We start from the raw sequence: 57,705 nt of genomic DNA, 5'->3' as shown, positions 1-57,705 counted from the left end.
ATGTTAATTTTAGTTCGAAGTTCGAACTGCTTGGACACGTCACACATGTAACTAAGTTGATGATGAAGCATATGTTAAAAATTTTTAAAAAAATTTAACTCAAATTACAAATAAACTCCTATACTATAGAAAAGAAGAAATTACAACTGATGTCAAGAGGGCTCATACATTAATGTCTAAGCTCCTTGCCGCTAGAACAAAAGCTCTGGACGTTACTGCTTGGGATTTGAATCATCATGAGGATTAACTCTGAATTAACTAATTGCAATTAGTATATAATAATTGATACTAATAGTAACTTTTGAATTTAATAATTTAAGTAATTCGCTTAGTTATATAATGATTGGCACCAATAATAAGTTTTGATATACTATTAGGACGCGTTCGGTTTATCAGATATGGGCAGAAATGGCCTAATTTCTTGATAATTTATGGCGTTCGGTGTATCAGTTAAATATATGGGCGGCCCTCGATAATTGATGGGCCCGCACTGTGCATTCCACAAATGTGCAGATAAAAATATTTCAAAAATCGTGGTTTTTAAATCTGGATGCATACGTCATCCCAAGAATTGGCCACGAATTTACGTCTTTAACCCTGCACTTCCACGTGTATCTCTTCATCCCTCGTTTTGAAATTTGATTCAGCTCTACCCCCAAATCCGTCGCACAGCGAGTGTTGAATACATCCCTCCCTCCGTTGTCGGAAATCTGTACATACCTCACTCCATAGTTAAGAATCTATGGCTACTACGATCCATCACATAAACTCTGAACTTTTTTTTTTTGTTTTTTGCTTATTCGGGAAGCATTTCTGGCATCAAATATCTCTCGCTATAGAACCGGGACAAACAAGCTGACGGAGAAGAATTGGCCAAAATCGGCGAAGAATTTAATCGATCGAGCACCTCAGCTTCAACCGCGGTGAAGAAGCGGCAGCGTCGGCTCCGATCGAGGCGAAGAGTGAGAAATCGATGAGGAAGAAGAGATCGCTAAGGTGCAAAAGGAGTTTGAAGATGGTATCTAGCTCCAACGACCGCCGGAGGGAGTGGCGCGGTGGCAGCGGAGGAATGTGAGATGAAACCGAAGAGGAAGAAGGAGTATGGGGGTGTTTTGGTCAACACAGGACATTAAGGCATATTTTTTATAAACTTGTGAACCAAATCATGCTGACTGAACAGACTAATTAAATTATGTATTTGTGGGGCCTACCACCTATATATCTGATCCAGAATTATTTCTGGCATCTGGCAAAAGCAAAAGGCGAACACCTCCTTAGAATCAATACATTGAATACAATCCTCAGTATATATATTTAAAATAAATGATTTCATGATAAAATGGATTATACGAGTTCAGTGCTTATAAAATATGTAGGTACAAAACTTGATCCGTGCGACTTTTGTTTAAATTTTATTGTTTGGGGCTCAATTTTAGACCCCAACCCTCTCAACAAATCCGACCCAAATTATCACAATAATCTTTTTTGAGGGAATTGATTTTTTTTTCTATTTCAGATATATACTCCGTTTTATTAATTTTTTTTCTTTAAGAGGAAGGGGATAAAAATTCTAAATTCAAATATGTACTACTACTATTTATTAAAAAAATTCTTCAATATCCACCATCCAATACAACAATTTTCCATCTTAAACATTGAGGACCCGTTTGATAGTATAGAAAAACCAAGATAAGGTTTTGTATCCATATAATTCCAGTTGTTTGGTACCAAAGATACTTCCGACGGTGCACCGCCGGCTCGATCTATGACCTTGCAATTTCGCTTCTCATCTTCGATGTGCGCGATGGCGTGTGAGGCTGGAATCGGTTGTCTCCGGCGGTAGTGAGGGCGTCTCTCAACTGCCGCCGTCGTAACCTTACCACCGTTGCACCATCCTTTCCTGCTGTCGAGCTTTAAAGCAGTGATATTGCAATTCTAGAAAGCAGTAATAACAACAGCTATGGCTACATATGAATTCTTGACGCGATGAACAATTTATCAATTGTTGTAAGCTTCTTCATACTTGTTTCTTCTTCTAAGTGTGAGGAGTGTGTGCATAAGTAGCCAAGCCCAATAACCAAGAAGAGAAAAAGAGAAGTCCAAGTTCAAACTCGTGAACTAGCCGTTGGGAGTTAGGCTGTTACTTTTTCTGTTTTGTGGCTTTTTCCCTTTTCTTGTTTCAGCCGTGTGAGGCAGTTAGATTAGAGGAGTATATAGTGTGATTCTCAGCTCCTATTGAGGATGATGATCAGTGTAATCTCAGTTGTTTCTTGAATAAGATCCTTCACACTTGAATCACACAACATATTCATAATATTTTGGGTGAAAAATGGTAGATTATATTCAGAATGGGATTTATAATAGACCTTGAATTTGGACTAATAAGTTTGTTAAAATGTGAATTTGGGAGGATGCTGACACCTAGTTCGAGAGGCAGCAGCAAAAAAAAGAAATGTTGCGGCTTCGAGCAAAACATCGAGCAGCAATTGAGGCGGCCACTTGCACAGAAAGAAGATGCTCTTAAGGAGCAAGGAAAGAAGATGGACTGATGCTAAGGAAGATCCTTTGGCAAAGGCTGAAGCTGAGGTTTTGAAACATAGTGCTTGAGCCTGGAAACAAATACATAATCACTTTGTTCTTTTCACGTGATTGTTACATATTTTGGAATGTCAAAATATGGAAAGCATTATCCAAGATACATAATCTTTCCGGTAGGAGCATCTCCAATAGCAATAGGTCAGTCATAGCCTAGCCACAAACTCCTCCTGCCACATCATCAGCACTAAAAACTTCTCCTGCCACGTCATCAGGACAAGCAATAGACTAGCCACAATAAACAAAATTATAAAAAATAAATAATTAACACTCACACAAAATACGAAATTAAATTTACGACACAAATACGGGAAAATTCAATAATAATATTTAATTTTAAAAAAAGTACATTAATTAAAAAAATTACATAATTAAAAAAAAGGTAGATTAAAAAAAATTACATAATTAAAAAAAACTAACGCTGCAGTCCTCCGCGCCCACAACTCTTCAATTAAATCCTTTTGGGGTCGAATATGAGCATTCACTTGACGCGTGTCGGCATGTGCTTGGAGGTGGCCGGCTTCATTGTGAGGTACCCCGCTTCGTACGTTGGGGGCGGCCACGCCGTGGCTTGGACAGGCTTCATTATCGTTGTTGGCCCAACTAGTCAGTTGCACACCTTCATCTTCGACAATCATGTTGTGCATGATAATACAGGCGTACATTATATCAGCAATGCAGTCGACATGCCACAAACGTGTTGGACCTTGCAAATCGCGTATATATAGTGTTTCGAAAATTAAATAAATAAAAAAAAATGGGCTGGCCGATCCCTCGCCGATCGGGAGCCTGCAATGGCGGCCAGCCGACCGGCGAGCGGATCGGTCAGCGCCCGAAAATCGGCGTGCGCTCGCCGATTTTCTCGCCGAATTGCCACTCGCCGCCTGCAATGGTTCGGCGAGCGAACCGGCCAGCGCCGGGAATCGGCTAGCCGGTCCGCTCGCCGCCATTGTGGATGCTCTAAATTTTTGAATTGTTGAATTGATTAAAACATATGCATATTATTAAGAACAATGGCAACAATGTCTTTTCAGTTGTATAATATGATATAATCTTGATAACTATTTTATCTATCCAACAACAATATAAGATCTTCATCTTTTCCCAATCTTGATTTCGGCCCTCATTTCTTATCACGAGTTACATATCTTACTATATTATATTATACTGTTGGATATATATAGGTGCAATAACTTTACCATCCAACTCTTTTTAAAACACTTTACAATTTGGAAAGAATTTAATGCCTAACAATACAGAAATGTTTTTTCCAAAAACAAATTTCTACGTAGAGGTAGAAGACTAGAACTGTGGCAGCTTACATGAAACATATGCAGAGTAAGGAACCAATTCGAATATATTTCTTCCAAACATAGATTCAATTAATTATTTTCAAACAAATGATTAAACTAAAATTTGTAGGGTGTGCCTTGCCAATGCAATAGTGCAACGCAAAGGCGACACTTGAAGACCCAAGTAGCAAGCTACTTTTACGGATCTTCCCCCTCAAAAATAAATTTAATATCGTGTGGACCAGTGGTCCACATATCAGATATTAAACTGATAAGAACAGATACTACACTTGATCTTAGCCAAAAGGCCGAGAAAGGTATGAGTTTTCCAAATATTAGGCCATGATCTTATACCTTGTCTTCTCCACTTCCTTCCTTTGTATATCCAATGTGGGATAAACTCACCAAAATTTAAAAACCAACAACCACCAACACATAATCTAATTTAAAGCTTCTTCTCCTATAAATTACCTCACAACAACTCCGTCTGTTTCTGGTTAATGAAACATAGAATAACATTGGCTCTTAATATTCTAACACATTGATAACAAAACAATTTTTTACCTATGTGATACAATATGGGTCCGTATGAGGAAAACGTTTAATTAATTGGTAGAACATAAGGATCTGTTGAACAAAATTTAGCAGGTTGTTGCAACATATGATGGCTCATTTTGTGAGTTAGGCTCCATTATTTTACATTGATGAATTTTCCTAACATGCATCCTTTAATTTTGATCAAACAAATGATAAACTATAATCGGAGGGGTGCTTTTGCCAGTCTTCCCCCTTAAAATATAAATTTATTATCGTATCTGATATTAAACTGATAAAAGCAGATACTACACTTGATCTTAGCCGAAGGCCGAGAAAGGTATGAGTTTTCTAAATACTGGTCCATTTTCTTATACCCTGTCCTTTCCACTTCCCCATTTGTATTTTCAATGTGGAATAAAACTACCAAATAAAAAAGTTCACGTAACCTCAAAGGGTAAATCTAATCTTAAGTTATTTTTCACCCTTAAATTACAAATTATAACTAACTCCGAGTGTTACTGGATAATGATATACAACTTGATCATTGTGCAATTGTTTGGACTGCATTAGTCACAGACCTAGGTTATATAGACACACAGGTCACAGAAGTCTGAATATTATAAAACACATGGTTTGTCTTTATATGGTGTTGTGGTCGAATACAATAGACCTATAGTTATCTTTATATGGTTTGTCTATCTTTTGCTTTTGGAAAGAACCAACAAAGAAACTAGGAATGAAGTTTATAATCATGTTCAACTCGATACATGAATATTGTAGATAGTACAAAAAAATAAAGAATCAACATAGACATAATGTGGTAGTTGAAGTTGGCGATGAGGTGTGGCAACGGTTGAGGTAAAGACACGGGCGAGCCAACGGGTTCAACCTCTATTTCGCTGCTCGTCGGAGGGCACATATCACTATGTGATATCAGTTTTGACAATATATATATAAAACTGAGAGTATGTTAATGAACTAGATTGTATTTGAGCTATTCTTCCCAAATCATCATCCTAAATTGAGTATTTGAGTATATATATGACCTGAATTCGACATAGGAGATGGATGTCAAGAGTGACATATTTGATAGCAAAATATGTTGTTTGAGCGTGAGTTTTACTTAATATACATGACTTATCAAATTATTATTTCTATGGTATCTATTATCCCACATCGGTATTTTTTTATTAATTGAAAATGTATATAATTGTAACAAATAGAGATTTTGTTGTCGAGCTGTGCAATGAGAGCTTGTGTCCCAAGTGGGGGCATTAAAATAATTAAATTATTTTTTATTAACTTGATTTCTTCTTCGGGCGCGGCCAAAGCACACGCCCGATAGATCGTCCAGAGGCCGATGCTACGCGTTTTTTGATTTTCCTATTTAAACCTCGTTTCTCATTCACTTGTGCATACGAACATATCGCCTCTCTCATTTCGCTCATCTCTCACGATTCTACCTCTCTTGCATACGAAAATGAACCCCGGCGACGACACCAATAGTTCTAGTTCCTCGGAATCAAGTAGTTCGACATCTGAAGCCTTAGATGCAGCCGTTGAAGAGGCCGTGGCGGCATGCTTTGTGGAAATGCAGCGCGAGGCGGCGGCAGCGGTTCAGCACGTCCATAGGCCTATTCGACGTCGGACGTATGTCCCACGCGACCACGCGGCAGCTCACCAACGTCTGATTGAAGACTATTTTGCCGATCGACCACGGTGGGGGCCGACTATTTTCCGCCGCTGGTTTAGAATGTCGCGGTACCTTTTTCTCAGCATTGTGCGGACATTGTCGCCACGTGATGAATACTTCACGTATCGGGAAGACGGCATCGGCAAACCCGGCCTTACACCATTGCAGAAGTGCACGGCTGCAATCCGTCAGTTTGCCTAAGGCACCACGGCGGATATATTCGACGAATACCTCCACGTCGGGGAAACAACAGGCCGCGAGTGCCTGAAGAACTTTTGTAGAGGGCTTGTGGAGGCCTATGGCGACACTTATTTGCCAAGCCGACTGTCACTGATTGCCAGGGTTTGATGCAGATGCACGAGACGGTGCACGGCTTTCCTGGGATGCTAGGGAGCATCGACTGTATGCACTGGCAGTAGAAGAATTGTCCGACAGCTTGGAGAGGCCAATTCACTAGTGGATACAAGGGCAACCACCCGACGATGATCCTCGAAGCCGTCGCTGACCATCGGCTCTGGATCTGGCATGCTTACTTCGGCATAGCCGGGTCGAACAACGACATTAACGTCCTCAACTCATCCACCCTCTTCGCTGAGCAATGTAACGGCAACGGCCCGGCCATCGAGTTCACTGCCAACAAGCGCCAATACCACATGAGGTACTACTTGGCCGATGGCATCAACCCACGGTGGCATGTTTTTGTGAAGACGATCAGCTGCTCAATTGGTGAGAAGAGGGTTTTATTTGAGCAGAAGCAGGAGTCGGCGAGGAAGGATGTCGAGCGGGCATTTGGTGTGCTCCAAACACGGTGGGCAATTGTGAAAGGGCCGGCTCGTTTCTGGTTCAAGGAAGTCATCGCCGATGTCATGTACGCGTGCATAATCATGCACAACATGATAGTCGAGAATGAAGGCAGAAGCATCACTGATTGGAACGAAGATGACAGCGCATCTAGCTCGTCCAGCACGGCGACCGAGCCCCCCGCTAGAGGATTACCGCCTGGCTTCAATGAGGTTCTAGTTAGACAGGCCTCAATGCGCAACCAACAAGACCATGCTCAGCTCAAGAACGACATGGTTGAAGAAGTGTGTGCCCGTAACCACCATCGCTGAGTTTGCGTATTTTTTTTAATTCGTATTGTAATGTATTATTTTTTATAAATGAAATGAATTTTTTTCATATTTTTTGTAGTTATTTAAATATTAAAAAAATACATAGGGCGCGCCATAGGGCGCACCTTAGGGCGCCCCACTGCAGGTGGGGGTAGGAGGATAAAAACTGATGACGTGGAGCGCCTTAGGGCGCCCCACTGCTAATGGCTTAATGATATACTATATTTGTTTAAAATTTATGTAACAACCATTTAAACCAGAGATATTAGCGTCTAACATCATCAAAATTTTCAAAAAATTGTTTATTCCACGAACTTTAAATTTGACATATAATACCACGAACTTAAATGATTGTTGGATTGTTTTCACTAACGATAAAATCCAACTACATTAAAATGAGAGATAATCACGTCTAGCTTCTAAAGACTTTGTAATCATATTACTAGTGGTGACCATAAAGACTTTGTAATCATATTACTAGTGGTGAACATATCTTGTGTGATATAAACAAATGAAACATGACTGAATTTGGTTAATGGTGGGAAAAATTCAATAACTATTAAGTTTGTAATATTATACTACTATACTACTACCAAGTTTACATTTTGTGGAAAAAACTACTACTATACTACTACCAAGTTTACATTTTGTGGAAAAAACAAATTTTTTAAATTTTTTGTGATATGAAGTGCACCATTCCAAACCGGGCCGAACGGATTTTCAGCTGGATTTGGGCCATTCCCAGCAAATCTGTCCTAAAAATATTTTAATCTTTTTGAGTTTATAAATTTCTATATTTAAAGTTGGAGTACTATTTTTATTCAGTGAAATTAAATACTATTTAGTAGGAGTACTATTTTTTTTCAGTGAAATTACCCCTGCAGCAACCTTTTTACCAGCCAATAATACAAATTTCCATTGTATATATAGGTGCAACTAATTTAATACTCTACCATCTATTTTTTTCTAATCAATCTCCTCGTGGAATAATTTGAAAAAAATCATGTTCAAGAATATAGCCATCATAAATTCCATGCCTAATAATACCAACTAAGATATGCTGTATTCAATGGAGGAACTCGAATTTTAAATTTTGTGAAAAAAGTAAAGATTTGACGTATAATCAATTTCCGACGAATTCGAATTTCGCCAAATTCATTAGAAATTAAAATCTCCCAAAATAATTTTATTGCTGCATTTGACTACGAATTTCATTTCTCTTTGCTTCCAATTGGAATTGCAGTTCGACTACTCTGCCTACTAATCTCTCTCTCTCTCTCTCTCTAGAATTGAATAATACGATGGCGCTTAAGGGAATCGGATTCTGATCGGGAGAGTCGGGAATGGCGGTGCTGTTGGTGCTGGCCTTCATAATTGGGGCGATTAGTGTTCTCGCGATCGAGGCGGCAGCGCTGTGGATTTTGATTCGGCGCCTCGATCGCAAAGTCGCGAAGGAAGAAGACAAGACCAAGGCTGCAGGGCCTTCTGCCCTTGAGCTCAGCACCTTCCCCTCCTTATATGACAAGCAGGTCGTAATTCGGTTATTATTGGAATCTCCGTTTTCTTGTACCAGATTCTTGTGTTTGTATCGACCTCTCTGTCTCTATGTGTGAATCTTCGTTTCGGAATTGAAAATTAATAAATTTTGTGTTTTCCTACATTTTGCAATTAGCAATTTTATAGGTGTAAATATTGATTGCTCACGGATCCAGAGGGGAGTTACTTAAGGGGAATTGGGAATTTTGTCCTTGTCTAGTTATCTTGAGTTCTTGACACTATTTGTCATGCTGTGAAAACGAGGTATCATGTTTCCTATGATGTTACATTATGAAAATGAAATTCAGCATTTTGACTTGGGACTTGTTAGTGTACCCGATGCTTGATTATGATTTGCCTAAAAACTTTGGAACATCTCCATAGCCATGCTAAGTTGCTAACATTGACTTAGTTACAAGTTACAACTTATTTATAAAACGAAGGAGTACATAATAACATGTAAAAGAGAATCAAATTCCGGTGCTATGATACTGCTTTAAAGATATTGGTCTTCATTTTTTTGATGTGATTATGTCTCTATTTTCTTTTCATTCTTCATTTTTAATCACGTTTGAAGAGGTGATGGAAAGATTTTCTTATGTATCAGATTATCATGTTTATGCCTGTGTCGTTGCTTCAGTTTTTCAAATTTCTTGTTAAGCTGTTCCCCTGTTCTTATTTCTGGATTACACTTTTGCTTTCAGGGGACCTTATGGATTCTAGAACCAGATAAAATTCCAAAATCTAGGCATGAAGATAAAGTGCCAAAAGAGCATAAGAGAAAAAAAGAAATTTTAGAGGTGACCCCTGTAAGGAAAAATGCAAGAATTAGAGATCATTATCTCGTCCTGATGGAAGCGGATGTTTCCCGTGTGGAGATTCCACTAAGGGGGTGCTCAATTGTTGCTGTTTCTGCTACTGATCTTCCATCAAGAAAATGGTAATTGAGTTTTCCTAAACATTGTTTTCAAATCTTACAAATATCCATATCCTATAGCCTACCCTTCAGGTGGATGGGATGGACTTTAATAACAAAGATAATGACGCAATATTTCTTTTCTCATGAGAAAATCATTCTCATTTGTTTGATCCAACTTTGTTCCAGTTTTTTTTTCTTGCATAATTTATCTTACAGGATTGCTGCCCTACTAGTTCTTATCTTGTTTTGATGGAAATTATTGAATTTATAGTAGTTCACTTTCAAAAGTTATGATTGCCAGGGCGAAAAGGTATCCAATCAAAGTAGAGAGCAAGGATTCAGCTATATATAAAGGATCCAAAATTATTTACCTATATTTGGATACGGCATGGGAGAAGGAGTCCTGGTGTAAAGTCCTTCGCCTTGCTTCCTGCGATGATGGAGAAAAAAATTCATGGTTTTCCAAGCTGACTATGGAGTTTCAGCATTACCTAGCATCACTTAATGCTGGATACCCTTCTTTTATAAAACCTTCAGGAGGTGTTAATGCTGAACCAGTTAATAGGACAGATAAACTTGATAATTCTTCTTCAAGGGTTCGGCACTTTCTGAAGAAACTAGCTAAAAAGGCTTCCAAAAGTGCGCATGACTATAAACCAGCATCAATTTCAGGGCATGAAGAAAGAAAAGTAATTTCAAAGTCCCAAGACATGGTCATGCCTAATGGATCAGCTAAAATTGATACAACAGCGAAACTTCCTAATGCTTATTTTACTGACACTAGCATGACATCATCAGTTTCACCCTCAGAATTATCTGGATTATCTGAGGCAGATTCCAAAGAGAAGTATATTGATGAAGGCACACTGTGCTTGAATATGGTTATTTCACGGCTGTTCTTTGATGCTAAGAACAACTTGCAGCTTAGGAGTTCTTTACACACTCGAATTCAGGTTTTAAAAATTATTTGTTCTTATTTTCAGTGTGCTCTTCTGTGATGATGTGTTGTCTCTCTATGATATGCCATTAAATGTTATCTTCTGTTGTCAAATTGTGACGTTGTTCTTAGAGTGTGAGATTGCTGCATATATTTGTGTTTTTTTTTGCAAATTCTGTTTACAACTTCGCCTCATGTTTTATTAGTAGCATGCACTTGGGATGGGAAGTGCCAGAAAAGCTGTGGTTAGTATAAAACATAGAAGTATGAAGGATTGAGATAGGTTCTTTGTTTCACTGTTGCACATTGCCTTTTTTTTTGTAGAAATAAAATATTTCCTCAATAATCCTAATGTCAGAGTAAGTTGTCTATAAGTTGCTGCAAATGTTCTGGTAATGGATTGGTGGGAATTATGAAGATTGGTTGGTGAAAGAATTAACCATAGTTGCTTTGGAAATACCCCCTTGCTTAATCCTAAAAAAAATCTACATTGTTGTTTGATTATGATGCACCATCTGGTTCTTAACAATGTGATTCTTCTTCTTACTCATCATGTAAATTTCTGTTTAGTTGTTATGCCTCACCTGATTGATAACAAAATGGTGCATCTTGATTCTTCTTCTTACTCATTGTAGACAGTTATGTGCATGATGACTGGCCAAACCAGCTCGTGCTCAACCGTTGCCTAATGATATTTTGGATGAATTAAGCTAATAATTCTTGCCAAAGTTAGTAGCTGGTGAATATAATTAACAAGTACTAAAAGTTACAGTACATTATTCTTTCACTTACTCCATGGAACTTGATTTGCTGATTGAATTGATGCCTTAGCCCATCTCAGGGGATGTCTATTGGCTCAGTACTATTTGGCTTGGATTATTATATTGATCCGAATTTATGGGGATGGACTAAGTATATTGCTGCTTTGAGGCACACAAGCCTCAGTTAGTACTGAACTCAAAACTCAAGCTGCCCAGTGGACAATATTTTTGTTAAATTAGAAATAAAAGTGGTATGTTGATTTCCATGATTAGAGGAGTTTTTTAGCGAATATGTGGGGATTGGAGCTCATTGTGTTAGATTTACTTGCAACATGTTTTACTTGTTTTGTGGTGTACAATACTACAGATTATGTTTTCATAATTTTTTCTCCTTCATAACGCTACAGAAAGCACTATCCAATATGCGAATCCCAAGTTACATTGGTGAAGTCACATGTACAGCTGTGGATCCTGGCACTCTGCCTCCACGAATCCTTGCAATGAGGGTCCTTCCCTCAGATATGAACGAGGTATGGTCCATGGAAATCGATGTTGAGTATTTAGGTGGCATGGTTCTGGACATTATAACAAGGCTTGAGCTTCGAGAATTAGAAGTTGAAGAAGAGAAAACACGGCTCAATGGAAATGGTGATGGTGAGGTCCCCTCTGATCTTCTGGAAGGTTTTGAGTATCTTGGGAAAGAGTTGAAGCTGGGTGAAGAGACAAACACTGAAGGATATCATGATACAGGTGAGATATAACTGTTACTTAATTCATCGATGATAAAGAGATTGTACTTTCTTATATTATGTTTGAATTTGGAAGGTTATGTGCTTGGTCTTTTGTATTGTGAAATTTTATGTATCATGAGTTGCGGAGATTGTACTTTCACATATCTTGTCTTGGATTTTACTCCCTCCGTCCCGCCTTACTTGAGGCGTTTCTTCTAGGCACGTGATTTACAAAAAGTGGTGGTTGTGAGTTAAATGGAGAGAGTATAAAGTAGATAAGTAAATAGCGTATAAAGAAGTAGAGAGAATAAAATAGATAATTGAAGAGGGAGTGAAGTAGAAGAGAGAACAAAGTAAGAGAGATTAAATGTGTTGATTTTTTCCCTAAATGGAAATGACTCAAGTAGTGAGGGACGACCCAAAATGGAATATGACTCAATAAAGTTGGACTGGAGGAGTAATATCTATTGCACAGTGTAGTTTATGGTGATCGAGAACGACTGAAAGACTGTAGAAAGTTGTTACATCTGTTGTGGAATATGATTTTCAGTTTCCTTTGCTCTCATATTAGCATATATTAGGATCTTCTTTTCACCATCAACATCAACCCACCAATATTCCCTTTCATCTCAGTTTAGCTTTATAAATTTGCAGATGATGCTGACAATCCCAGAAACTCTGGGAATTCACCAGCTCAAGGGTCTAAATGGAAGTCAATATTACATTCTATCACGAAACAAGTGTCACAAGTTAGTAAGCACATACTCTGGATTATTTATGTGTTTCACATACTGTAATTGCTGCTGACGTCAATTCCTTAAAGTGGTAATTTGATTGACGTCCTTGCTTTCTGATTGAAATTTCCTTCCGTCCAGGTTATTTTGAAGTAGTTGGTAGTCCTCTATTTTTCACTTGTAGTTGGTAGTCCTCTATTTTTCACTTGAAGTAGTTGGTAGTTGGTAGTCCTCTATTTTTCACTTGTTTTCTTGGAACCTGTCCCACCCAAAATGATGGCAACAAAAAAGCCAAAGAACTGCCAATTTTTACAGCAAGAATATTTTAAGAATCCCAACTGCTATCGGCAAAGGAAGCTTGCCTTTTATTTTTCCTTGAGACTAACTACTTGATTCACATGCCTACTCCCATGGCTTCTCAACACTGACTGATCTAAAAATCCTTCCCTGGTAGATATGTAGTTATGTAGGGACTTTGCATCCCCGTGAATGCATTATTGTACCTGCATATACATGCATGTATGTGTATGTGTGAATTCATGTATAGTAACTCAGATACAGGAACATAATTCTGTGATTGACAAGTGTAGCATAACAATATAATAAGAGAAGATAAACATAATTGAATGGGCCAATGGGGGCAATGCAGAAAAGAATGAGGCTTATTGATATGCCAAACTTGTCAAATATTTTTTCCTAATATTCTCGTCATATCGGTTCTTTCACTAGCTTATGGATATTCTTGTGAGCTTGATGCTGCAACAGTTGCACACATGAAGTTAAAGTAAAAATAAAATTAGCCTGTAGACTGACATGATTATCTGTCATTTTGTTGAAGGTTCCTCTCTCATTGGTGATAAGGATTTCCTCTATTAGTGGGACAATACGGGTGTGCATGAAGCCTCCACCTTCAGATCAGATATGGTTTGTGTTTACTTCGATGCCTGATATTCAATTTAACTTGGATTCATTTGTGGGGGACCACAAAATTACAAATGCTCGCCTAGCTTTGTTTCTGATCAGTCGAATCAAGGTTAGATCCTTTATCTAGAAGTGACTTACCTCACCGAAACATATGCACATTCAACTTTTTATCCTCACTCTTAGACAAATTTATTTTGTTAAAGTTTTAGAAGCTCAGCACACTCTCCTTAATAATCAGTTATGTCAATTTAAATTGATCTTCCCTGCCAACATGTCTCAAAGTTGTGATAAGATGAAAATGCCATCTAGTTTCTCCATCTTTATTAACCAAACTCATCAAACTTAATATGCATTTCTGAGAAACTTCATTTGTTGATAAAGTGGTCATGAAATTTGTTTTTCTTTCTTTTCTTAATTATTCTCTTTGGTTTTGGAAATTGGAAATGTAAATAATGATTGTAAAAGGCATATGCACATTTGCTTTATTAACTTAATAATTATATTTACTTACTATTTCATAATCTGTACGACACTGAAAATTGTGGTCCTTAAATATGACAAGTAATTCAATGTTCCCTTTCGATATTATTTTATATGCATTTATCTGGTTGTATGTCTGTATGAGTATTTTTTTTATGAATTTTAGTAACCTGAGATTGCTGAATTTGCATCTATTTAGACGCCACTGTTGAGATTGCATGGTTGTGGGAGAATTTAAATGAATTTCTCGTGAGTCATTTTCGATGGAATTGTTTAGGATACTCTTTTACCTTTCCTTTTCCTCTAGGAAGTTTGTGCATTGTCTGACTTTTAACTATCTTTTCTGACTCAGCACTGTGGCTGCAACCCACTTTTATGGCTGCACTGAATTTGCAATCTTTCTTTCAGGCAGCAATTCGTGAAACGTTGGTGCTTCCCAACAGTGAGAGTATCATACTTCCTTGGATGTTGGCAGAGAAAGATGATTGGGTCCCCAGGAAAGCTGCCCCTTTTATGTGGTATAAAAACAATCATGATTCTGTTGGTATGAACTCAAGACGAGAAGCACCATCCTTCCAACCTGGGGAATTAGCTCATAATGCTGCATCAAGCCATGGAAATTCTTCTAGGTCAGAAGTCGACTATGAGGTGTCAAAGAATCCGGGTTCTATCCCAGAAGGAACAGGTGAATCCGTAGGCCCCTGTGTATCTTCATCAAGTTCTACGGGCGAGTCAATGTCAAACAGCAGTTCTTCGCAAGATCTTAGAGCCCCTTTACTGAAGGATGAGAAGATGCACGAATCTACCACCAGGAGTATAGAGCCTAGACAGGATACCTGTGTGCATTCTCCATCACGTTTCTTTACAACAGGTGACGATGATATGAATCCAAAAAAAATGGGAACGAAAGAGCGCATGCGTGGATTAGGGAAGAAAGTGGGGGAAAAGCTTGAGGTGAAGAGGCGTAACTTCGAAGAAAGAGGAAGAAGTTTTGTCGAAAGGATGAGGGGACCGTGAGTAAATACTAGTATTTCATTCCTTGTAGTATGTCTCTGCTACTTGCATTATTCTTTTCTCAGGAATCTTTGTGTCCAACATTGTACAAAGTTCCACAAAACCTATATACATAAATAGAAGATATATACTGAAGTCTTAATGCATACAGATTGTTAGTACTTTATCAGTTTGTTGCAATTATCAGATTTTTCAGCAGTGCAATGAAGTGATAAACAGAGGAGGAGTAATGTAATTGTGATATCAGTTGTTTGTGAATGAAGCAAGACATTAAGTATAGTCATAATTATTTTGTTGCATCATTATAAGTTTAGCCTCCTCAAGGTTGTCACTTTGGAGTGAGAATATACATTTTACAGTCATGTGAAGCTACAGAAGCTGAGATTTTCCCTTTGAGCGATTTCCGGGTTTTATGCTGCAAAGAAAGAAACATGACGCATGCGTTTGAGTTTGAGTTTGAGTAATACTATGTGGATGTATCGAGGTTGTTCATACCGCCCACAAGTCTCTTGCATCGACTAGTGCAGTGTGATTAAGGCCGATATCCGACCAGTGAGCAGTGATAGTTGCTTCTGAAGATCCTCTGTTCCACAAAGCAACAGCTACTCTGTTTCTGGTCAGGGCTCCTCCCCACACCTGTTTTATGCCATTACACACAATTACTTGATGAATACAACTGCTACATCAATTCTCTCTACCATTTACCTCTAAATCTACATATTTCTTCAGCTTTTTCCCTTGAATGCCAAGTTTATCTGTTTCCCAAATCAACAGTCAGACAAAGTGTTTTGTTTCCTTACTAAACAAAAACAAAAGTAGTTACAGTTGTAGTTGCTCACCTTGGTTCACAGCAATCACCTCCTTATTGCTTAGAATCTCCACTGTCACTTTGTCCATCGACCGGATATCACACCCAATCAACAGAGGAGCCTATTCTCAAACACACACACACACCACACCACACTCAACAGGTCAAACCACTACTCAGTCACATTCACATCAAATCTCATCACTTACTTTGATCAATGCCCATATGCTGAAATGTGACCGATATTCTTCGCTACTCATCCCTCCATTCCCAACTTCCAACATGTCAGGATCTGTCAACATCATGATCAGTAATAAACAGACAGACTAAATTAAGGAGCTGTCCAGGAAATCTTACCATTCCATCCTCCCGGCCCTGCATACTTCGCCCATCGGTCATTCTGGTCCGCCAGCGAAGTCATACTAGCAAACACACAAGTGGTTATTTCTTGCAATGAAAATTCATTTGCTCACTCAAAATTGATTCAATTCACCTGTTCCAATCATCGCGAATGTCTCCCGTTGTTCGCCAGCTGTTCCCAATAGACTTGGCCCAAGTTGCTGGATCTTCTAACCCCCTTTGAAATTTGAAACTGTGGTAAGATATGAAATGAGAAGTTTGAAACTGTTTACAAAGATGAATACTAACCATTCACACATAGAGTAGAAGATTTTCCTCCCAGAATTCAGCAAAGCCTTTGCCATCACAGGATACCTTCCAAGTAAGTAAATCATTAATCCTTACTCAACCCCAAATTCCAATCACTACAAAACATATCATACCTTTCCTTAGGGCTGATGCCATTGTTGTTACAGTTGTCATACTTCAAGTAATCAACTCCCTGTTTGTGGAAAACAAAGACAAATGATTGATTAACTAAGTCTTGATCCCACCTCCACAATCAATGAACATACCCATGAGGCAAAAGTCTTTGCATCTTGCTCTTCATATCCCAGTGATCCAGGCATTTGCTTGCTGCATGTTTGATTTCTGCAATAGTGATGAAGCAATCCATTTCTTGATTTCCTTTTTTCTTTGTGATGCATATGAAGAAGGGAGAGGTGATGAATTACCCAGCATCTGAGTAAATCCCAAGCTTTAGTCCCTTCCCATGAACATAATCTGCCAGTGCTTTGATTCCAGAAGGAAATTTTGAGGCTTTTGCAACTAAGTTTCCCTGCATTAAACACATACATACTCCACATATCAAGAAAAGCTATTTGTTTCAAGATACTACCTATGTTAATGAACATGGATAATGGGCACAAGCACCTGAGCATCTCTGTTTAGTTCAGCCCAGCAATCATCTGAAAATCACAAAGCTTATATTTAGAGGGAAACAATATATCAATGAAGATTGATAGAATATAAAAGTGAATGTTAATTTACCAAGATTTATATACTTGTAGCCAAGAGCAGCAAGGCCAGATGACACCATTGCATCAGCTGTTGAAGAAACAATTAAAAAAATGTGTGATTGAAAAAGAAAAGACTATTTGGATGTCACCTGTTTCCTTAATCAAACTCTCTTGAATGTCACAGCTAAAATGGTTCCAGCTGTTCCATCTTGAAGATCAAAAGCATAAAAAAGAGATGAATGATTAATTAAATAAAAAAGAAGAAATCCAGATAATGAATGAAAATTACCCCATCTGAGGAGTTCTAGCTAGCCCATTTTCAAGGGCAGAAATGGGATTGAAGCAGAAAGACAATAGTAATAGCAGAGTCAGCATATTGCAAGACATTTGTGAGAGTGATGGATTGAGTGTCTGAGGATCTATATATAGAGGAAGAGAGGTGGGAAAAAGTGGATGTGGAAAATAATTAATTAATTTCTACTTCTATTATTAATCCATTATATGGCCACAGGCCATGTGTGCCTGTCCATGTAATCTATGCTAATAAAAGGGATGTCTATTTCAACTACCAACTATACATTATTGAAAACTCATTTATGGAATTACTTTGTACTCATAATAATCATCACAGTTAGTTTTTCTATATCTGTTTCCATTCCTGTCTCATGATTCATGACAAAAGCTAACTTATACTCTACTCTGTCACCAATGTGATAGCATGCATCTTTATATTGGATGTGAATTTAGTAAACTTGGTAATTTGTTTCCAAATTAAACTTCCATGATTAAACTTAAATTTCCATGATTAAACTTAAATTTCCAATATATGAAGTTAATTTTAAAAAAAAAAAAATAAAAAAAAAATAAAAAAAAAATAAAAACTTAAATTTCCAAGTCAATCTATGTGATGATTAAAGAATGCATTAATATTAGAAAATATAGAAAGAAGGGCAATTCGTTGATTGATTACAGATATGTAATGTCTCTAGTATTAATGGAGCACGAAATAGTGAGATATCTTCCTACGATGACAAATTCAAAGTACAATTGGTAAAAAAAAATTGAAAAATCAGGTACGTCATTTTCCTTTTTTCAATTTAATAAAAGAATATTGTTTTGAGGCTCAATTCCGTTGGGCCAACAAGAGGCTTAGTTTGGCCTTTAGTTTTCTAAAGAATCCAACTTATTCAAATATACACTGCACTCTCTGTTACAAACAATAATATTTGTTCTTTTTTAATTGCTCGACTTCTATTTTGATAAGGTTTTTCATCTCTTATGAGTTGAGCCACATTCAATAATTGGATGTTTTGTGTGTAAAAAAAATGAGTCACTTAATTGTTAGTATATCTTAATTAGGACAATAGAGTACTTCAATTACAAAGTAAATTGTAAACTTATTCCAGTTTCCAGTCAGATCAAGCAAGAATAAAAAGATTAAAGATCCATGTTTTGGAGAAAATATAAAGGGTATGAACGTTACAATCCATGCATTTATTTCAGAAATAAAAGTTACAAATCCAAGTAAATACATAGAAAGCTACTACACACGTATACTAAACAAAAGGATTCATTTATTCATTCCCTCACTCAACAACAAATGCCTAGTAATCCTCCGGAGCCAAAGGCTGGTGGTGAGTATGGTGCGGCGGCGGCGTCTCCGGCTGTATGAGCCCGAATTCGTATATGATCCCGGCCAATGCCGCCCCTACGAACGGCCCCAGCCAGTAGATCCAGTGGTAGCTCCACCTCCACCCCACCAGGGCCGGTCCGAACGCTCGTGCCGGGTTCATTGCCGCGCCCTCGAAAGGCCCTCCCACTAGCACGTTCGCTCCCACGATGAACGCGATCGCGAGTGGCGCGATTGTACCCAGGCTCCCCCTCCGGGGATCTATCGCGGTCGCGTAGACGGTGTACACTAGCCCGAACGTCATCACGATCTCCATCAGGAGGGCGTTCCATACTCCTACGCCGACTGCGACCGAGAATCCTATCGGCCTCTGCATCAAACACACAAATCACTCGTTACTAGTTTAATTCCAAAAAAAAATAGTCGATTATTCATAAATTTGATTAATTTTTTAGCTCAAAATAGCATCATTTTATAGGAATAAGAGAAAAAGAGACCGTCGTTTCATGAAAATATAGTATAGGAAAAGTTAGTGACGCTCAAAATAGGCCTTTTGAATAAAAAGAAAAGGAAAAAAAATAGTATAGTATATGTGGATATAGAAGAAAAGTATGAAAAATTGCAAAACTTATGATTTTCAGTTATAAAAAATTGAAACTTAGTTATAATTTAATATTTTATTTCTAAAATTGATCATATCTTGAGAAGAAATTTAAATGATTAATTATTAGTATCAGTAATTCCGAATAATTTAAAGGGCGTACGAAGCCATCGGTGGCGAGCCTTAGGAGGAGGGAAGCGACGACGGCCCCCAAGAGCTGCGCGACCCAGTAGAAGATGGCGCGGAGCACAGACACCCGGCCACCGACAAGGGCGCCGAAGGTGACAGCGGGATTTAGGTGGCCCCCCGAGACGTTCATGCTGGAGGCCACGGCAGCGAAGAGCGAAAGCGCATGCGCCAGCGCGATGAGGACCAGCCCAGCGGCCGACAAATCCGTGTCCTTGTACATCTTATCTGCAAACAACGCATGCATTGTATCAACCAACAAGCGGATAGTGATGATGATTGAGAATGAAAATGAGGAGTGGTACCAAGAGCGAGGACGGAGCCTTCTCCGGCGAAGACGAAGATGAAGGTGGAGAGGAATTCCGACAAGGTGGCCTTCACGGAGTCGGGGTGGGTGGCGTCTTCCGGCCTTCCGAAGGCGTACCTGCGAGGCATGTTTGATCAATATTTCTTCTTCTTCTTCTTCTTCTTCTGCTTTTGCTTTGAGTGTGTATATTGTGTGTGTAAATATGTGTGCGTGGATGGATTGAGAGATGAGAGATGAGAGATGAGAGGAGTGTGCTTTGGAGATGGAAATGGTGGTTTTGTTAGGGGGTTAAATTGGAGGAATTGAGTTGTGATGAAGGGAAGGAAGGGACACTTGGGAGATGAAATGCAGGAATTAGGACACGTAATGTGTGTGGTGGCTCTTCAATGTTTATTTTCCACTTACACAGGATGTTGGATTTATTAGACTCTTGTTGCCATATCAATACCAATCCAATTCCCCTATCTTCTTTCTGGACATCGTCATCGTCATCGTCATCGTCATCGTCATTTTTTTTATAAGTCACATATAATCAGATTTTAAGTTGGAGATAAGCGGACTCGAACGGCTGACATCGACTTACAAGAGTAAATCATCGCCTCTCATGCTCCTCCGACAATCATCCATCCATCAACATGAAAATTGAATGTTATACTTTGATATTATTTCCATTTAATGGATAGTGCCTGACATTCACATTTTAGATAAGTCACATAAAACTCATTTTGAATTGCAAGTCTTAATCCATGTTCTCCAAGTAATTTCAACAAACGCAACTTTAAATCATCTCCAAACAATATAATCTTGATTAATTCAACACTCATTATACAATACCACCTCCGTCCCACGTTATTTGTATTTTTTTTATCCATCCCAAACTATTGCACTATTTTTATTATTTTAAGTAAGAAATAAAGTATTTACTTAATAATATAAAAACATAATTATAAAATTAAAAAGAATTTTTTATAAAAAAAATCATAATATATGATTTCATAAGATTTGCGGAACTACATAGTAGTATTAAATTATAAAATTTCAAATTTTCAATTATTCTATTCATGGAGTATGAACAACATCAAAGTACACATATATGAGAATATTGCAAAAGATTAAATTTTAAACTTTTATTTTCAAATCTTAATAATTGACCATAATTTCATAATGTTTTTAAATATGTATTATCTATTTCAACCTAAAACTATGGATAAAACTAAGCATGCTGCATGCCTATCCATCCAATAACAAGTAGATCAATAAAATACAATCACATTCAAGTCACCTTCTGTTATTTGATACTTATCCAACAACCAAAAACCATATAAATATTAACACGATGAAGCAGTCCGAGCATAACATATTCTTCTGCTGCTCTGCAAATGAATTAACTTGAATAGCAACGTGACAATACAAGTAGTGTTATTACTATTAGTTACCACTACTTCCTTTTGTCCACGATTAATTGGCATAGTTTTTATTTCATTCGTCTGTAATTAATCATCTTAATTACTACTTTTTATAATTTTTAGTACTAATAGATTTTATATTCCAGTAGTATTAGTTTCTTCCACTCACTTTTCACTTTTCACTATATTTAGTAAAATCCAAACTGAGTTAATTCATACTACTAATTAATCATAAGCAGAGGGACGAAGTCTTTTATTGAACTAGAAAATGAAAAAAGTAAATGGCTAACAGATGTATCACAAAAGATAGTCAAATTCACTTCGTTCCATACTATTCAATATTCGAAAATGAATCACGAGAATTTTGCAATTATCGAATCCTTCTCTTTTTTAGCGAATTACACGTTGATATGATAGTCGATTTAAAATACTTGGATAAAACGTTATTTTAAGTACACGTACTCTTTTTTGCCTAACACAACTTTGTCCGCGTATTTTAAACATCAATGCATAATTCTTATAAAAGAGAAGGATTAGATAATTACGAAAATCTCAAACTTTTTACTTCAATTTATAATAGGATAAATTGCCTCTAAATCGCAAAGATTTCTTAAATTCTAGTTTATATCAGACCTTTTAAAATTTGAATGACAAATCATGGAGTTTTAAAAATTTTCAATTGTCCCATTTAACTAAATACTTACTTAAGCTCCAAATTACCATCGAGTCATCTACGCTCTCGCATTTATTTCATTATTCATTAACAACACTAACATGTGAGTCAATTTAGCATCGAATTTGCCGCAAAAAAAGTTATCATGACGATTGAAAAAATTTTAAAACTTCATAATTTATCATTCAAAATTTAAAAGATACATGACAAATCATAATTCAACCAACCTTCTAATTTTATACGATTGAAAAAATTTTAAAACTTCATAATTTATCATTCAAAATTTAAAAGATACATGACAAATCATAATTCAACCAACCTTCTAAATTTATAGGCAATTAACCCATTATAAAAAAGTGTTAGACAAACCAGAATTTGGCAATATAGTACTATACTAGTAATTTATTTGAGAAATTAAAAGAAATACTAGAATCAATGGGGTGTTAAGGTAAGGTTAACATTATACGATGATGTCTTGTATCATGGTAAGAACTTGACTGATCTCCGGCCGCCGCTCCGGCGACTGATCCGTACACTGCAGCGCCATCTCCGTGAGCTTCAGCATATCCTCATACCCTTCCCTCTCCCCGACTATCTGCATATCCACTATATCAGTCGACCAGTCGATGCTCACGGCCTCTCTCACCCACCCCGACAGATCATCGCCGCTGCTCTCCGCCGCCTTGGCCGCCCGGCCCGTCACCATCTCCAGCACCACGATTCCCAGGCAGTACACGTCGGCCATCCTCGGGTTTAACCTCTTCCCGGCCACCGCCTCCGGAGTCCTCCCGGCGGCGAGCATCTGCGGCGGCGCTATCCCCAGCAGGCCGTAGTCCGTCAGCCTCACCCGCGGTGGCGCGGTGGTGCCAGCGGCCGTGTGGATTAGGACGTTGGAGGATTTGAGGTTGCCGTGGGAGGCGGAGTTGCGGTGGAGGTGCCCTAGCGCGGTGGCGATTTCGTTGATGATGGTTGCGCGGCTGGTCCAGTCGAGCGCAATGCCTTGGCCCTCTGTCGTTATTAAGTAAAATGAGTTAGTGGAAAATGAGACTGAACTTCTTAAAAAGAAACTTACTAAAAATATGGATGAAAACATAATTAATTAATTATTAACAGTAATTACCGTGTAGCATGGTGAACAAACTCTGATCATCTACGTAGTCGTAGACGATGATCTTCTCCTCTTTGGAGTGGTAAAAGGAGATGATCTCTGCCAAGTTCTGGTGCTTGATGTTTCCCAGCACCTGCATCTGCTGCGCAAACTCCTTGTTGCTCGTCGCCTTCACGTTCTCCAGTCTTTTCACAGCCACCACGGAACCGCAATCCAGCACCGCCTTGTACGTCGTCCCCAGCTTCCCCCTCCCGATCACCTCAGCCGCTGACCGCAGCAAATCATCCAGCTCAAACACCGGCCTCTCCAAGAACTCCAGTTTCATACTTGTCTCCGAGTCATCCGCCTTTTCTTTGTACACTTCTCCTACATACATTCATCGAGAGGCGAACGCAGAAAAAAAATATTAGCAGAAGTTCAACTGCTTTTATAATTCTTGATAAAAGGGGTGGGAGGGGGCGGCTGACGCCCCTCTGGCCAGAAGACTTGAGAACTACGCAAAATAACATGAAAAAGTGAAAAAGACAACCGGATAAAAGATATGATTACGACAATCGAATGGCTGGTATGCGTATATGTTATACCTACTACTTCTGGCTCATCTTTCTCTTTAGCTTTTCTGATGTAACAGCAGAGTACAGACAGACCAACGAGTAGAGCTGTGGCTGCGATCACAGCAATGCTCCACGGTTGGAGGCCGCCACCGGCCCTTGCTGGTGGTTGAAACGAAGAGGGAGCTGGAGCAGGAGCGAGAGGACAAGAACTCATTCCTGGGATGGATCCACATAAACCCAAGTTGTTAGCATAGGAGCTTTCGGGGAAGCTTTGGAGGACGCGGGTCTGAGGGACTGGCCCTCCGAGCTGATTACTAGAGACATTGAAGGCTATCAGCGTTTGCTGATTGAAAGGCGGGATTTGACCCGAGAGTTCGTTTTCTTGCAGCTCGAGTTTGGTTAGCTCGGGTAGGTCAATGTAGGTGTAGGGTATGGACCCTGAGAAGTTATTCTTGGAGAGGAACACGTACTGGAGGTGCACTAGGTTGGTGAGATCGGGAAGAGGGCCGTGCAAAGAGTTGTTTGTGAAGCTGAGTTTGGTCAAGAATGTAAGGTTTTGGAACAGCATAGGTGGGAGAGGAAGAGAACTAGTGAGCTGGATTCCTTCGAGGACCAGATGCGTCACGTGCCAATCCGAGCAGCCAACGCCCGCCCAGATGCTCTGGTTCGCACTGATGCATGCTCGTTCCGTCCAGTTCACATGCAGGTTTGAGGACGACGTCACGAGATCCCTCAGTTGAATCAGAGCATCACGTTCGTCCAGGAAGAATTCGTCTGTCTCCAACCCAGTAACAGATTGGATCAACACAGAAATTATCAAGATGGTGATTGATTTCTTCATAGGGAGATTGAGAGGGAGAAAGCATCGGACATTGTCAGATAAAGGAAAATGGGTTGGTAAGAGGCAAGATTAAAAAAACCCACGTTCTTAGCGACGTGGGAGGGAGAAAAAATTCATTGCTGTTGACAGCTTAACTACAAAATCAAGAGATTTAAACAAGGAAAATGTTGTTGAAAGCTCATATATTTTGGCATATGATATTTAGATTCCTCACAAGAATGTCTACAAAATGTGGTCAAAAACATATTCTCCGTTAACAACAATATTCTCTCTCTGTGTCTCTTTCAAGACAGCTGAAGAAAGGACTCTTACAAGGGAGCTTGTAGATTCTACTTAATGTCTTATATAACTAAGGCCGTGCAGAGTATCAAATGCACGAGAGATACATAGCGTTACCGTAAAAGGAAAACGACATTAATTCATGCATCAGTCATCATCATCATCAGAGCTTTCGTATGCTGCCAACAGACTCTTAACTGGGTTATCCGATTTTGTCTCTTCTCCCACTTTGTTGGAACTGGTCGAAGACTTGCCTTTCTCCAGATCGTAATCATTCGAGGGTCGATGTTTTTTAGATGGTTGTTGATTCGAAGCTTCCCTGGAAGGATCTACATCGGAAGGGGCAGCAACACCCTGCGTCTTTGCCTTCACTGCCACCACTCTCTTGAGCAAGTCTTGCTGCCTGAGCATATAGAAACTTTATATCAGATGGAGTTGGAAACACATACAAACATTTGTTTTTTAAGTACATATATAGAGAGAGAGTTTACCTGATTCCACTTTTTGGCTTGGGTTCCACTCTAAGTGGCAAGGGAACTGAAGCTGGGGCAGTTTCTGCCACAGCCTTGTGATTAGTGGTCAAGGAAAAGCACGAGCAAGAAAAAAACTCATTTCTTAAAAAGCGAAATATAAAAAAGAGAAATCTTGAGCCTATTTGTTAACCCCCAGAGTAGTTGCAAGGATATTTTAAATGCAGCAAATGCTCGTTTCTCTGTACGCCGTAGGAAGCGTTCTGCTTTTTCCTCGGCTTCCATTTGCTCCTTCAGATAAAGCAAATCGTCGCTGTCCAAAGCTGCACATTTACACTAAGCAATGCTCAACAAGCAATGATACCTACCTTACAACTGACCTCATGAAAGCAAGTGCATTGACAGGCCAACGCGAATTAAATTTCATAAATGAAAAAAGAGCATAGAATCTCTACCGCCTCGACCATGAAGGTAGCCTCCACGTTCCCCAGCAACCTCTTGCATCTGCACTTATCAAGCACCCACCCGGAAAAAGCCAATATCCCTGCCGGGGCGTGTTATCAGAAAACTAATCGAAATTGAAAGTTACAGGAAACAACTCAAAAGCCCCAAAATGCAGCTACATCAATATAATGCTAGCTTATGTCACTAAAACTGATGATTAGATTTTCCTTCTGAGGCACAGCCATTTTTTTCCTTCCTTACATCTACAATTCAAACAGGCAGTTATGCAGGAAATCCACTAGCACGAAACAGCTCATTTATTGAAGAGATACAAATTACAATAAGAAAATCAACTTATCGACGATAAATTTAATTCCTTCGAATTAACCGTATGAAAAAAGGAGAATGAGGATTCTCTAACCTTGGCGACCATGCGCTGGAAGGTAATTTCTTCGTCATCTATTCTGTCCTTCCCCTTCCCCGACTTCTTATCTGCATATATCCCTCCCAGCCGATTAATCACCAGCAAAATCCAAAAAAATGAAAGAAATATACATCAGAAAAGAAATTGGAGATACCTTTAGGATCAGTCAGATTTGTGTACTCGCGAACTTCTCTTCCAGCCATCGTCGGTGGAACCTCGATCAATAATTTGTCAAATTCTGGAAATTTGCAGAATTATAGCGAGCTAGGGCTTCTGGATTTTGTTTGATCGAATTTGCAAATGAAGATGGATTTTTGTATGATACTGGCGGAATTGAAAAAAGGAGAAGGCCCACAAGAGGAGGCCCAATACTGTGGGTCCAGAAATGTAGCCCACTGAGGATTGGATTGGATTGTGATTTGTTGTTGCTCAGTTTGATAGATCAAATAATATCGAATCTTATTAATTATTCAGTCAGATAGATACAATTCAATGCTTAATTTTTGATTTTGAGATAATGTGACGTAATATTAGTTTGATTACCCTTCTGAATATTGATTTTGGATAATTGTTGGTAAAGTTTAAACCTGCATTCGCAAGTCCTTTTTAACTAGGTGCAATCGTTCAGATATTAAGAAATATGAAGAAAATGGGCGTGAAATGAATTTTTGAATATGAGTCTATGTAAATATCTTTTACATACAATTGAGATGTTAATTTACTAAAAATAAAAAGAAAAATTATTAAAAATTCTCAAACTGAAAATAAACTTTTTTATTTTTGTCAAAGTGAGTATTAATCTCAAGTCTATTAATCGAGATATTAAGTGACCAAAGGTATCATGATGATTGATTTAATGAATGCCTCAATATTGGGGATTTTGTTTGTAGCAATCATTTTCCCTTTCCACATACATATAAGCTACCTAATACCAAATAATGGATATAATAAGACAGCCGTAAAGAGAGGTATAAAGACAGTATTAGAGATACGAATGTCCATCATAATCTAATGTTATTGAAATACTCCTTATAGAATCATGCTAATTTCAAATAAACTATTATTATGAGGGTGGGGCCCATCAAATTTGTTGCTGGAATGCCAATTATTGAGATTCTATACCATTTCTATCACACATTTTTAGTGAGTAACCAAATAAATTACGGCTCATGCCTTTTCCCACCTACTATGTTCATATCTGAATGTGACTTATTTTATTGCTTCCCAATATAATTATGCTTAGTAAATTTTAGTTATTATCAAATTTACAAGACATGAGTTCATACATAAGAATGTACAGTATACAAGAATAAGCACATAGATAACTACATTCAACAGATTGTTCAGTATAGGCAGTCGCGGTTTTGAGAAATGAAATTTGTGGGTCATGACTCATGCATAGTGTATAAGATCGTTGCTGCCGTCGGAATGTAAAAATGATGTAACGTAGGTTATTGTTATCGGATGACAGAAGAAGAAAGAAAAGGAGGTCGCAGGCCCGTCCCTTGGCCCGTGCGGCCTGTGCGACCGCACAGGGCCCCCAATTTTCAGGGGCCTCTGAAATATTTCAGCCCATATACATGTATTCCTATTTTTTCAGCCCAACAAAGCTATTTCTCTTATATAGCAACGCCCAGGCATTTGTCTAGCACCGTGACTATTTTTTGAAGTCATATTTGCGTTCTACAATGACACAAGATAGACTGAATGATTTGACCATAATCGCACTCGAGAGTGAGATGCTGGAGAAGATTGCATATGAGAACATCGTCGAAGATTTCATTTCAAAGAACACCAAAAGAATGATGTTGTTCAAGTAAAGACTATGCAATCGAGGTTCGAAATGGTATATTTCTTTAATTATCATATAGCTTTAAAATGCATTGTCTTTTTTTCTATAGTGGTAGGCCTTATTTTAGATTTTTGCACAGAGCCTCTGATTTTGTCGGGACGACCCTGGGAGGTCGATGTTAGAGCATCCGCAGCGGTGGCGAAAGACGCCACCGCCGTCCGCGCCGTTGGCAAGGCGCAGGACCGCCGCCGCTGCAGCCGCGCCGCTGGCACGGCGCTGCTCGATGTATCGAGCACGTCCGTGCCAGCGGACGCACACGTGGCGCGCTCCCATTCGTCAACGGCATAGCCGTTGTGTTTAAACTTTTTTTTAATTTTTTTTTTTAAAAATCGGTATTTAATTATAAATAATGCTATTTTCCAAATCCCAAAAATATGGCCGTTTTTTTCCCGTTTTTTCTGAATTTTTTTGATTTTTTTTATTTTTTTTTTCCCCAAAATCATCTATAAATACACACATTCATCATCCATTTATCACATCAAATCATCTCTCATTCATCTCTCATTCATAATTCTCATACAAACTATCAACACATTCATCACCCACTCAAAATCTCAAATGGATTTCACCCATATTATGGCGGAAGCGGAACTCGAAGAACAAGAATACTACGAATTTTTAGGATTTTAATTATGTAATTTTTAATTTTTAGGATTTTAATTATGCAATGTTTAATTTTATTTGTCATTTGTAATATTTATTGTGGGTTTTAAATGAATTTTAATATTATGGAAATGTTTTTGTGTAATTGAATTTTATATTAATTGTGCTCGTCCTTGCGGAAGAGTACAGTTGTGAGTGTTGTGCTCTTGCCAGAGAGCAGGCATGAATAGTACCGCCCGGGCCCACAACCGTGCCGCTGGCAAGAGCACGGTTGTGGATGCTCTTAGCCCCTAAAGCACAATTTAATAGAGTTTTTCGATTCACCTAGACTGACTATTATATAGGTCGACTCCGAGAGTGCAACTAGATATCATTTAGGTGTTGACGTTGACTTGGATTACATAGGTCAAGTGAGGCAGTCAGTGAATAAACAGAAGCAAGTTATAAAAACTAAAAATGCAGAACTAAATGAGTAAATTCTGATAAAAAAAATAGTTTTTATATGGATTGCATTTTCATTTGGCCCACTCCTCCTTAATATTTCTGCTTTTGTTTTAGGACCACTTATTTTACCTATTTATAGCCGGGCCCGGCCCCCACACCAGCTTAAATTAACATATTTTGTTTTAAATTTAATAAAGTCATTTTAAATTATCATTCAAACTTTGATCGTATTGTGAACTTTTAGTTCGAAACTTAAAAATATTATCAAAATAGTTTGTACATATCTGCATTGTTCACTTAATAACTCAAGTCAGGATTTGTAGACTATTCACAAGTGTTTTCATTAATTTTTTACCATTTAAAAGGATGACGAAGATTGTTTCTATATATTATCTTGTTGATGAATTCGAAATGGCAAGTAAAGGATATCTTGCTGGCCGTTTCAGTTATTTTTTGGCCATTTAAAAATCAATACATATAATTTCTACTTGATCTGACCACGAATAGGAATCCCATTTTTTTATTTCGGTCCATCCGTAAATATGAGTCTCAGTTCATTTATACTATAAATGGTAATATGCTCACATTCCACTAACTCATTCCACTTATATTTTTATTTAAAAGTAATATATACAAATGAGGCAATATACCACTAACTTTTTTCCACTTACTTAAAAATGAAACTCCTATTTGCAGGCTAGAGAATATTATTTTATTATTTTTCTTTTTTATTTTCTTTATGGTTAGAGCATCCGCAATGGGCGGACGATGGCACGCCCGATGGCGCGCATCGTCCGCGCCATGAATCGTCCGCACCCATTGCGGGTGCGTGCCATAGGGCGCGGACGATAGTCGCGCCCTATACTTCGGTCGCGGAGGATAGCGCGGACGATGGCCATCGTCCGCGCCATCGTCCGCCCCATTGCGGAGGTCGCGGACGATCGACTCGGACGATGGCACGCGGTTTTGATTTTCTATTTAAATCTCGTTTCTCATTCAGTTGTACATACGAACATATCGACTATCTCTTTACATATTCTATCTCTACATCCAACCAAAATGAATCTCGGCGACGACACCAATATTTCTAGTTCGTCTGAATCCGGTGGTTCGCTTGACGAAGCATTAGATGCAGCCGTTGAAGAGGCCATGGCGGCATGCTATGCGCAAATGCAGCGCGAGAAGGAGGCGGCGGCGGCAGCGTCGGCTGAGCAAGTCCATTGGCCTATTCGACATAGGTCGTATGTCCGACGCGACCACCAGGAAGCTCACAGACGTCTGGTTGAAGACTATTTTGCCGATCAACCGCGATGGGGCCCGACTATTTTCCGCCGCACGGGTTTCCCGGGATGCTCGGGAGCATCGACTGTATGCACTGGGAGTGGAAGAATTGTCCGACGGCGTGGAGAGGCCAATTCACAAGTGGATACAAGGGCAGCCACCCGACGATGATCCTCGAAGCCGTCGCTGACCATCGGCTCTGGATCTGGCATGCTTACTTCGACGTAGCCGGGTCGAACAACGACATCAACGTCCTCAACTCGTCCACCCTCTTCACCGACCAATGTAACGGCAACGGCCCGGCCATCGAGTTCACTGCCAACAGACGCCAATACCATATGGGGTACTACTTGGCCGATGGCATCTGCCCACGGTGGCCAGTTTTCCTAAAGACGGTCAGCTGCCCAATTGGCGAGAAGAGGGTTTTATTTGCGCAAAAGCAGGAGGCGGCGCGGAAGGATGTCGAGCGGGCATTTGGGGTGCTCCAATCACGGTGGGCAATTGTGAAAGGGTCGGCTCGTTTCTGGTACAAGGAAGTCATCGCCGATGTCATATATGCGTGCATAATCATGCACAACATGATAGTCGAGAGTGAAGGCGGAAGCATCACCGACTGGAATGAAGACGACCGTGCATCTAGCTCTTCCGGCACATCGACCGACACACCCGATAGAGGGTTACCGTTAGGCTTCGAAGAGGTTCTATCTAGACAGGCCTCAATGCGCAACCAACAGTAGCATGCACAGCTCATGAGTGACATGATTGAAGAAGTGTGGGCTCGTAACCGCCGTCGCTGAGTTTGCGTTTTTTTTTAATTCGCATTGTGTTGTATTAATTTTTATTAAATGAAATGAAGTTTATGAAATTCGTATTTTAATGTATTATTTTTTTAAATTCGTATGGATTTTGTAAATATTAAAAAAATGATGACGTGGCGGGCTATAGGGCGCGCCTTAGGGCGCCCCACTGCAGGTGGGGAGGTAGGAGGATAAAACTGCTGACGTGGCGCGCCATAGGGCACGCCTTAGGGCGCCCCATTGCTAATGCCCTTATATATTTTAATCTCTCTTTGTATCTCATAATTTAACACACTAAACATTTATTTCATAAATATTATATTTAATAGAAATCTCAATTATGGTTGAATAGAATAGAGAAAATAGAGGGTAATTTATTTATTTTAAGTTGCATCACTTAATGGATTCAATATAATTATCACTCTGATTTATTTAGCTGAGAAAAACTCACTACATTTTATTCAAAGTGACAGGTTTTTTTTATAAAAGATGGAACATCGTTTTTAGTACATCAACTATCTCAAATGAACAAATTTGGTCCGTAACATTTCATAATATTTTTTAAGGTCCATCAACTATAAGTTAATATCAATTCCACTACTTTTTAACTCTTTCCAATATTTTCATTATCAAAGTACCCTTAAGGCCAATGAGGGCAATTCAGTCTATTTACCCTCTCTTTTTCATTAAAGTATGTAATTTGGGATAGTTGATGTACCAAAAAATATGTTCTCTCTAATTTTAATTTCAAAATTAAAATATCTTAATGATATTAATATTCTATTACTATTAATTATTTATGTTTAGTTTTACTTATTTGTAATATTTTAAATCATTGTACTATATTTAATATTAATAGTGAAATAACTTAGATATAAATATATGTAAACATTATACTTATACAATATTTGTATATAAAAGTAATTCAATTTATTAGATGGAATATTAATTTTTCAATATTCAAGCTATACATAGAATATGTTATTTTTAAGTGCAAATACAAAATTGATGATTAAAAATAAATTAAAATTTATTAACGTACATGGAATCTTAAATAATTCAAAGAGCTAAGTTTTATTTTATCTACTATAATGTAGTAATTGTAGTATAAAAAAATTAGTTGAAATTATCAATAATCAATTTAATAAAAAAGACAATGACATTCTTAGTTGAATATATGATTAATTTAAATCTATGATTGTTTAATTAAATAAAAAATCAATAGTTTCTATTAATTGTTTAATATCACAATGTCACGTCTTAATATTATCACTAGACCATTTACAACATCATGAAAATTGTTCATAATTCTCATATCTATTCCTTTGACTATTCGTGAATCATATTTTTTCTACTTTATTAAATTTTTATTTCAATGTAGAATATATTATATATTATAATTAACTTAAATTTTTAGTTTAATAAAATTACTAGATTCATTAAAATACAATATTTATCTTAGCTTTATCTAAATAATTGAGAATGTAACCATATAAAAGTATTAACTAGCACTAGAAAATAATATCATAATATTCAAATAAGGTATGATATATATTAATAATAATAGTATAAGATCTATTAAACTTAATCCCAAATAAATTAGAAGAAAGAAAAAAGTGGATGAATAAATAGATTGAATTGTCCTTCATAGCCTTAAGGGTACTTTGGTCATGAAAATATTGGAAATAGCAAAAAACTAGTTGAATTGGTATTAACTCATAGTTAATGGATCTCAAAAGATATTATTAAATATTACGGGCAAAATTTACTCATTTAAGATAATTGATGTACTAAAAAAGATATTCCCTCCTTATAAAAATATTTACTCAGAGAGATACATTATTAAAAAAAAGAGAACACAACCCTCTACTTAATATAAATAACAATATAAAAATATTTACTCAGAGAGAGACACATTATTTTAAAAAAAAACACCATCATCTACTTAATATAAATAACAATGAATAAAATCTCATTACAAATAATAAATACTTTTAAATGAAATGAAGGGAATATATGATAGTAACTAATTGTATATTGTACTTTTTATACCTAGTATATAATTATAAAATAAATATATAAAAATATATTTTTTCCGTTCTATAATATGAGTCATATTTGGTGTGGGTAAGATTTTAAGAAAAATAAAGAACAATGGGTTGAAAAAGTTAATAAAATATGAGATCATTTTTTTTATATTTATTTTATAATAATAAAATATGAGAGAAGTAAGGAATGTGACATGAATTGACTGAAATGACAAAAATGTGAGTCTTGATATTGGTTGAAGGAAGTAATTTGTATTGGAGTTAGAGCATCTCCAGTGGTCGGCGAGCCAGCGGCTCGCCGATTTTTGACGCTCGCCGAACTATTGCAGCCGGCGAGCGCCAAATCGGTGAGAATTTCGGCGAGGCTACGCCGATTCTCGGGCGCTCGCCGATTCTCTCGCCGCTATTGCAGCCTCCCGATCGGCGAGGAACCGGCGAGCGAATTTTTTTTTAAATTTTCGAAACACTATATATATGCGATTTGCACGACATTTTCATGCCGACATGTGCCAAGTGGATGCTCATATTCGACTCCAAAATGATTTAATTGAAGAGTTGTGGGCGCGGAGGACTGCACGACGATAGTTTTTTTTAATTATGTAATTTTTTTTATTATGTAATTTTGTTAAATTATGTACCTTTTTTTAATTTAAATGAAATTATTGAATTTTCCCGTATATGTGGCGTAAATTTAATTCCGTATTTTGTGTGATTGTTAATTATTTATTTTTAGTGCTGATGATGGGGCAAGGCTGTGACTGAGCTATTGTTTGTCCAGTTACTTGTCCAGCTGATGTGACAGGAGGAATTTAGTGCTACTGATGTGGCATGGCTGGACTATGTCTTGTCCGCCGACCAAGGTGGATGCTCTTATGGGAGAGGATCCCCTGCTGTGCACAAATCACAGCAAGGCCCTGCTGCCCCTCACAAACAATTTTAAAATATATTAAATTTTTATTTTTATTTTATAAAAAAAATAATAATAAAAAATGGTGGTGTATGGGGCAGCAAGGCCCTGCTGTGATTTGTGCACAGCAGGGGATCCTCTCTCATGCTCTTATATTTCTTGAAACCCGTCGAATTTAATTAGCGTTAATAAGAAAACAAGGATAATTATTGCTGATAGTTGACTGATAGATGACTTTTCCCAAAAGAGGAGCGCGTGAAGAATAGGAATGTTGAGAGAGAGAGAGAGAGAATGAGTGAGTGAGAGTGAGCTGGGACTGGGAGAGTGCGAGTACGTAAGGAAGGTGGAGCCCACCACCCATGTGCCCTCCGCCTGTCTCCACCAGCTCCTGCCCTCAATCATTACCTCTCTCTTCTCTACTCCCCCTCTCTTCTCCTCACTCATTTTTTCCCCCAATTCTCCAAAACCCTACCTTCCTCCACTGATTCCCCCCCCCCCCCTTTTCCACCTCAAACCATGTCTACGTCGGCCGCCGACGCCTCCATTGTCGATCCCTCTCAGCGCCACCTCCAGCTTCAGACCGTCCCCGCCCCCGTCAAAAAACCCCCCGCCAAGGACCGCCACAGCAAGGTCGACGGCCGCGGCCGCCGCATCCGCATGCCGATCATCTGCGCCGCCCGCGTCTTCCAGCTCACCCGCGAGCTAGGCCACAAGTCCGACGGCCAGACCATCGAGTGGCTCCTCCGCCAGGCCGAGCCCTCCATCATCGCCGCCACCGGCACCGGCACCACCCCCGCCAGCTTCTCCACCGTCTCCCCCTCCTCCCGCAATTCCTCCTCCTCCCTCTCCGCCGCCCTCGACCATAAGCCCCTTGCGCATTCGCTCCTAACCCCCACCCCCTTCATCCTCGGCAAGCGCCTCCGCCCCGACGACGACGACCACCACCAGCACCTCTCCAAAGATGACGTTACCTCTGTTTCGGCTTCTGTTGGCCCCACCATCACTGCTGGAGGCTTCTGGGCTCTTCCTGCCCGGACCGATTTCGGGCAGGTCTGGAGCTTTGCAGCTCCTCCCCCTGAAATGGTGGTTACTGCTTCGAATAATTCCCACCATCAGCAGCATCATCAACAACAGCAGCATTCAGCTTCTTTGAGGTTTCTGCAGCAACATCAGCCGTTGGGAATTGGCGAGGCCTCCGCGGCTAGGGTTGGGAATTACTTACCCATTGCTCAAGTACAGGGCCATCACCTGAATTTGCTGGCATCCCTCTCCGGTCCTCCTCCTCAGTCGTCTGAACAACGAAGGGATGCTGACGCCAATTGAACATGAGAACCTAATCTTGCCGCCTGTAGTGCTGATGATGTTGTTGTTTGATCTTGCTAATGAATGATTCGCTCACTGTCAATATTGCATATGAATTTGTACCCTAAGTCCTCTCATAAGTTGTGCTGCGTTTGGTTGGTTGGTTGCTTGTGTTTTTTGAAGGACATGACAGACAACTCCTCATCTCCTTTTGTCACCCTCCTAGCACTAGCAGACATGGAATTGCGGTGTTTGCTTCTGTTAATTTCGTTGTGATTTTCCTGTTCGTGAAGCTGGTATTGATAAGTTCTATATCCAGTGTTTGTATTTAGAATTCAGAGTGCTGTTTGTAGCTGTTGTTTGCTTGATTCAGATGCCCAATTCGTGTAAGATTGTAGACAATAAAAGAAATTGTTTCGCACCTTTTATTTTCTGGCCTATGCCTGTGTTTTTTGTCTTCTCTTGATCAGGTTACATACTAACTACAAAGACATGTTTCTGATTTAGTTTTCAATTTTCATAATGCTCATGTCACTCACAAGTGTTTGAATCTTGAACTGGAATAAGTACATGGTCTACAACTGTACAATTATACAAAGGATGGAATAGTCCTGGCACGACTTGGTTGATTTATGAAACTCCTCTATGGTTTTCTGTGACCTACGCCTGATGGACTCTATTTTTTCTTATGTAAGTACTACATATGCGTTTTTTAGATGTTTTGCTTATTTTTTAAAGCCATATATCTTATCTCAAATGTTCAGGGAGCACTACTGGTGAAAGTTGGCATTCCTGCTGATCAACTGAAAGGTTGAATTTATGCATGTGCAAGAGATAAAACTATACTTTACATGGATGTTACTTTATTGAAGAGTTCTTAACTATGTATAATTGTACTGGTCATAAGTTAAAAGTGAGACCTGTATTTTGTATCTCCTTTGACCGACTCCCATCATATTTGGCAGTTCAGTCATAGAAGATGGTTAATTACTTCTCAGACATTTTTTAAACTACATATGGAGAACTATGATGAGAGTTCTATGCTTTGGTTGAATTGGTGAAATGAGAGCTTGTGCGCCAATGATTAGGGTTCTTGGAGTCCTTTTTCAATGTGATATCACATAATACAAAGTTGGTGTGGATTCAGTTGCCTTCTCTTCCTGTTATTCTGAAACTGGAAATCTTATTGAAACACAGAACCGGGCTGAATATTCGTTTTGAATATCATCGGCTGGAGCAACAAGGTGTTTCATTTCCTCGTCTCCTCTCAGGTGATGTTACTTTTTATGCAACTGAATTTATAGGTTCTTGCATATTACTTGCTGTTGATAACCTATTCTTTTTTCTATATCCCTGTGAAGTTTGTTTATTGGGTTGTGTATTTGGCAAAATCCTTGTCCAATAAACTGATAGTATTGCAGACTTGCAGCTTTGGTTTGATAAAGAGCAGTAATTATTTTTTACATCCATATCCACAACAACACATGTGTATTTGAAGGTAATTTACAGATGAAGAGCCTTCCTCGGACCCCAGAAGAATTCTGAACAACATACAAATATAGTTTGTTTGTTCAGTTGATAGAGGTGGAAACATGGTGATCATGGCTTATTCTATTCAATTGTATCTGAAATCCGTTCACCAATCGAGCTGATGGAAAAAAAGACATGTTGTCATCCTTCACCTGCCTCCACCTGTAGTTTCATATCATTTTTTTTTGTTTATTACAGCAATGATTTTAAAGAGGATCGAAGATATAAATATCTTGTTTCTCCGCCATTGAGAATTGATCAAAATACCTAAACGTGGTGAGGAAGTAATGTAGGAAGAGGGCAATCTGAAGGCGAGCCAACTCTGCCCCTGGACAAAACCTAGCTCCTCCGCCAAAAGGTGCAAAATATGGGCTGCTCCTCCAGTTTCTCTTTTCCTGTATTTTGTTGATGTTATGCACGCTATAATATATTAATGACTTATATTTATCTCTCAACATTAGGAAATTAGTAAAGCCTCTGAGATGGATAACCTGATTTTCTGGTTCCATCCATCTCCATGGATTAAAACTACGTGGATCCTCATAGACATTTTCATCTAAATGGACTGCTGAAAGAAATGGCACCACAAAGCTTCCTTTTGGAATGACATAATCTGCAGGAAGGGCAAATATGCTAATCAAGTCTTGGTTGGTTTTGATAATGTACGAGACATGTGGTGGGAATACTTTGATGTGATTTTTTGATTGACTGAGCTTTCTAATTGAACACTTTGGAGAAGTGGTATGATGAACTAATTACCTTTATATTCTACTTGTTCTTTGGCTTCTCTCATGAGCCAAATGGCAATGCCTCCTAGACGTAGAGTTTCATCAATTACCTGGAGAAATATTAATGGTTGAGTGCCCAGAATATATATTGTAGCAAGAGGAGTGAGGTCAGAGTGATAGATGATTAAAAGAGGACTTACACATTGAGTGAAAGGCATAGCTTTGTAATCTTGCCAGGTTAGCATCTCCTCCTCACCCCTTTCACTCCTTAGGCTCTGGTGCTCATCCTGTGTAGAAAACTAGATGTAATTAAATGGTGTTGGTGTTTGTACATAAATATAGCTGCGATGTATCAAGTGCAGGTACCAGCATTTGCTTCATGGATCTGGGACATTGCGTGAGGAAGTAAACAGCAAAGAGCATGGTTTTAGCTGTGGTCTCATTTCCAGCAAATAGAAGGTTAATGATAAAGTCAGCAACCGCATCATCAGGTAAGCTCTCTTCCTTTAGCAGCCTTCCCAGAACACCATTGCCAATATCCCGGGAGGAATTCCTTTTATGAGTCTCGATAGTCGTGTTAATCTTGCTTATTATATTTTCCCTAGCCTGGTGAATGAGGAGAAATGAAAAAAATGTCAAAAAGAAGAAAAAGAGTTGAAGAAGAAGAAGGACAACATATAGTATTTACCTTCATTGCCTTGTGATAAGCGAAGCCTGGTAAATTGATCGGAAGAGAGAGGCAGCCATCAACAAAATGTGAGAACAGTTGAGCTATGTGATTGACTTGCGATTCAGAGGAGACTCCAAGTAACTGATTGACCATTAAATTAATTGCTAGCTTGCGGCAAACATCTTGAAGGGGGACAACCTGATTGTGGTGTAGATTGGTGAAGATCTGTCCGATAACTATCTGAATATCCTGCAGGAAGTGAAACCTGAGCTTGTCAAGCCGCATCATGTTGGAGGCGATGGAATGAAGCTTCCTCTGGTGGTCTCCCTGCGCAGTAATCACCCCATTCTTCCCCACCAAATCTCTGAAGGATTTCGGGTAGTTAGACTGGAACAGCTTTCCTTCGTTTTGCATAACAAATTTATTGAAGGCCGGATCCGCAGAAGCAACCGCCCACTTCCCAAAGAGACTACAGGAGAAAATTGGGCCGTAGCGACGGACCTGCTTGTGGACGAAGGCCGGGGGATGGGAACTCGCAACAGCATTGTACCAGCTGATGCTGTCCCCCACCACCGGCCACCCTCTTCCTCCCGGAGGCAACTTACCCTTGCTCCTCCCTCCGCCTCTAGTCGCAACAAACCACCAAATCAAGGAGACAAAGGTAATACTATGGTGATTATCACCATCATCATGTAGCTATCATCATTTTCTCCCATTTTCATCCTAACCTGGGAAAGAATGAATGAAGATACATACATAGGTGGTATGGAACTAAAATATTCAAGTGACAAACAGGCTTAGTTGACACATTGCCTGTCATACCACGTCTAGAATATGTAGTGTACCTCCGCAAGTTATTCCATTATATTATTATTATTATTATTATATACTATTAGAATAAATGCCCCGACTTCCAAGTTTCCACTATGAAACTCATTCTCTATGAGCTTCACTCAACCATTCTTTTTATAATGATCAATTCTCCACTCTTTGTATTGTTTATCTCATCAACAAACAGCTAAAGCTTCCAATATACTACTTTCCACTTTGACTTGCACTTGTTTATACACTTGTCAACAACTGCCTATTCACTTTGACCATGATTTTGTTTTAGTTAATGTGCCACTACTCCTTCTTCTCGTCTCAACTCTCACATAAGTCTTCCCCCCTTTTCATCCTCACTGCTTTTTGTCCTCTCTCTATTTTGTCAAACACTTGTTGTTTCCATGTGCACAATGGGCACTATTATAATCGCTCATTGAGCCACTAAACATTCATTGTGTTCATATCTTCCCATCTAAGTCTATTCATATTCTGTGATGTTTGTTAAAAAAAAAGTGAGTAGCTTGGGTGTCACATAACCCCGCGAGTCGCGCAAGCATGTGTGTCCGTGTGTGGGTGAGAGAGAGACCCCTCGAATTGCATCATATGTCCAGGTGTGTGAGAGAGAGAGAGAGACAACGCGAGAGAGGGGAGTAATTTGAAACACTCTATAAAGTTGATGAAAGAAAAATATATCCAAAAAAATAATGACAATTAGAAAGTGTTTACTGGTGGATACTCTATTTTTTTTTGTTTAACCACAGGTGTATTGAATCCTCCTTTTGGCGGAATTCGACCAATCCTGCTCAACCAGGCTTGTGGATTAAGGCCGAAAGTCTTCCAGCGGGTGGCGGGGTTTGAACCCGTGACCTCAAGGTCACCATAGCTCCGCGCTGCAACTATTATTGTTATGATTTTATCCTAACTTGTATTTATGGATACTCTACTATTGTTGTGATTTAATTCTAACATGTATTTTAAAAAATACGAGTTGAATGGGTGTTATTGATGGAAATCAATTGCCATATTGGTTACTCATTTAAATTGATATGCTTAAATCTGAAACACGCTATGATCATCGAACTATAGTTGAGATGGTTTCTTAGAGTATCCACAATAGGGGAGCCGCGACGGGGGGAGCCTATGGGCGCCGCAGAGTTTGCCTGGCCGGGGCTCTTGCGCGCGGGGAGCGGCGCCCGCCCATGTTCGATGTTTTTTCAGTTTTTGTGCTAATTTTATTGGAACAAATTTTGGAGAAGATGAAGTGCAAGGAGAGAAATATGGAGAGAGTAAAAAGGGGACGCCTGTTTTAAAAAAATTAATTTAGCATTAATTTAGGTAACAAATCATCTCTATGCATTAAAAAAATAATTAGATTTGTGGCTTGGGCTTGTCCATTATTAGAGTGGACAATTTTTTTGGGGGCCTTGGCCTATGGTTTTTTTGTGGCTTGGGGTTGGGCATGTCCTTAATTACTGTGGACACCCTTATACGCGTTGCTTTATCTGTTACGTATCCATATGCTCAATCTTTTAGGGTTAAATTGGTACAAGAAAATCGAATTTGAATATGCTAGTTAGTATTTCAATACTAAGAATGCAATAACTATGTCCAAAAATAAGATCATATTGTTGTGTGTATAATTCCCACCATATCAAAACGAACAGAAAAGTAAACACACATTCCAATCCTTTATTTTACCTTTAGTGATCATCTCAACGAATTTGGGTATTAAATGGGTAATTTAGCCAATTTCAGACTATTTTACCTTTACTTACAAGTTACAACTATATTGATCCGATCAGGTTCATTCCAACGAACTGTTACATGTTATAGCTGTGGTTTAAATTTCCGATTAAACGAGTGAGCTACTCAATTGTCTCACATTTTATGTCTAAAACTATTGAGTTGAACCTGGTTTCTTGTTTCTTTCAATGGAACATTGTATTGAAGGAACACCACTCTTAATTTTCCTTTTTTACTTTCCGGTGTAGTGATCGTGTTGACAATTGAAACATAAAAATGAATATAATAATATCCCACATCGGTGTACATAAAGAGCTTAATCCACTATATAAGTCTCATGGGCCTCTCCTCATATCACCAATTGGTGTTAGGATGGAGGAACACATGGATTTCTATCATAGTATCAGAGCGAGCCCAAGTCAATGATGGAGTTTATTTTCTTTATCTCTTCTCTTGCCTACCCACGTGATGGAAGTCCGATGTGTCATTCCGGCCCACACGTGAGGGGGCATGTTAAAATTCTAATATCTTGTCCCACATCGGCTTGGTGTGATCCTAACTTTTCTATATAAGTGTGGATAACCCATTTCTAATAGATCGGTTATACACTGCACTGTGAGTTTCCAATTTCCATCCTTTTGAATTGATTTGTGCCTGACATATAAATTGATTTTAGTTGCTTAGTCTGCCGGTCTCGATCTTTTCATTGATCATCCCATCCCATTTGTTTTTGATGAGTTTCTTAAATTTATGACACTGGATTAGTTGTTCTCCCCTCATCTTAAAATTAATCTTTCTTATTTTTGGAGCATTAAATTAAAGAGGGTGCTACACAACATGTGATGATCCACAAAATTGTGTTTTCATGTAACATAGAACCCATGTGCTCCACGATCTTGTATGTTGAAAGTATGGACAAGAATTAGTTTAATTGGGTATGAAGATTATTGAAAAGAATTAGTTTAATTGTTGTGAGTTGTATGCATGCAATTGTATTTTGTGTGTGGAGAAGTATGCAAGTAGTTGATATGGAGAATGTAGTGATTCTAATTTGATAAGGTGTTATAACACCATTCCCTAATGTGCTCTGCAAATTACGGAGAATTGAGGTCGGTAACATCTCGATTTCTGCTGCCCCCAAAAAAACCAAAAAATAAAGAGAATTGATATTAAATGAGATGTTTTATTTTAAAAGAGAGTGAATAAATAAAGGAAAGCATATTAAACCAAAAAATTTAACGCAATTCATGACTCTCATTACAGGATGTTTCGTGGGATCTGGTAATATGTGAGACTGTACACTGAGACTGACAACGTTAATTGACGAGTGTCAATTATCCAGGCAATCTACAGCTGTATCATTTTATATCTTCCTACTAATAATATTATTAATTACTAGTAGAATATAGGAGAAATTAGAAAATTAGGTCAGTTACGAAATCCAATAATTTTTTGACGGTGGAGTGATCTATATTTTGCAGGTTTTTAACTTTTAGTGTCTTTATTATGTTTAATTTGTGATTCAGTTCTTGAATTTTATTTAGTTCAATTTGATACTATTATAGATACGGCTTGATACGATTGGGATAGTTAGAAAAAATAATAGTTAAATATAATATGAGATAAATTAAAACATAATTTGATTAATATTAATAATTTCTATAGATAAATAGATAGATAGATAAAATAATATTGAGATAAATAAAAATGTGATTTTTATAAGATTAAATTAATTATATGGATAGAGGTGAAATTGATGATTATTAATTATATGGATAGAGGTGAAATGGATAATTATGAGATACTATTATAAGTATAAATGGATCAAGCTTTTGAGAATTATTTGAGAAATGAATAACAGAAGAAAAAGACGTGACTTTTGAACACAAGTAAATAGGACAAACAAACAATCTCATATGATAATACTATGAGGTGAGAGTAATTTTTTATGTAAAATGAGAAAAATGAAATTTAGTGGTCCAAAAATATTGCTACATGTCCATCTAATTATAATTTAGATATATTATCTCTTTTTTATTTTCTTTCTCATTTTATGCTATTACAAATTTTGGTCTAAAATGGATGGTAGGATAAAATAAAAGACATCAACGTAACCGCATTTTAACTGAATCAGAATCCTTGCTTAAAATATAAGGAAAGGGATTTGGATAATAATATTATTATCAATAAACAAGAGGAGAGGGTGTGAAACAGTATAAATACGAAGCGATAGAGAGAATAAAATTTCCTGAGCTGAGCTTTCCCTCTCATGTTAATGGCGCGCCAACTCACTCCTCCTTTGCTCTTCTTCTTCTTCTGCACTCTACTTTCTTTGTTTCCATCTCTCTCTTCTGCTGCTTACAATGTCAGCTACGACACCCGCTCCCTCATCATCGACGGCCGCCGCGAGCTTCTCATTTCCGCCGCCATCCACTATCCCCGCAGCGTCCCCGCCGTGAGTCTCACTCTCTCTAGATCTCTGGAATCACACTAACTTACTGAATTAGAGTTGAACGAACTCAACAATATCTGCAGATGTGGCCGGGATTAGTACAGTTGGCGAAGGAAGGAGGGGTTAATGCCATCGAAACCTATGTTTTCTGGAATGGCCACGAGCTCTCCCCCAACAATGTCAGTGTTTCTGCTTCATTTAGATACTTCTGTCACTCTCATACTTCCGTTGCCGAATTATTGAATAGATCTGTTCTCAATTGCAGTACTACTTTGGGGGAAGGTATGATCTGGTGAAATTTTGTAAGATAGTTCAGGAAGCTGGCTTGTATTTGATTCTTCGGATAGGTCCATTCGTCGCGGCTGAATGGAACTTCGGGTAGCTCTTTGTAGCTTATATGATTATATCTATCTAGGATTACGATCAAAATTGAACCACATCTTATTGCAGAACGGTCATTTTTAGATAACACGGAGTTCGATTTTAGTTCATTTTATAAATTTCAGATTTGGAAAATATAGAGGTCATTGGTTCTGTGTTCTGTAATAAGATTGAGTTCTGCATATACCTCTGTGCTTTGGTTCTGTCTAATCGGCAAATTTATATGCTTTTTGTGTATTATCTGTTTAGTGGTGTACCTGTTTGGCTGCACTATGTGCCGGGGACTGTCTTTCGCACTGACAACGAGCCTTTCAAGGTTTGCTCAGCTCTGTCGCGCTGTTTTGTATTTATAGAATCGATGAATTCGGCTGGTGTTTAGCTTGTTTAGATTTTTCAGTATTACATGAAGAAGTTCATGACATTGATTGTGGAAAAGATGAAGCAAGAGAAGCTTTTTGCATCTCAGGGAGGTCCTATTATCTTGTCACAGGCAAGTGGAGTTGTGTTTGTTTTGTACATGTGTTAAATAGCCTTTAGTGATTACTGCCTAAGATTTGAACAATATTGGCACCATGTATTTCTTCTGGATATATTGGTTGTATGTATCCTTGCTGCCAGAATTGCGAGTGCTGTAGTGTTCAGTCTTGCTTTTGACCTCCATAGTTAATTGTTCTTTGATGCTATGATCATTGTTGGAAATCAGTTTGAAACCTTTAGTAATTTCGCTAGTCATGGAGACGGCTCATGTGAAACCTTTCGAAGAAACCATAATACATGTTTCCATTAGATAGGTTTCTTGAGCAATATTATTATTGAGCTGTTTCATGGAGAAATAGGCCTTTCAGTTGAAGAGCTAGGGAAGAAAACTAGAAAAACATATTCTGAGCATGAAATGCATGTTGTGGACTGAAAGTGCATCATACCAATTCTCAAATGCAAATTGAAAATTAGGGAAGCTGTAAAATGCCACATTAGGTGCTAACTAGCTAGTCAGATAATATGCGATATTAAGGATCTTCTCGATCTTCATGGACTTGTTTCCAAATTGTTATGTTGCTATATATATTGGAATATATAATTATTCTATCTTGCTGCTTTATTGAAATGCAGGTGGAAAACGAATACGGATTCTACGAGTCTGCTTATGGAGAAGCAGGAAAAAGGTACACCATATGGGCAGCTAACATGTCTATTTCTCAAAACACGGGTGTACCTTGGATTATGTGTATGCAGTTTGATCCTCCTGATACTGTGGTAAGCTGATGAATTATTTCAATCATTCTTCCACCTATTCAAAGCCAAGTAACATGAACTTTATGGACCCTCTGGCACGATGAGATCTTCATCAATTGTTATGCCTCGATCTTCTTAAAGTTCCTCTTACAGCTGTGCTTCTTGTCCTGCAAAATTTTTGTAACTTACTGAGGAATCAAATAGTTGCTCTCTCTCTCAGCATAATATCATTAGAAATTTAATGCTGGTAAATTATTTATATGATGAAATTTTGTGTAAGGTGTAGATTTTCTAACACTATTTTCTTCCTTTTAGATTGACACATGCAATTCATTTTACTGCGACCATTTCAAACCAATCTCTCCTAATAAGCCCAAATTCTGGACAGAAAACTGGCCAGGATGGTAAGTTACATTGCTCTGACCTATATCAACGGATTTTCCAATATGTTCTATTTTCTTTATTCTAGACATATCACACACTTTCCAATTCAACTAGGATCATTAAGAGATAGTACTACTAAAAGGTTTGAAGATTAAAACTGTGTACAAGTAATGACTAGATCATATTGGATCAAAATCAACTTTATAATTGTTATCAGCAACGGCATCAGCTCTTTGCATATGAAATGATTTTCTGCCATAAAGTGTATGATCTTGTTCTTTTTTTAAACACTTAGCAACCAACTACAAATGAAGTTAATGTAGCTTTGGCTTGACTGTTCTTGGTTATTGAAAAGGTCAATACACTCATGAATTAGTCCATTAAAAAAATTTAAGTCTCAAATTACGCTAGAGCTCTTAAAGCTTTTACGGAGGTTTTAGTGCCCAAAAAATAATTTAAAATGATAATATGATATGGCACTATGGCATTGAAAGATATATAATCACAATTTTTTAAAAAGTTAAATCATGCTGCATCCAACCACCATATTGATGCTTGAGTGCAAGAACCATATGGGTAACTGTCAAGAATTAAGAATCACAATACTGAAATCAGTAAGTATAGTATGCCACAGCTTCATGCCTTGAGCTTTAAATTTTCCAGGTTTAAAACATTTGGAGCAAGTGATCCTCATAGACCTCCTGAAGATGTGGCTTTCTCGGTCGCACGTTTTTTTCAGAAAGGAGGAAGTCTTCAAAACTATTACATGGTTCGCAGTTTTCTTCTTGAAAGTAATATCCTACAGCCCCTTAGGCAAGTAGCAGTAAATGAGGTTTTGGCTTTTCCTTTCAGTATCATGGTGGGACAAACTTTGGACGCACTGCAGGTGGACCATTCATTACCACAAGTTATGATTATGATGCACCAATTGATGAATATGGTAAGTCTTGGTACTGTATATAATATACTCTCCATGGTTTGTGAGCTTACGGACTATGATTTTAGTAGGAAATGGATTAATGTATAGGTCTTTCGAGTTGTATTGCTTTATCTGTGATGATATGACTTCCAGGATTGGCTAGATGTCCGAAATGGGGGCATCTTAAAGAGCTTCATAGATCTATAAAGTTATGTGAGCACGCATTGCTAAATGGAGAGCCGAAGACCCTATCACTAGGACCCTTACAAGAGGTGAACCCCTGGAGCCCATGCATGTACATTTGAATTCTTATGATTTATTGCCAAGAGTTATCTTGGCCTTTCATGCCGTCATTATGATGGTGAAGACATAGATGATAAATACTTGCAATAGTAGAGAATCTTCTATAATTTGTGTGAGGCCTCTTATTCTCTAATAAATGCACCACCTGAAAGTTTGGTATATATGGGGACTTGATATACCTGCGGAGAATAAATCTCAATACTTATCACTTTTGTAATGTTTTTTAGATTTTATTTATAAATTTAATACTCACACTAGGTTCATTTTATTGGTTGTTAAACTTCATTGCAATTCCAAGTTCAAGGCTAATTAATAAAGTTTTGTATTCTGTCAAAGACCTTTAATCATTGGCAGTAGAAACTATTTTGTAGGTTGATGTATACGAAGAGGCATCAGGAGCTTGTTCTGCTATTATTTCTAACACGGATGATAAAAATGGAGCAACAGTAGTGTTCAAAAATACTACGTATCACCTGCCAGCATGGTCGGTTAGCATTTTACCGGACTGCAAAAATGTAGTTTTTAACACTGCAAAGGTAATTATTAATCTGTCAACTTGAGGGTATTTTCAATTTGTTCACTTTGTTCTAGAACTGCATAATCACATATAATCTAATTGAAGTGAATCCACACACCTGAAACATTACTACAACAACTTCAGTTGTGATCAGAGTGATTTAGAATTGAACTTCAATTATATAAATAACACACTGGATCGTTAAGAGTTGAGTTCTAGCTAAGGCTACTAATTTATTTATTTAGTTTTGACAATAATTCTTGAGTAACTTTCTAACTTAAGTTCATGCTCTTCTTTCTTTCTTTCTTTCAATTGCAGGTTGGTTCTCAAGCATCTGTTGTTGAGATGATACCAACAGACTTGCAGCCATCAGCAACAGCTCCTAATAATGACTTCAAAGGTCCTCAGTGGGATGTATTTAGAGAGAGGGCTGGAATTTGGGATGCCGCAGATTTTACACAGAATGGATTGGTAGACCACATTAACACTACAAAAGATACTACGGACTACCTATGGTATACAGCAAGGTTAGTTAACAATGTACTTTTTTACGTTTTGCATGTTTTTCTATCTTAAAATACTTCACAGGTATTGAAGTGAACTTACAAATTTTGTTTTATGATAGTTTTCATGTTGATGAGACTGACGAGTCATTCAGAAGTGGTAAAAGTCCAGTGATTTTAATTGAATCGAAGGGCCATGCTATGCACGTTTTCATCAATCAAAAACTTGAAGGTTAGTTCTGTCTCTTGTCTTTACTATTCGAATATGAGAACATATTTTGTCTGACTCCGCACAGGAGATGCCCCACTGTACGCCAGACTTTTCTTACTAGCATACCATAATTGACTGAAGCATCAGCTTATGTTTTTCTTCAGCTACTGGGTCAGGAAATGGCACGGTACCACGCTTTAAAATCAGACGTCCCATTGCTCTCAAAGCTGGCAAGAACGAAGTTGCTTTATTAAGCATGGCTGTCGGCCTACAGGTCTTCTATTTTTAACTCAAATTTTTGTTTCTAATGTTTTCTGAACTATTTCACGTAGAGATCAATATTACCTCTTTAATGCTTCTCAAGATTTTTCAATAGCAGTGATCTTTTTTCTATATCACTTGCTAAAATTTTGTATTTGCTTCTTAAATGCTAGAATGCAGGAGCCTTCTATGAGTGGATTGGGGCTGGTCCTACTAGTGTCAAAATTGTGGGGATAAAGAATGGGACGGTGGACTTGTCCACCAGTAAGTGGACGTATAAGGTATATCTTTGTTTCTTCTTTATTATATGCACTATCTCTGTAAATAACTTGTTCTTCGATTATTGACTTCGAAATTAACTAATCGGACTCAAATTGAAACTGCATCTCATTAGTAGTTAGAGTTACTATTGCATTATGTTTTCTGGATAGAGGACTCCTGCAGATGACTGGTTTTGTTCATGCATAGAGATTTGAGTTTTTCCACAATGTAGGAGTGTATATGTCCTGATTAATGTACATAACTATTTAGGATAGCACATTGTTTAAGCTATGTTAATCTTAAACGGATGTTTAAACTATGTTAGTTGTGCCTCATTATCCTTTTCATGGATTCTTTGAAATTATTGGTCTAGTGTGCTTAAATGAATTTTACTCTTCGTTTTGTTCATTTATATTGTATTTTCAGATAGGATTGCAAGGAGAATCTTTGAGGATATACGAGCCAAATAATTTGAGTCGTGTAAACTGGGAATCTACTTTGCGACCACCTAAACATCAGCCCCTAACATGGTACAAGGTAAGAGGCTTGAATGGTTTCTTGTTTCCAACTTGATTTTTATATCAATGAATTATTAGTTTCATATTGAGCTACAAATGCTCGTGTGTGCAGGCTGTGGTGAATTCTCCACCTGGCCAAGAGCCTGTCGGGCTTGATATGATTCACATGGGGAAAGGGTTAGCTTGGTTAAATGGAAATGAAGTCGGAAGATATTGGCCTCGAAAGGCCTCCCCACATGAAATATGCGTTCAACAATGCGACTACAGAGGAAAATTTATGCCTAACAAATGTAATACAGGTTGTGGAGAAGTGACACAACGATGGTAAGTTTTTGTACTTCAAATCATGGTTAAGCTGGTTCATGAGAGTGGTTAGCCGGACACTTGCTTTGCTGCTTTTTGTATGTCTACTGAACCCCGCCTCGAGATTTAGGAGCTATGTATTATTTTGATAGAAGAGTGTTGCTTGCAAGGAAAAGGCCTCATTATCGTATATGTTTATCATTTAGGTACCATGTGCCAAGATCTTGGCTCAAACCATCAGGTAATGTGTTGGTGATCTTTGAGGAAAAAGGCGGAGACCCTTCAAAGATTCGCTTCTCAACAAGAAAAGTCTCAAGCCTGTGCGCGCATATTGCTGAAGATCATCCTTCGTTCGACTTGGAACGCTTGCAGGTAAGCTCAATGGAGGAGTACAAAAAGAAAGCAACTGTCAGTTTGAAATGCCCGACGAGCACAAGAATCTCTGCTGTGAAATTCGCAAGTTTTGGAGATCCAGTAGGAAGCTGTGGAACATATGCTGTGGGTGGATGTCATGATTCTAATTCAGAATCCGTCGTGCAGAGGGTAAAATCGGCCCACCCTACACCGTCTGTATCTGTGTTATAGTATGTTATATGACGACGAGTGCATCGATGATTTTTGCAGGTTTGCTTGAACAAGGAGGAGTGTGAATTGGAAGTAAGCCAAAAGAATTTTGATGTCAACTTATGTCCGAATGTGGCTAATAAGAGGCTTGCTGTTGAGGTGCTCTGTAGCTGATGATGGAATCTTTTATTTGCTAAATTTTTCAAAGATTCCATAATCAAACCATGTTATTCTTACAATCTTGTTGAAAGGAAATGAAATGCAAAGGTTTTAATGACATTAAAATTTCAAAATTTTGTTGGTAGAATAAATGTTTAATGCTGCTTCGAGATACTTGATATTTCCTCTTAATGCTCTTCATGATATATGCAATAACATACATCTATCTCCATTAAACACATCACACCTGATTCAACAAATTATATCAATTAAAAGGGGAAGAAAATATCTAGTATATATACGATATCATACACTACGAAGAAATCCAAACGCACCACACCTTATTACACAGCAATCGACCCAAAATGTAAACACATATACACTTCATAACCATTCACCAAAAATAATTGAATGAGCAAACAAATCTTAAATGAAGACGACGAAAAAAAAACAATGGATAATCGAGCAGGAACTTTCATAGTTCACAATCAAGAATTGAATGAGCAATACCTATCATGAATCACGACACTCAAGGACTGAAAATTTTGATGCTGTCAGGGGTTAGCTAGCCGCTTGACTATGCCAGCCATGTAGTTGCCTTGGTGCTCTGCGAGAGCCAGCTCCGTTTCACTTGGCTCCCTTGTGCCATCACCTGCGAAAACCCCAGCTCCATATGGAGTACCCCCTCTAATGGAATCCATTCTAAACATGCCCGCACCAAATGTGTATCCAATCGGAACAAATAGCATCCCATGATGAGCTAATTGGGTGATCGCTGTCCACCTGCCAATTTGGACTTCCGCCATCAAGTAAACTTTCTTGTTTCTCTATGAAGTCTTAACAAATTAACTGCTACAAACAGAATACAAATTTCTACAAAACTATAACAAGATACTCCTAGATAAAGATACACGACCCAAATTCAACTGAATCACCCCACCCAACAATTTCACTTTCAGTCAACTTCATTTACAGATTAACTCAATAGAATCACATAAGCAAACAAAAATGCAGTCAAATTAAGAAATGAAAGAGAAATCTAATACAGACGCGGTTGCAGCCAGCTGATAAATGCACTAAAAGTAATACTAGTATAGTTCAAAAATGAAGAGCAGTACCAAATTTCTATATGCAATGATGAGGACTTCAGATATTTTTTATAAGATTCCAGACTTCCATCATTTCTTTTTGGTGGAAGCAACAAAATCTCATTTTATTCTAGCATTAAGCCAAGTGGCAGTCAGACCTTCGTCCATGTTTTAGAACTTGATGACCAAGCATCATTATGTTAGCATTCAGATCAAACACAGCAGCAGTCAAGTTGCTAATCCAAGGGCCACGTTTTTCAGAAAGCAACTTACTATGTTGCCAATCCAGTTAATTATACGAGACGTTGCACATGATACAATGTTATAGGATAAAACAATCCTGGCATCATTGATCCTAGTAGCCATGATATGACCCTAGTTCTGGGATTTGCCCCAAATCCAGCATCGGTTTAATAACACAATGTTGTCAGGACTTCTGACAATGAAAAGAACTTGATACACAAAATCGCAGTTTCTATATCAGACAATTCGAAATTAACTTTTCAGCTACAAGTACTACTCCGTGCTTGATGCATCTCTAAACTCTCACTTTTTCAAAAAGATACTATATTTTTCCATAAAGTTCCTACGAATATACACATTTGTCAAGTTCCAACACACCAAGTGAGAATTTTTATGTCATAGAGTTCACTTGTGTCTAAAGTGATCTTCATAAGAATATTAGAATTTTTCCAAGAAAACTGATTCATGAATCATGATTGGCTGTCTTCTTCTTCTAGAACTAAACCTCACATACCACATATGGGGTCAGGAATTTCTCAGTCAATTTTCAGTCAGAAGCTAGTCAGCACTATTGTTCCGAAATTTCATGAACACAGATACAAGAAGTCACTCCAAAAGTTCCAACCAAGAATTCACTAACTACAAGTGAACAAATATGTCAAAGATCTCATGAATCAAACACCACCATTAATCTGCATTTTGTTAGAGTAAGGCAACATTTTCAAAATTGCAGTATACATAAGTAAAACAAACAATTGCATACGCATTTCCACATCAATTTGAAAAATCCAAAGCATCAAACACAAGCAATTCGATGCCTCTCCAACAAACTACCTTCCAATTCACGTTTCAACATCATTGAAACAAGCCACATTATCATAATAACAGAATATAAGCAAAAAATTTAAGAGTAAAATTGAAGCTTACGCAGTGGTCTCTTGTCCGCCCCCTTGAGTCCCGGTGCTGACAAAGAATCCGGCAGGCTTCCCAGCCAGCTTCTGCTCCTTCCACAATTGAGCAGTCGAATCGAAGAACGCCTTCATCTGCGCCGCCATTGAGCCGTATCTCGTGGGGAAACCGAACAAAAATCCATCGGCAGCCGCCAAATCAGCAGGCGATCCGATCTCGGGGATTGAATCGTCCTTGGGCGGGGCCTGCATTTTGGCGAGGACGTCTTCGGTCAAGGTCTCCGGGACTCTGTAGAGCTCGGCCTCGACGCCGGCGAAGGAATCGACGCCCTGCTTCATTCGGCGCGCGAGGCCCTCCACGTGGCCGTACATCGAGTAGTAGACTATGAAGAGCCTGAGATTCCGCGGAGGGATCGCGGCGGCCGAGGATTCATCAGCGGCGATTTCGGTGGGGGTGGACTCGAGGAGTTCATGCTCGTCCTCGGCGGCGGCGGCGGCGGTGCTTTGATTGGGAAATTTCTTCTTGCTAGGGACACAGCCCCCGCCTTTTCCCATCGAGAAATCAAGGAAATGGAAGAGGCGGCGGCGGCGGAGTGGAGATGGAGGCGAAGTGAGGCGGAGCTGACTAAACGCTGGCGTTTTGTTCTACCAACTATCTCTGTGGTTTTTTATTTTTTATTTGGAATAATACATGGACTTTTTGGTTCTGTTCTTATTACTACTACTTTAATTTTTTAGGGTTTTTAGCCTATAAATACATCATTTTAGTTTTTTCTTATTTTTTCCCTAAACTTTAAAAATTTTAATATAAATACAGGAATTTTTGATGTTTTTGATTTTTCCCAATATCCAAAATCAAAATACACGTGGCAAATTAAAGCTTATGTGGCAATCAACATGTTTATATTAATTAATAAAATAATAAATTTGAATTCCACATCAGCCATCTCTTATGGACCACACCCTTCCCACTCTTTCTTGTCGAGTTCTTCAAGAAGACTCTACCCCACTGCCGTCAGGACAACGCCGGAGATGTGTGCATCTCCACCAGCCGTCTCCTTGCTCAGATTGAAGCTTGCACCGCGTGAGCGCACTCCTCCGCTTGCTCCCTTTGCATCCGCCCCTCCACCTTCCAAAACCTCCACAATTGAAGTGCGCCACGAACGCGATCGCCGCCGACGCGCACCCCGACAGCATCTACGGAAACCACAACTTGCCTCAGTGCTCGTTCTGCAATGGGGATGACGAGGCGAAGAGGACCATGAAGAATTCTCCGTGGAAGAGGAAGAATGGAGTGCAAAGGTGGAAGATCTCTCGCCTGATCGAGTCCATTCGCGATTCCTTTTTCAACATTCTTTAGCACTTAGAAGGAGGAAGTGCCCCCGGGCTGCGCGAGATCTCTGCCGGTAGATGGCTCCTCATCGCCGCCATACAAGCTGATATGTGGCGCTGCTCCTCGTCCACCACTGGAATTTCCACCACGTGAGCGTCTTTACCTTCCGCCATTGATGTAATCTTAGAGAGGCAGCAGGTTGGAACTTGAGACACGAACATCTCCGACGTTATCCCGACTGCGGTGGGCAGAGCCTTCACAAAGAGCTCAACGACAAAGAGCATGGAGGGTGAAAGATGACTGATGTGGACTTAATATTTATTACTTTTTAATTAATATAAACATGTTGGTGTAGTTTTGATTGCCACATAAGCTTTAATTTGCCACATGTATTTTGATTTTATATATTTGGGAAAAATCAAAAACATCAAAAGTTCATGCATTTATATTCAAATTTTAAAGTTTAGGGGAGAAACAAGAAAAAACTCAAAGTTCATGTATTTATAAGCTAAAAACCCTTTTGAAAAACTGGTCTAAATAGAATAATGGTATTTCATCCGTCATTTCTAAATGGACTTTTTCATATTTTATCTAGGGGTGGGTCAGTATCGTATCGAACATCATACCACATTCCATACCGAAAAATACGGTATAACTATATATCATATTGATACCATATCGAAAATTCGATATAGTTAACTTTTGATACAATTACCTTATCATCATTGCGGTATATTGAAGTACGGTACGATATACGTTAATATAGTTATGCAAAAAAATTTTATTTTATACACAAAATATTTAAAAGAAGGATTTAAAAAAAAATTAATTCTATTTAATACTATATAATTATATCAAATATAATATACTCCTTCCGTCCTATAAAATATGGCCAATGGATATGACACGGGAATTAAGACAAAATTGGTAAAATAAGAGAGATGATGTGAATGGTAAGGTAAAGTAAGAGAGAGAGAGGAGATTGACAGTTAAAGTAGGGTTAGTGGATAATGAGATCTACATTATTAAATTGATATAACTTTTCAAAAATGGAATACATATATTTTTTTGGACGGACGAAAATGGAAAATGCACATATTTTTATGAGACGGAGGGAGTAATATTTATATAATATTTCAACATATACCGATTTTTCGATTGCACCAAGGATTCGGTATAACCGCGAATCTATAGTATATATCGAATATTCGGTATACTGCAGAATAGGAAAATTGATACCGTTGATGTACCGAAATTGCGGTATACCAAAAATCGATATTTTTGGTATTTTTCGGTATGATGAGTGCAATATTTCGGTATTTTTACCACCTCTAATTTTAACCACCTTTTCTCATCTCTCCCATACTTTATCCACTTTTTCCTCCTATCTCTCTTACTTTAACAACTTTTTTTCTCTTTCTCTCTTACTTTACCAATTTCTCGTCAAAACTCATATTGCCTAAATAATATTATTTTTTATGGACGAACGAAATACTTACTTTTCCTAGCCAAAATTAACATTTCTACAAAAAAAAATCATATTTAAAACAATATTCTTAGTCATTCTTATAACATAAGCAATTTTCTTCTCATGAATTATTCACGAGAAGAATATTATATCCAGTCATGTTCTCTAATGATATAATTCTTGTCATTGATTATTCTAATTAAAGATTATATCGAATTTTTCTAACGCATGATAAGAAATATGGCAAATTCACCGAAAATATGAGTCTGTTTAAAATTTAGTCCGCCCTATGCCTTTCAAAATTAGCTGGAAAAATCACGATATTACCTTATGGCATAAAAAATTGTAGAATTTTATAGTAGTCGAAAAATTATATGAATATCTCCATAGATAAGTTAACGATGTAATCTATTTACAAAGAAAATGACATTGATGGGTTGAAAAATATCAACAATATATTGCACTTTGACAATTAAATTTTTTCACTATGGAATAATTGCAAAACATATACAAAATTCATGGTTTCATGAATAATTTTTAAATTAATTGAACATATCAAAATTTGACAAATTTTATGTTAATTAGTAATTTGCCCCAATGAATATTTTCGAGTAACCAATGTACAAAAACAATCTACTTTTTAATAGGGAATTTCATCATGCAACGTATTTCCCCCTTAAGAAAGACATTAATTGAAAAAGTTCAAAAGAAAAAAGAGCTTAGAAGAAGACTTGATTATTTTGTGAGACCTGATTAATAAACAGCTACTAAGATTTTATTCTTCATCTTGGCAAAATTCACACCATTTGGGCCTCATAATAATACAATTTATTCAACGAGACTAAAAGTTTTCTTAATACCCTCCAAAATGAAATTGCATGCAGCCCATTCAACTTTAACCTATTATTTGGGGGAATGAGATTATGGAAGTGGTGGGAAATCTTTAGACTTGTTTTCCTTTTTTAGATTGAAACATAAAAATTAAGGTGACTTTAATGGTTCAAAATATCTTGATTATATGGTTTCAATTAATAACAAATTCTCATCCGATAAGTTCAGTCATTATATATTCTCAAGGTGGTAGGTGAATTGTGATAATTATGATGCCGATGGCACATATATGAATTGCATAACATTTAATTATTTATTTATTTTGTCATACTCTCGTATTAATGAAAAAAGATTAGGAGAAAGAGGATTAGGATGTAGAGTCTCCTATATCATGGTGAGAAATGTCGAATAATGCACTTTAGTGTTAAGATTATTGTATAGTATTAATATACTTATATAGTTGGTTGTTTATGTGTTTTGTTTTTGTAGTGTTTTCTTACTTTTAATTAGCTTGGCTATGTGTTTTATGAATGTCGCATTTGGTACTTTTCTTTCAATTTAGAGTTTTTATACAAAACGTTGTGATGTTTGTTTGTTGTCCTTTTTTTTGTGTTTGTCCAATACTTTATTTCTACATGATTTTGACTATAGCGCTCACTTTAGTAGTATATGATTATTTTGTAGGAGTAATTTTTATTGTTTGTTTGTATTTTGTACAACTACTTTGCTAGTCATCATCTTTTCAAATTAAGAATTTTTGTAACATATTAAGAAAATATTGACATGAACAAAAGCAAATATTGTCGTAGTAAGTAGGGTCGTAGCTGATGGGGTACGTACTAAACAAGCCCAATAGCAGTGACGGCCCATCAGCCCAAAGCCCAAGGAAGAGTATCAGTTCGGCATTACCAAAGAGTTCGGCTCCAGCCTACAGCTCGGTAAAAGCCGACCAATCAAGCTCTACTCTCAGATCGGCAAAAGCTGCTCGGCAATAGTTCAGCAGTTCGGTCTCAGTATTCGACCGAACTGGGAGATAGTGGACTCATGCAGAACCTCCACGACCTCCACTACACGATCTATTTAGTGGTGTCAACTCATGCAGGATCTCATGCAGGATAGCGGACCAAACAAAGAGATAGTGGACCCATGCAGGATCTCATGACCTCCACGACATCCACTACCTAGTTAGTGGTGATGCAAGCCACGACCTAGTTAGTGGTGATGCAAGCCACGATCTTAGTTCAATGTATAAATAGAACTTAGATCAGATAGACCAGGAGGAAGCTCTCTAAACATCAAATATCATATAGCAAGTCTGTATTTGTAAGCTGTAAACCAGATCAAGCAATACAATCTTGCCCTCCTTTCTTCCCGTGGACGTAGATTTACCTCAGTAAATCGAACCACGTAATTCCTTATGTCGTGATCTATATATTTTTTACCCGCATTTACTACCATCAAAAATTCGCCCAATCATCACTGGCGCCGTCTGTGGGAAACAGAGAACCAAATTTGTGATAAAGCGAATTTTTGACCCTTTTTCCACCCCAAAAAAAAAAAAATGCATACCAGATCACGTAACACCCATAATACCGTTCGTGATAACCATGAGGAAGCTAGTCCAGCCCGCAGGTCTGGAAAACAGCCTCGGGAGAAATCTACTTCCAGTTCTCACGGAGAAGGAACAAGCCGCTCAAAGACTCATCGCACCGAGTCTTCCCAGCAGCCCGATTTGAACGAGGCTGTCAAGTTGTTTTTGGCCGAGAAGCAGGAAGAGTTCT

At 38.1% G+C, this 57,705-nt stretch overlaps 9 protein-coding genes, 1 non-coding gene and 1 pseudogene across 13 annotated transcripts; 3 read left to right on the top strand and 8 right to left on the bottom strand.

The window, feature by feature from the left end:
- Positions 1-4,013: 4,013 nt before the first annotated feature.
- On the bottom strand, positions 4,014-4,208 carry LOC121766202. Its single transcript, XR_006042937.1, has one exon. It is a non-coding gene; the product is annotated as a U2 spliceosomal RNA (small nuclear RNA).
- A 442-nt stretch (positions 4,209-4,650) lies between these two features.
- Positions 4,651-4,765, bottom strand: LOC121766226 (annotated as a pseudogene).
- Positions 4,766-8,212: 3,447 nt separating this feature from the next.
- LOC121764867 (testis-expressed protein 2-like) lies at positions 8,213-15,426 on the top strand. Of its 2 annotated transcripts, XM_042160890.1 has the most exons (8): positions 8,213-8,333; positions 8,517-8,758; positions 9,470-9,705; positions 9,986-10,637; positions 11,790-12,132; positions 12,768-12,862; positions 13,686-13,880; positions 14,660-15,426. In XM_042160890.1, exons 2-8 carry the CDS (start codon positions 8,573-8,575, stop codon positions 15,266-15,268), a joined length of 2,316 nt encoding a protein of 771 aa, XP_042016824.1. In that variant the 5' UTR covers positions 8,213-8,333; positions 8,517-8,572; the 3' UTR covers positions 15,269-15,426. The 2 variants fall into 2 exon arrangements, with proteins under 2 accessions (XP_042016824.1, XP_042016823.1); XM_042160889.1 differs by lacking the exon at positions 8,213-8,333 and having other exon boundaries at positions 8,351-8,758.
- A 114-nt stretch (positions 15,427-15,540) lies between these two features.
- Positions 15,541-17,826, bottom strand: LOC121764868 (alpha-galactosidase-like). Its single transcript, XM_042160891.1, has 15 exons — positions 17,721-17,826; positions 17,581-17,639; positions 17,463-17,519; positions 17,346-17,380; positions 17,147-17,250; positions 16,988-17,063; positions 16,856-16,914; positions 16,722-16,787; positions 16,567-16,650; positions 16,431-16,495; positions 16,283-16,365; positions 16,105-16,195; positions 15,971-16,020; positions 15,761-15,901; positions 15,541-15,680 (listed from the first exon to the last, which is right to left on the bottom strand). Exons 1-15 carry the CDS (start codon positions 17,816-17,818, stop codon positions 15,594-15,596), a joined length of 1,155 nt encoding a protein of 384 aa, XP_042016825.1. The 5' UTR covers positions 17,819-17,826; the 3' UTR covers positions 15,541-15,593.
- Positions 17,827-19,035: 1,209 nt separating this feature from the next.
- LOC121764829 (probable aquaporin TIP3-2) lies at positions 19,036-20,283 on the bottom strand. The gene is made up of 3 exons (XM_042160859.1): positions 20,154-20,283; positions 19,826-20,076; positions 19,036-19,431 (listed from the first exon to the last, which is right to left on the bottom strand). Exons 1-3 carry the CDS (start codon positions 20,281-20,283, stop codon positions 19,036-19,038), a joined length of 777 nt encoding a protein of 258 aa, XP_042016793.1.
- A 2,254-nt stretch (positions 20,284-22,537) lies between these two features.
- On the bottom strand, positions 22,538-24,785 carry LOC121763729 (probable leucine-rich repeat receptor-like protein kinase At1g68400). Its single transcript, XM_042159793.1, has 3 exons — positions 23,927-24,785; positions 23,355-23,708; positions 22,538-23,242 (listed from the first exon to the last, which is right to left on the bottom strand). The coding sequence occupies exons 1-3, from the start codon at positions 24,735-24,737 to the stop codon at positions 22,695-22,697; spliced, it is 1,713 nt and encodes a 570-aa protein (XP_042015727.1). The 5' UTR covers positions 24,738-24,785; the 3' UTR covers positions 22,538-22,694.
- Positions 24,786-24,904: 119 nt separating this feature from the next.
- On the bottom strand, positions 24,905-26,648 carry LOC121763730. 2 transcript variants are annotated; one of them, XM_042159794.1, is made up of 6 exons: positions 26,509-26,648; positions 26,352-26,422; positions 25,942-25,990; positions 25,703-25,809; positions 25,508-25,584; positions 24,905-25,419 (listed from the first exon to the last, which is right to left on the bottom strand). In XM_042159794.1, the coding sequence occupies exons 1-6, from the start codon at positions 26,555-26,557 to the stop codon at positions 25,164-25,166; spliced, it is 609 nt and encodes a 202-aa protein (XP_042015728.1). In that variant the 5' UTR covers positions 26,558-26,648; the 3' UTR covers positions 24,905-25,163. The 2 variants fall into 2 exon arrangements, with proteins under 2 accessions (XP_042015728.1, XP_042015729.1); XM_042159795.1 differs by having other exon boundaries at positions 25,942-26,030; positions 26,509-26,579.
- Positions 26,649-34,765: 8,117 nt separating this feature from the next.
- Positions 34,766-36,016, top strand: LOC121765534 (transcription factor TCP7-like). The gene has a single exon (XM_042161721.1). It carries the CDS (start codon positions 34,803-34,805, stop codon positions 35,607-35,609), a length of 807 nt encoding a protein of 268 aa, XP_042017655.1. The 5' UTR covers positions 34,766-34,802; the 3' UTR covers positions 35,610-36,016.
- Positions 36,017-36,168: 152 nt separating this feature from the next.
- Positions 36,169-39,336, bottom strand: LOC121764444 (abietadienol/abietadienal oxidase-like). Its single transcript, XM_042160458.1, has 8 exons — positions 39,310-39,336; positions 38,535-39,212; positions 38,213-38,452; positions 38,047-38,133; positions 37,878-37,956; positions 37,610-37,731; positions 37,386-37,513; positions 36,169-37,280 (listed from the first exon to the last, which is right to left on the bottom strand). Exons 1-8 carry the CDS (start codon positions 39,334-39,336, stop codon positions 37,160-37,162), a joined length of 1,482 nt encoding a protein of 493 aa, XP_042016392.1. The 3' UTR covers positions 36,169-37,159.
- Positions 39,337-43,297: 3,961 nt separating this feature from the next.
- On the top strand, positions 43,298-50,171 carry LOC121765532 (beta-galactosidase 10-like). Its single transcript, XM_042161720.1, has 19 exons — positions 43,298-43,539; positions 43,620-43,715; positions 43,802-43,914; positions 44,167-44,233; positions 44,315-44,407; positions 45,028-45,171; positions 45,466-45,554; positions 46,198-46,303; positions 46,387-46,474; positions 46,607-46,725; positions 47,128-47,292; positions 47,592-47,800; positions 47,899-48,008; positions 48,152-48,261; positions 48,422-48,529; positions 48,936-49,046; positions 49,140-49,351; positions 49,537-49,873; positions 49,955-50,171. The coding sequence occupies exons 1-19, from the start codon at positions 43,354-43,356 to the stop codon at positions 50,066-50,068; spliced, it is 2,577 nt and encodes an 858-aa protein (XP_042017654.1). The 5' UTR covers positions 43,298-43,353; the 3' UTR covers positions 50,069-50,171.
- On the bottom strand, positions 50,165-52,989 carry LOC121765535 (probable NAD(P)H dehydrogenase (quinone) FQR1-like 2). Of its 2 annotated transcripts, XM_042161723.1 has the most exons (3): positions 52,312-52,989; positions 50,564-50,836; positions 50,165-50,300 (listed from the first exon to the last, which is right to left on the bottom strand). In XM_042161723.1, the coding sequence occupies exons 1-2, from the start codon at positions 52,845-52,847 to the stop codon at positions 50,608-50,610; spliced, it is 765 nt and encodes a 254-aa protein (XP_042017657.1). In that variant the 5' UTR covers positions 52,848-52,989; the 3' UTR covers positions 50,165-50,300; positions 50,564-50,607. The 2 variants fall into 2 exon arrangements, with proteins under 2 accessions (XP_042017657.1, XP_042017656.1); XM_042161722.1 differs by lacking the exon at positions 50,165-50,300 and having other exon boundaries at positions 50,302-50,836.
- Between the last annotated feature and the right edge of the window lie 4,716 nt (positions 52,990-57,705).

This window comes from Salvia splendens, chromosome 14 (assembly GCF_004379255.2).
Source record: "Salvia splendens isolate huo1 chromosome 14, SspV2, whole genome shotgun sequence".
NCBI classification, from domain to species: domain Eukaryota; kingdom Viridiplantae; phylum Streptophyta; class Magnoliopsida; order Lamiales; family Lamiaceae; genus Salvia; species Salvia splendens.
This window is presented reverse-complemented; position numbering and strand designations above follow the sequence as displayed.

Bases quoted from the DNA above. Each gene is read 5' to 3' on its own strand.
- LOC121764867 (XM_042160890.1), top strand. From the start codon at position 8,573: ATGGCGGTGCTGTTGGTGCTGGCCTTCATAATTGGGGCGATTAGTGTT. The intron at 10,638-11,789 runs GTTTTAAAAATT...ATAACGCTACAG, and splicing joins CTTTACACACTCGAATTCAG to AAAGCACTATCCAATATGCG. The intron at 13,881-14,659 runs GTTAGATCCTTT...TCTTTCTTTCAG, and splicing joins TTCTGATCAGTCGAATCAAG to GCAGCAATTCGTGAAACGTT.
- LOC121764868 (XM_042160891.1), bottom strand. From the start codon at position 17,818: ATGTCTTGCAATATGCTGACTCTGCTATTACTATTGTCTTTCTGCTTC. The intron at 17,640-17,720 runs GTAATTTTCATT...TTGATCTTCAAG, and splicing joins GCTAGAACTCCTCAGATGGG to ATGGAACAGCTGGAACCATT. The intron at 16,788-16,855 runs GTATGATATGTT...CTTACTTGGAAG, and splicing joins GGCATCAGCCCTAAGGAAAG to GTATCCTGTGATGGCAAAGG.
- LOC121764829 (XM_042160859.1), bottom strand. From the start codon at position 20,283: ATGCCTCGCAGGTACGCCTTCGGAAGGCCGGAAGACGCCACCCACCCC. The intron at 20,077-20,153 runs GTACCACTCCTC...CGTTGTTTGCAG, and splicing joins AGGCTCCGTCCTCGCTCTTG to ATAAGATGTACAAGGACACG. The intron at 19,432-19,825 runs GTACGCCCTTTA...TGTTTGATGCAG, and splicing joins GGCTCGCCACCGATGGCTTC to AGGCCGATAGGATTCTCGGT.
- LOC121763729 (XM_042159793.1), bottom strand. From the start codon at position 24,737: ATGAAGAAATCAATCACCATCTTGATAATTTCTGTGTTGATCCAATCT. The intron at 23,709-23,926 runs GTATAACATATA...GAATGTATGTAG, and splicing joins AGATGAGCCAGAAGTAGTAG to GAGAAGTGTACAAAGAAAAG. The intron at 23,243-23,354 runs GTAATTACTGTT...TAATAACGACAG, and splicing joins TTTGTTCACCATGCTACACG to AGGGCCAAGGCATTGCGCTC.
- LOC121763730 (XM_042159794.1), bottom strand. From the start codon at position 26,557: ATGGCTGGAAGAGAAGTTCGCGAGTACACAAATCTGACTGATCCTAAA. The intron at 25,810-25,941 runs GTAGAGATTCTA...GTAAATGTGCAG, and splicing joins CTACCTTCATGGTCGAGGCG to CTTTGGACAGCGACGATTTG. The intron at 25,420-25,507 runs GTAAACTCTCTC...CTATATGCTCAG, and splicing joins AAGCCAAAAAGTGGAATCAG to GCAGCAAGACTTGCTCAAGA.
- LOC121765534 (XM_042161721.1), top strand. From the start codon at position 34,803: ATGTCTACGTCGGCCGCCGACGCCTCCATTGTCGATCCCTCTCAGCGC.
- LOC121764444 (XM_042160458.1), bottom strand. From the start codon at position 39,336: ATGACAGGCAATGTGTCAACTAAGCCT. The intron at 37,732-37,877 runs GTAATTAGTTCA...CCCTTCCTGCAG, and splicing joins AGAACAAGTAGAATATAAAG to ATTATGTCATTCCAAAAGGA. The intron at 37,281-37,385 runs GTATTTTGATCA...ATGAAACTACAG, and splicing joins TACTTCCTCACCACGTTTAG to GTGGAGGCAGGTGAAGGATG.
- LOC121765532 (XM_042161720.1), top strand. From the start codon at position 43,354: ATGTTAATGGCGCGCCAACTCACTCCTCCTTTGCTCTTCTTCTTCTTC. The intron at 46,475-46,606 runs GTAAGTCTTGGT...TATGACTTCCAG, and splicing joins TGCACCAATTGATGAATATG to GATTGGCTAGATGTCCGAAA. The intron at 47,801-47,898 runs GTTAGTTAACAA...GTTTTATGATAG, and splicing joins TACCTATGGTATACAGCAAG to TTTTCATGTTGATGAGACTG.
- LOC121765535 (XM_042161723.1), bottom strand. From the start codon at position 52,847: ATGGGAAAAGGCGGGGGCTGTGTCCCTAGCAAGAAGAAATTTCCCAAT. The intron at 50,837-52,311 runs GTAAGCTTCAAT...CCAAATTGGCAG, and splicing joins GGCGGACAAGAGACCACTGC to GTGGACAGCGATCACCCAAT.